Genomic DNA, 71,397 nt, shown 5'->3' with positions numbered 1-71,397 from the left:
TCAGATGAAGATTGCAACTAAATGATTGTAACTTTAAAAGTATTGAATTAAATTTGGCCGAGTTGTTTGTTTATTGTCCATAAAATGTTGTAGTTGTGCAACAAAGTACAATTTAAATACACGGAAATTATTGCTTTAAATCTCTAGACAATTTTACACTCTAATATACTAAAAATATATTTGGGATATAAACAATAAAACCGAATTCTTATTTCCGAACTTAACTTAACTTCCGAAGATTATAACTTTGAGTTAGGGAGGTTATGGAATTGCGATTGTATTAAAAATTACTTATTTTGAGAGCTCAGTCGCTAATGGTCTTGTTTTCTTCGGGTCTTTGCAGGATTCGGGCTTTTCGGACAATGAGGAATCGCATCAGCTGCAAAATCAGCATCTGTTGTCCCCGCAATCCCCGCAATCGGAGAAGCAGCAGTCGCCCACGGCCACGCCCACATCCATACACTCGGTGGCCACGCCCCCGACGGTGGTTCGACGCGTGGGCAACTCCTCGTTCTACTCCCCGCTGATCAGTGTCACGCGGCGCATTTCCTTCACCAGAGGACAGATTACGCCCAAGGCGACGTCCGGAGATGAGGATGCAGTGGATGCGGAGCTGGAGGCCAGCCGCAGTCGCCTTTTCGAGCAGCTTGACAGCATGAAACTGGACGATGAGGCAGCGGCGGAGGAGGAGGACTCACCACCACGTCCGGCCATAAGACGCCGCCGGCGTCTGACGCGAAAAATCAAACCGGAACCGGAAGAGGCCTCGGCCAGTGAGGAGGAAGTGGCGACAGCACCACCACCGCCGTACAATAACGAAACTGTTTACTTGGGCGAGGCACCGCCGCCGTATAACAACGAAACGGTGACCTTTGGAACCACCGAACAGGATGAAACCCTCCAGTTGCAACCTTCTCCCCTGAGAGTTAGGGCCTTGCGATTCACAGCTAGCACCAGTACGCCCAAAAGTGGCTCGAAGATAGCGAAGCGGTCGAAGAAGCACCCGGAACCCGTGGCCCATTGGATGACGGAGCAGCGTTGGGCCGGCGAACCGGAGGTGATGTGCACTTTACAGCACAAATCGATTGCCCAGGAGGCGTACAAGAACTACACGATCACCACCAGTGCAGTTTGCAAGCTGGTCAGGCAACTGCAGCAACAGGCTCTGTCGCTCCAGGGGCACTTCGAGCGCAGCGAGCGGATTCTCGGCGGACTGCAGGCCAGTTCTCTGCCGGAAGCCCTCGCCGGAGCCACCCAACTGCTGTCCCACCTGGACGACTTCACCTGCACGCTGGAGCGTCGGGGAATATTCTTCAACGATGCCAAGATCGAAAGGAGACGCTACGAGCAGCATTTGGAGCAAATCCGAACGGTGAGCAAGGATACCAGGTACTCGCTGGAGCGCCAGCACTACATCAATCTCGAGTCCCTGCTGGATGATGTGCAGCTGCTGAAGAGGCACACCCTGATCACCTTGCGGCTGATCTTCGAGCGCTTGGTTCGTGTTCTGGTGCTCAGCATCGAGCAGAGTCGCTGCGATCTCCTATTGAGGGCTAATATCAATATGGTAGCCACATTGATGAACATTGACTACGACGGGTTTGCCTCCTTATCGGATGCCTTCGTCCAGAACGAGGCAGTAAGAACGCTACTGGTCGTGGTCCTGGATCACAAACAGAGCTCGGTGAGGGCCTTGGCACTCCGGGCTCTGGCCACTCTGTGCTGTGCTCCGCAGGCGATCAATCAGCTGGGCAGTTGTGGCGGCATCGAGATTGTGAGGGACATCCTGCAGGTGGAGTCTGTCGGGGAGAGGGGAGCCATAGAGCGCAGGGAAGCGGTATCCCTTCTGGCCCAGATCACCGCCGCCTGGCATGGACCGGAGCACCGGGTGCCCGGATTGAGGGCCTGCTCGGAGAGCCTGGTGACCGGATTGGCTGCCCTCTTGCAGCCGGACTGCTGCACCCAGACCCTGCTCCTCTGCGCCGCCGCCCTCAACAACCTGAGCCGCATGGAGGCCACGTCGCACTACTCCATCATGTCCAACGAGGCCATCTTCCGACTGATCGACACCCTGGAACACCAAAGCTGCGGCACCAGTGTTTTTCTCTACGTAAGTATAAGACATATGAAATTGCGGATATAGGTGGATGGTTAGAAATGTGCTTTACATTCCAATTCATCACTTAACTTAGTGGGTATAGTCAATATAAAAAAAAAATCACAAATACCCCTTTAAAAATTATTAGTTTATTCAAATAAATTTTTCAACTTTAGTTCAGTTCAATAAATTGTAAATTTAAACACATTGTTGAGGCAAAAAATTGCCCACAGTACTTGACACTTTACATCTCACATATATTTTTTTCTGTCTGAGATACATAGGCGAACCTGACCTTGGGTAGATTTCGCCCGGATCGATTTCCTCCAATTTTTTGCCCAATTTTATTGAAAGCTTCTCGGGCGCTGGCTCGTAAAATTTATTTGTGCATTTGAAAAGCAATTTTTTCTCAATATTGGCCACGATTTTTCATTCCCCAATATACATACACATACACATCCAGACCACTTTGCGTTGCTTATTTTTTGCTCATCAACATTTCCCCCTCTGTTTTATTTCATCCGCACAGGAGCAGATCGTTGGGATGCTGCACAACATGTCGCTGAACAAGAAGTGCCACAGCCACTTGGCCAACGGCATCATCATAAATTTCATCACGTCCGTGTACCAAACGGAATTCTACAAGACCTACGGCTCACGTGCGGAGAGCGATGCCCAGCGCCGCAGCATCAAGACCATCCTGCACACACTCACGCGTCTGGCCAGCGATTCGCCCACCCTCGGAGCAGAGCTCCTGGAGCAGTGGCATCTGCCGGATCTGCTGCGTCAATCCCTGGCCCTCAAGCCCGCCAGTCCGCAGCAGCACTTGGACAGCAGTTATGGCGGCGACATATCCCAGTTGGCGCGACAACTGCTCGGCGTCCACCGGCAGGAACAGCAGCTGCTGGCCACGCCCACTCCGGTTGGATCCTTCTCCAGTGGTCACCAGACGCCCGAGGCCCAGACCCAGACCCAGTCCAATTCCAGTGGCGTCTCCCTCGCCAGTTCCAGCAGCAAAACCAAGGCCAAATCGGCGTCGTCTTCGCTGCTCAAATTCAATTTAACACGTCAGGAGAGTTTCGTCTAGTTTTCACCACCTGAGGGGATGGGGTTCCGGAAAGATGGGGTGTCCCACATCCCCACCAGAGCTACGCAGAGAATAATATATTATATAAAAGTTTAACCAGTCTAACATTGTCAATTTAGTTTTTTCCCCCAATAACCATTTAAATGTAAATCCAAAATATCCCATATTAATACGAATTTCTTTTTTGGATTTACCATCAATTTCATTTTCCAGTAATAATTATTATTATATTAATATATCCTTCAAGTTAAATCCAAGCAAATAATGAGGAAAGCTAACTTATTAACTTCATTATAATTATTTTTCATTGATAAAAAAATAGGAATTTTTCTGATGAAGCGATAAAAGCTTTGATTACTTCAAAAAATTGTATTCCACAACAAATACTTTTGCGATTTGTTCTTGCGATATATACATTTTTAAATTTGTTGCTTTATCAGATCAAATTCCATTTTGATTCCGATTTTGATGACATTTTCGCTCTGTGTGGACACGTTCTCCGGCCGGACACAACCCGGAAACTCAGACGTGCGTCAAGTGTTATTACTTTGTCTAGAATGTTGCGTGACCCGTTTGGACTCGCTCTCCCTCTCGTTTCAACCGGATCCTTGCTGCTGGATGTAAACGAAGTAATTTTTATATTTCCACTCAGGCAAACAAAACAAACGGAGAGGCGGAGCGAGGAGCCAAATAAATAGAAATACAATTTTTGTTTACCTATTTTTCCCGTTGCCGAGGCAACTTTTGGTGTTCTTGTGTGCTTATAACAAGAATGCTCTTAAAGTGCTTTTTCATTCGGAAACCAGATTTGTTTTATATTTTATTCAATGCAAATGCAACTTTTGACATTTTGCATTCTCATTGTATATATTTCCCCAACATATCCTAAATCTAACCCCATACGGCTGGCAATTTAAAAACCAAAAACTCGGAAAATTCCTTAGCAGTAGAAGAGAAGTCCTTTGTGCCAAATGAAATGAGAAAAGAAATGCAAACAATTTATTTGTTTTGTACTTAAAGCAATTGTATTGCATAACATTGTATTATATATGTATTAATGTATTTACGCTTTCCACTAATGTTTGGAGCTATGCATAAGTTTATTATAAGATTATTAAATTGCAATTGCCAACGTTGCAATTTTGTCGCTGAAATAAACCATTGATGTGTTTAAACTAAATATTGTGTTTAATAATCAATTTTTGGAAGTAATTTTAAAGGTTTAAAAGATATTGATATTTTAATTATTTATATTGTGAGACATATTAAAAGCATTTGCAGACTTGGTGTTTACTTTTGAAGAATAGTAAATATTTGAGTTTGTAACTTAATAGGGCGGCCATTAGTCAGGAAAGGTAGGAAGATAAAACTTTAATCCAGGAAGAGAGACCAATAAACAAATTATCTTTAATTAAATCCAAAGCAACTTCTACAAAAACACCAATTGGCTCTGTCTCTTTTAAACATAGCAACCAAGAAAATTACTAAAATCATTATAAGAATTTAATTACAATTTATTTATCTTGTAGCTGTTTTCTTAATTAATTACCAAAATTAAAAACTACACAAGAAGTGGGTTTGGTGTCTATTAGTGCAGCATAATAAGTGACACAGTTGTAAATTACATATGGTTGAAGTCAACGAAATAATTAAAAATGTTTTCTGTGCATAAAAACCGGTAAAACATCCCAGTAATGACCCAAACGCACATATAATACTATAATAACAAGGTATTACTCGAATATTCTGCAAAACTGTGATGTACTCAAAGATGTTATGTTTTCCTCTGACTAGCTTGGTCCATTGTATTCCTTTTGTGCACAGCATTAAATGTGTTTTGTAGCAGTAGAACAAGCTTACTTTGGTCGGACATACTTTTACTGTTATCCTTCGCATGCTTTTCCTCAACTCGCACATTTTCTTTTTCATCTGCCTGTCGACAAAATGAAAATATACAAAAGTAAATACCGTACTGATCACCATTTTGGCGTGCAAATCCACAGACACTGCCTCTTGCACACTTTATCGAACATGGGAAATCGGGGCTTAGAGTGTGTTAGTTGGAGAATGAGGGTGCATGTTGGGCAGTCGAGTGCCAAGAGGCTTTTATATTAAATCTGGGATCCAATGCTTTTTTTAACCAAACTGAACTAAATCAAGTGGTTAGACTAATTAAGGCCGATTTTAAACAATTACGAGAATCGAAACGTGTGTAATGCATTTGATATTTTAGTTACTATATAACTGGTTCCTTTTAAAATATTATTAAATTAACAACATTTACCAGCAATAATTTGAATTATTTGTTTTAAAGACATAGTTGTACATTTTTATTTGTTTCTACCTGATTTATTGATAATTGATTGAATTTGTGTCACGATAGGATATATGTTTAAAGTTTTACAGTTTCACAAATTTTCCGTTTTTATTCCCAAGTTAAAATAATTAGGCTATATTTACGTATCAAAACTATTATGAAAATATAAAAATAATAGTTTGTGTATTTAATCGTTACGAAATAGAAAGTTTTATCTGTGTATCTGTGTCACACAACTGAATCAATTCGAAACGGACTCCTGATTTAAATATCAGCAGAAGCCTTCACTATTCGTAATGGGCAGCTGAAATGTATGCTATGCAATATTCGTTGGATGTCAAAAAGCGTGCTAACTCCATATCCTGTTGAGTCCTGTCCCTTTATCCCCCCATCCATTACGCTCTGTCGATATCCGAATCAGGCATAAACAAGTTCCTTAGAGTAGATTGAAGTTTTATAATGTTGGCATATTTTGCATGGCTGAGCCAGGAATGAGAGAAGATGCTATGCCATTCGTGGATGTGCGAGTATGTGTGCGGGTTCCCATTGAAGTGCGCCAAGTCAGGGGAATCTCGAGTCCTGGCATCGCGTACGTGTGTGTGTTTGTGTGTGTGTTTGTCGGGTTTGTTTGCGGCATGCGGAATGCCCGGCTCTGATCCAAAGTGTTGCGGCATTTGATGCCTTCTCATATCTATGTGTGGCTGGTTGTTTATGTGTGCGAGCGTATTATGACAAGTATGGCTGACATTTGTGAATGAAAAAAGGATCTCATCCAGAGGTGCACACAAGACCTGTGTGAAGAAATGGCTAAGAGCGAAAACTTTTTGTGTGGATATTTTTTGGACGATGGTAGTCAACTTTTATAGTCTCTTGGTTCGGATTTTTTGTTTTTAGAAGTCTTCAAAACTTAAATTAGATTTAGCTGTACACAAAATTTAAGTAAACAATTTTTGTTTTATTCGAAAATGGAGAAATGTGCCCAAATTTCAATTTATTACTTCAAGTACTCAAATATATGTACATTTTATTCTATGGGGAAACAAGTCACATAATTAAAAAAAATATTAAAAGGAGAGAAACTAATTCGTTGGAGATAAATAAAAGCAAATTAAATCAAAGGTTAAGGATTAAGAATTCTTTATTTTAAATTAGTTTCTCTCCTTTTGAATATATTTTTTAATTATGTAACTTGTTTCCCCATAGAATAAGTCCTGTTTCTAAGCCTCACGAGATCATCTCTGGTGTTTAGGAAATCGGGAACGACCCATTGACCTCGGCTCCAGTCCAACGCTCGTTTATCGAGCCCGGCTTATCTATGTGTGTATTTTGTAGGTGAGTAGTGGGGTGTGTGGTGTGAGAATATGTGGGTGGTGGTTGTGGCACAAGCACTGCTTTCATGATTTTTACGGCATTTGTTGCCGGTGCAGGAAGTGCCTTTAGTGATTTCCGCATGTGGCCGCCTCGGCCCTGTTTACACAGCGAGCATATTGCGGTTGACACATTTTGTGCGTTTATGTTTTTGAAATGTGTTCGCTTTTCCCTCTTTTCTTCTCCGTTTTCCTTTTCCCAGTGACTTTAAAGTGCCCAGGCACCAGCAGCCATGCAGGAATAAAAATGCTTCAGACAAATGCCATGAAAAATGCATGGCCGGAGGAAAACCTAGGAAACGGGGGAAAAACACGTGTGGAAAAGGACGGGAAAGCTGGCGTAGTGAAGCGTAAACAAACGATTTCTGACAAAAACTATGAGCTAAATTGTTTGCGGGCAGGCACTCCCTGAAAGTGGGGCGGCGTTGGAGTTGGCGAAGTGGGAACTAGTTCTTGTGTCATAATTAGGGCCTTTGCACGTGCTCTGGGCGGCAACGCGGCGATAACAGTTGGCCAAAAACTTTCCTGACTACTATCAACAGCTAAAAGCGTTAAAAGTTGCCAGTTGGGCAAAAGTTGCACCTCCGAAGTGCCGCCGGTGCAACAATGATGGTGCAACAACGGCAATCAGACGGAGAAAACTCCCTTCCAAGTCTCACAACAGTGGCAGCACGACGACTCCAAGTTACCCTGACAGTTTTCGGGTGAGTCTTTCAATTAAAATGACTTGACACTTTAGACTTGTGTTTAATGCTTTTTTAAATTTACTGGAATACAAATTAACTATATATAACTATAACTAATATATAAATATATATTACAGAGATTTATTTTAAGGTGAACACTAATTTAAGATAGCGGCTTATAATTCTGCAATCAGGCAATAAGTTATTTCGCTTGAAAATTGTTTCGTTTAGGCTTGGTTCAGAACATAGCAAATTGTCATGCTTGAAACAAGAAAGAGCTCGTCTTAATTTTTTCATAAACAAATACTTAAGTAAAAATCATTTTTATTTAATTATTTTTTTTAGCTTTGAAAGCTTAATAGCTTATACTATTGGTTCGTTTAATTTGTTTTTTTAACAAATACGGTTTTACCATTTGCTTAGTTTAAATATTTTTTTTCCGGCTTTCACTAAAATGCATTTGTGAGTAAGAAATACTTGAAGTGGAAAAAGGGGCTTTAGCTTCACTGAAATGATGCTGACTCAGAGGGGCATGCCCTATCTGGTAGATAATAAGGCGTGGGATAAGTTTTTACGGGCACTCCACTTACGGGCTGTAGTTACCATAGGCACTTACTCGAACATCCCCTCCTTGAACCCCCATGCTGAAGCCAAGGACATGCAGGATGTGAGAACTGCACTTAAACGCAACTCCTGCAATGTTTTCCTTACACTCTCTTCATTTTTTTGTGAACCAGCAGCTTATCAGACTTTTGCCGCCGGGCCATGCAAACAGCCATACACTCCCACACACACACACACACTCCTTTACTTAAACCAAAAAAACACCACGCACACATGTGAGCTTTTCTCAGGCTTCAGGGACTCCAGTGCAATTAGGATAAAGCGCGATGGGCGAGTTTGAGTGCTGGGCTTTGAGCTCCATTTTGATGTGGCCATAAACGAGTTGTCATTATTAATGCTGCCACGCCCACCGCCCTCGCCACTGAGACGCCCCACACCCTTCACCCCTTTACCCCCACCCACCTTGCAATAAACCAAAGCATTATTAACTGCCCGCAAAAAGCGGAGAATGGATTGCGTATACGCAGCGTGTCCCACGAGTGAGAACTTTTGCCGCAGGCTGGCAGTCCAAATCCTCCGGCATTATCATGCGATTATTAGCCAATATTTTATTTCGCACCATTTCTTACACCATTTCAGGGCACACACACATAAGCATACACATTACTTTGGCTCCACTCGGGGCAGAGCCATAAATTTTTATTTGTTGCAGCAAAGGGTTGTAAAGCGTCGCCATTATGTTTGCTATTTTTTGGGTTCGACTCGTCCTGGATGTTTTTTTTTCGGATTTTTACCCGCACAGACGTGCACAAGATGCGTCAAAAATCGGAGGGCGGAGGTTTTGGGCTGGGCGTGGCAGCTGAATTTATGGCCGCAAATTGATTGTAAGTGCATAACGAAAACTGGAGAATCTCCGACTGTTTCCGTTTGATTCCTGTTCGAGTGCTGGCCGAAATGCGAGTGCGGGTATTTCGCCGGCATTGTTTCACATCGAAAGACAGCAGTTAGCAGGGTGCGCTTGTTAAGGGCTGAGCACCCTTGGCTCGGCCACAAAAACAATCAAAACTGTTGACCGCAATTCGCAGCAATTGGTTTTGCCATTCATTTTGTCAGTTTTTAGCTTTGCGGTTAAGTGACGACAGTGCGGGGGAGTTATGTTTGCCACAGTTTGGCAGAGATATGAAACAAGACAGGCAAACAGCTTCATTGTAGCTCAACTCAACTGTTTATTGTTGTCTTTTTCTGCTCTGCTCGGGTCTAGTTTCGAATTTTTCTAGCTTTTTTCTGCAGCAGCTCAGAAAATGCATATTGAAAATTGTGCAAACAAAACTGGGGAAAATGCAGTCAATTCTCTGTTGTGTTATGTTGTCTTCGGCCAGCTTGTCATTGGCAAACTGAGTCTGATGTTGCCTTTTGTTTTGCCACATCTGGTGGCAGTGGCTGCATCAACATCTTCTCTTTCGAGTGTCCTGCTTCTAAAATTGACACATTGAGCGATGAGGTTTGGTTAATGTGGCAAGAGGGAAAAGCAAGTCAAATAATTGCAAATACTAGCAAAAGATATTAAGTTTCCTGGCTCGGAATTGCAGGCATCACACTATAAAGCTTAATTATTCGGGTCTGATGGAAATCTGCCCAGTAACCACACAATACATATTATATTATTAAAGTGTTATGTGTAGTCTTCATGCAACATATTTAATTAATTTAGTTTTATTTCCGATCTTTATTGTAAGTGATATTTTTTTATTTTTTTAAGTCTGTAAAACTAATTTAATTTTAATCTTTTGAGTCTGTAAAACTAATTCGATTTTAATCTTTTGAGTCTGTAAAACTAATTTAATTTTTAAGCAGTAAAGGTGTAAAGAGTCGAATGGGTACTTAGTAAATAATGTTAGTATCGCATCATTGTGACCGTTTTAAGATCCAAAAATCATTTGATTGTCGCCAATTGACACTCAGTTAGGACAAAGAGTGGTCCATTAACAGATAAGATCGAATGAACCCTCATTTCAAATTCTTTTTTCTGTGCCATCTAAAGTCGGATGGCATGAACTGCTCCCCCACTTTTCCTCGCCATTTGCACGACCATTAAATTGTATTTTATCTCAATTAGCGCAAATATTTTGCGGCTGCCATTGCCATTGCCAGTGTCAGTGTCAGAATTGGGGGTAAAGTCGTTAGCCCAGGGGGCAAAGTGCCAGTCAGGAAGCCTCTGTTGCTGCATTTGCATTGCTGCAGAGCAATTTTGACGCTGCTGACTTGTATTTGCCTGGCAAATGCTTTTTCTTTCGTTTACCCACACTGTTAGGACAAAATAAAATACCCAGAAGCGAATCCTTTTTGTGCAATTTCTATCACAAACATTTGGAGAGGCTTTTAGCGCAGCATGGACACAAAGAGAAAAAAATCAATTGCAAACGCATTAAAAATTGTGCAAAATTAATGACATCATTAGCAGTTTTTGACCAGGGGACGATGGGTGGTGGGTGGTCCAAGGCCAGTGGAGTTTGTCATTTGTCAAATGCAAACGGCGCAGATCTCGGCCCTTGCTGATGGCAATTTGAGTGAGCGGACGGCCTGGCCAGAAATGAATGCATGTAATGAAGGCTAACAAAGCATTAGAACCGCACATAAACACAAACACCCGGAGAGCTCGCAGCACGTAGGCCAATGTCCGAGTGGGGCCAAAACCCGGACGGCCAAAAGCCCGGGTTCGAGTTCCAGTTCGAGCCGGGGTCCCGACAGCTGATGCTGATGCTGATGACGGACGTGACAGCTGAACAATGCCGGACCCCACCGCGACCCCTGGAGTAGGCAACCGAAATGAATTCTTTATGTGAAAAGGTTTTCTTTTTTAAATAAATGAATTCGCCGAGCCCCGAAAATATCACACGGCAGCCGGAAAGTTAAAATTGTTCCATGTAACAAAAAGAAGCGAATCAAATGGAAAACTTTTCCAGACCGTGTGTTTTAGATGTGCCTTATGAGGCGGAGTGCATTCGCTATCGCCACGGGGATGTAATAAAAACATGGGGAAATACTAATTGATTGGATTTGGTGTGCAAAAGTAAAAACAATTAGAAAAATAAAACCTGTATACGTTTTCCATATTTTTTCACATAAAGCTATTTTGTTTTTTAATAGAAATTTTAAAGGTTTAAAGCTCAATTTGGTTAGTATTAACATGCAAATATATTTAAATGGAATAAATGTTTATGATTCATGATGAATATTTTAGAACCCAAAAATGCTAATATTCAAAAGAAATTAAACAAAATAGAAAGAGGTATGGTGATTTTAGTACACTGAATAAATTTTATATATTCACTAAATATACATATATTGCTAAAAAAAAGAATTGAAAATTATTGCATTCCATTTGTCCACGATTGATAAAGGCATGCGTTGAAATATTGTGCAAAAATGCCATTTTGAAAGAAAATTCCTTTTATATATTTTCAAAACACACACGGAACAAAATTCTTAGCCCAGATGTTTCATAGAAATGGTTACTAAATCAAACAAATGTGTGTTTTCCTTAATAATTAATTGTTTTCTTGTTAGCATGGCGCAATCTTATGATCAATGGGCTTAAACATATATACAAACATTATAAAATAAATAAGTTATTAATTTGAAGACAACGGAAACGAAAGGAATTTATGGCAAAAGGATAACAAGTGGTGAAGTTCAATATATTTATTTATTTTGATGAAATATTCCATTAAAGGTAGTGTATTATTGAGTTCACCCATTACAGTTTCCATTTCATGTTTGCGTTAAAAGATTACCAAACTGAGAAAGTTACACAAAGCTCTGCCCTCCGCCCACTTGCTAACACTCTGTGTGTCTGTCTGAGCCCGAGAACTGGGCACAGGTGGTCAGCGGTGGCAAGCAAATGATGTCAGCCATTACAATGCAAGAGTCAAAAGTTGAATTTTAATCAAAAAAGCAAAAAAAAAAAAAAGGGAAAGTGGAGCGGGAAAAGCGGGAGAAGCTGCAGTCCACAGAGACACAAAGAAAGAGGCCACATGTTGTATCTGTGAGTGTGGGATTGTGGGCCAGTGTGTGAGTGTGCGGCCAGCATGATTAATGAGACGGTGTTGAACGTTTGCTTGACATGACCCCAGACACACACACAAAGGCCGGCCACACACAGATACTCACTCACACCCGAGCAGCCAGACCCAGCGAATATTCGCGTTAGTGTGCTGCACAAATTGAACTCGACTCGACTGCAGGCGACATCGCTCAATTTGTTAGCCTTGAGCTGGCTTCTCGGTTCAATTGTTCAATTTGTGAAAAATACGTTCGTAGTACAAGCGCTTAGCGATGTGACCTTGCCGGACCGCACTGAAATTGAAATTCAATACGCAAGGAAATAATAATATTTGCGTAACCTGAAAAGCCCCAAGCTGGCAAATAAACCCCCCTCCCCCCATCGGTATGCAATATCTGGTTACACACATTAAATTCCTAGACATGTGTTATCCCAGTTAAATTCACTTTAAACTATCAACTGGGAACGAGGCGGCGAACTCAGCTGAAATTTCTTTCTCTTTACGTATCAATTTTATAACCTTAGACCGAAAAGCGTACAAAATCATAAAATACAAATTGAAAGTGGAGCAGGAGAGGGGCGGGGGCGGGGCGAGGAAGCGTCCTGAAAGGACGAGTAGTGAAATCGAAGTTCGATAATTTATTTTCCTGCCATTCCAAGCGATTTCTCTCATGCGGCGTAGTACATTTATTACTTATGCTAAGGAGCAGCAGCAGCCCACTCACCCACAACTATATACGTACATATCCACATGGAGGAAAGTGTGTGTGGCATTGGCACGGGAACTGAAAGTTGCATGCCTCGGATTATATATGAGTGCGATTATTTTAAGTTACGTTGCTTAAATAGCAGCCGACGTATGAGGAAGCATCCTGCCTTTCCCATCCTGCCGCATCGATGCCTCGGAATCTGAGCAATGGCAACCTTGTCGGCATTTTATATTGAAAATATGTATATACACAAGGCATTGGGGCGTTACCTATAGTACGTACGTCTGCCTTAATTTGCTTGTGGACGCTGCTTCTGAAATAAAATCCATTTTCTTACTGCCTGTCAGATTTTCCCCTGCGTTAGCCCCAAAAAATATTGATAAATGAAGGGAAAATAGGAGCATGGAAAATAAGTACATTCTGTGATTATGATTTTAAATTATAGATGAATTACATTTTTCAAAAATTTAAAAATGCCCAAGGAGAAACATTGAATTTTTTTACCCTGTCCAAATATATATAAAATACAAGCCTTAAAAAATATGTAAGTTTATAAGTCAATACAATAGATTTTACCATCAATAACTTTCCTTATATTTATATATATAATCACAATTTAAGTGCTGAATTTTTAACAAACCATTTTCTTTATAATTGTGGATAATAAACTTTTTTAAATTATCTACTTAAGTTGGTTTTGGCATTAATTTTAAAAATTGTATATAATAGTTTTATAATAATTAATTAATTATATAAAAGACGAAACCAACAAATAATAAAAAAAAATTTTAACTTATCGTGGAAAAAGACAAATCAATAAGTTTATGAAACTAACCTTTTATTTCATATTTTAGAATTGTTTCGGAATAATATATTTTGACAAAATTTTTTTAAGGAATTTAATGATTTTTTAAAATTTTGGTTGGCCAGTTTTTTAAAAGCTGCTTCGAACCCAATTAAATACATAAATTTCCCAGGATTACGTGCAAATTCATTATTTTTCAATATGTTGTTGGCCCCATTCAAACCCAATCAACATTGTCGCCGCCCTTGACCATTTCTCTCCTGGCGAATTGTAGCCGACGGCGGTTTTGTAGACCGTTAAATGGCTTATGAAAACTCACTCATCTCCATTACTCCGGCTCAGACAATATAGAGACGGTCACCAACCGCGGAATCAGGATACTCCCCGGCATCCCACTCCTCCGCCACTTCAACCATTTTAATGAGCTCAATGTGAGCTGGGAGTTGGGGTTTTCGGGGGAAGCTCATTAATATGGAAAACTTTTATGAGCCAGTCGCCCTCGCTAACTTTGCTTGTAATTTCGCCTTTTAGCAAGGTATAATTTTAATAGCACACTTCTCGGCGCTCAAAGCTGAGCTCTTTGCAATATAAGTTCAGTGTTTCGCGATGCATCCATATTCCGCGCTAATGGAGCACGCTGCAGCAATTTTGACGCGTCCGCAAGCATATAAATTTCGGCTTGCATACTTTCTGGTCATTAGAAATTTAGTATAATGTGAGTTTTATGTCCGCCGAGAGCTTAACAACGATATCAAAAATTGTATTATGATCGATTGCTTACCTGGCCGAATGCCTGGAATTTTTACGAGCGGACCATTAAAAATATTTCCCTTTTTGCCATCCAAATCGTTTAATGGGAGTCCTTCGCCTCGTTTCGCATGGCGGAATAATTGAATTTCTATGATAATTTAATGGGCAACTCGACGTTAAGGGGACCATCTCCTGAAGAACTAATTGCGGAAGAAGAAAGAGGTGGTGGCAGCTTCATCAATTGGCAAATATTTGGTTTGGTAACATAGTCCAACCCGTCACATTCGTGATTTATGGGCTCTCAGGCTGCACAGCTCCAATACGCAGACCATTTTCCAATTTTGTTCGCCGGAAATTCAACACTCGCTCTGGAGCATCCCTTTTGTGGAACTTTATTCTAAGACATACAGTTGGGGAAATGCAGTTTGCCCCTTGGTAAAAGGCCCGTTCCACCTGTGCTCTTGTTTATTGGCGCAGGTAATTTCAATTAGGGTGCAACAACTGATACCAACCACTGAGTGAAGTTGAAGTGGCAGCTAATTAAATTACAACATTCACTCCATCTGCCAGCTCCGGCTTTATGCAAATTACTATGTCTATGTCCCGGTTCCATGTCGGTGGCAGAACAATCCAAGTTCTGTTCAGCTTCAGCCCCAATTTACATTCTCCCTTGCCTTACATCACCTCAAAGTGCGGTAATTTACTAAATTTGAGGCCAATGAGAGATTTGATAAGCAGCCCCAGGAAACCAAATTAGGAAAATCTCTTCCTCAAAGGGCTCGAGATTTATATGGAAGAAAATATCTTTGTCAAAGTCTCGTAAAGAAAAATAAAACGTTCGAATTTTGGAATATGTTATGTATCACACTAAAAAGATTGGAGTTATGCAGAATTTGAGGGTTAGGAATGTTTATATAATTTTTATTGTATAAGAGTACAAACTCTTTTATAATAGTTAATATATAAAAGAAAACTTAGAAGCAGGTAGATTTTTGATGTAGACTTTAATTAAAACAAACAACGTAGGAAAAAAATGTCTAAAGCTCAAATCTTAGTCTGCAATGAACAAAATATCTTATTCTTGGCTGAATTTTACTCCCTAATAGGTATTTATGTTGGTTATAATTAATTTTTTAAAAATAAAGATATAAATATTTTCTACTAATAAGGAAACAAATATTGTGAAGTATTTTCCTATGTTGTACACAAATTGAATACACATTTAGCTGTTTAAAAACTACTTGCAATGCTTGTGGTTCGAACTTTTTCACATGAGACTCAATAAAATCTATGAAGTTCTCCAAAGTTTAATGTATGCCACCACTTCCCAAGAATTTGCTCATTAATTAACGACTCTCTGCAAGTTGCAACTGTGAGAGAAATTGTTGACAGCGTTTCTAAGATGTTGCTTGGATTTCAGTGGAACATAAAGAGGAAAATAAATGAATTTCGTAATAATTAATTACGCTGAACACCCGCCGAACCCACCCACCTTCACCAGTGCCCAATCCTCTATTCCGTTTCTATCTCACCCGCTTAAGCAGCTTAAGGCAGAACAATTCATATTAGAAACTGAAATAAAAATGCCGCACAAATAGTTTGCTCTGTCGTGCGGAAAATGGCCAGAATGACAAAGGCAAAATGCTGTAAGCAATTCTGCGGTGCTTGCGGGGAGAGGGAGGGGCGGGGGGAGAAGCCAAAGCCAAGGCAAACAATTGGCCAACAAATTAATGATGGCACAGAACAGAACAATGAACCGAGCAAATGAGGAGCTAGCAGCTCTGCAAAATCCAGATCAGCTTGATTAATTGCCCTTACGGTGGCTTAGAACCGAATTTGTATGCAGATGCTGTTGCAGTTGCAGCTGCACAAAGTCAAAGTGAAAACTTACTGGCCACCTCCCACTTTTTCACCTTTTTCAGCGGGGAAAAAAGGCTTTTCATAAGCGATGGCTGCTGCCTTTGTCTTGCGTGGCGAAATAACTTGCATTCCAAATGGAAAATAAATGTAAAACGCCCACAATTCGGTTCCCCACAATAAAATTGAAGACGAACTGCAAAAGACGTCAGATATGTACAAATAAAATGCAGAATGGCGGTGGGAGAAAAAATTTATTGAATGAGCGAATAGGCGTCAGACGAAGTTCGAATTCCCTTGAAGGATTTTGTCTGGGCTCGTGGAAAAGTTCGATTGCGTGACAGGACATTTTCATGTTCTATAATACAAGTGTGAATGACCATTCATTTGACGCGATTTAATTAATTGGTAATCACAGCTTGCTTTGATTGACAAATAATTATTCACTTCATTTAAGTCCTTTTGAACTAAACGAAATTAAAAGTTATTATTAACTTGTAAAAACTTATATTAGACGTGAGTAATTACTGTACTGTGTTTTGTAGTTCACCATTAAAATTTGTATTAAATTCGTACGTTTAAGAAATAGCTTAATTAATTGGTAATCACAGCTTGCTTTGATTGACAAATATTTATTCACTTCATTAAAGTCCTTATGAACTAAGCGAAATTATTATGTTTTTATTAACTTACTGTACTGTGTTTTATAGTTCACACAATATTCACCATTTTAAATGTGTATGAAATACAAAATTTAACAACTAGCTTACTTTTTCTTCCAACTATTGATAATTTTGTATGTGTTTAGTAGATATCGCAAAACTCAACTATCAAATAAAATTTAATTTTTATAAAATTATCAAAATATTGTATATACTTTTGTCACTTATTAAATAATTTACTGCGCAACTATAATTAGGATTATTGAAAATGGAGCAATGGAGGATAATGACTAATATTTGGGAATAAAATGCAATATATTTTATCGATTTAAAAAATCAAAAATCCTTTGGCCAATTATATTTAAGGATTAAAGCAATAATTGTGGGGATTAACGCAATGAAAAATAAAATATTTTACCTTCGTTCGTAATCAAAATTATCAATAATCCCCATAATTTTTTCAAGCGACTGCCATACAAGTGCACAAGCTTTTCCTCAAAGGGTATTAAAAGTTATGCCGCAAAAAGGGAAACGCCTCTCTCTCTGCACCAAAGTGAAGCGAGAAAAGAACTGAGGAAAAAAATAACGAAGTACTTTCCAATAAATTTGCATAAGTTGCATTGGCAAGCCACCAGGCACCAGGCAGTTCTGCGAGGAGTCTAAGAATGGGGCACAAATGCCGCAAAACGTTGCCCTGTGCAGGTTGAATTTTTTCCTATTTTACCTCAGCCTGCCAGGACCTTCGTCCCCGTGAATCCTGTGCCTTTGTCAGCAACTGCGATGCATAGTTGTGGGCGCTCCAGGTGAAGTCTTGTGGGCGTGGAAGTCGATATGAGATGGAGACGAACAGATAAAGACGGAACAGTGCTTGAGTGGGAGTATTTGGAATAAAATATTTACCCGGCTCTTTTACGCACGGGGTAATTTTCTGTTCTCATCCCAGGCTGCAAAGGATGTGACAAATGTTACGGGAAAATCATGAGCTGTTTAAAATGTTGAACATTTCCATTTTCAATTGATTGGTTGTGACTTCCAGACGAGCAATTATTTGCATTACTCATCGACCACATCAAATCCAATTGAGATCTAAGCATATTGGGACGGAAGAATTTGAAAAGGTCGGACATAATTGAGCAAAAGCCACAGCAATAAACAAGTAAATAAATTGAAGAAGTCAACGGAAGGCTGTGCACTTCATAATTTGATAAAGAAAATGCAATATGTTTGTGTGAATCCAAATCATTCTTATTTAAAATAGGAATTCAAATATTTTTTAAGTCACCTAGGAATCCTTGATATCTAGTTAAAAATTAAAACTTAATATGCTATGGTTCTATTAAAGCAAAGCAATCAGAAAATTGTTGAGTTTATAATCTTTTTCGAATGGTAAAGTGACTTAAATTAAAAATGGCAAGTGCTTAAAATTCATAAAAAAAAGTTTTTGTCGTTTGCATTTTCAAAAGGCTTCTTAATTATTTTATTCTAATTACACATCCTCTTCTTTCTGTGCAAGACCACAGTATACACATACACCAGCCTCACGGTCGACTGGCGAATTATAAATTTTCTATGAATTGACACTTAAGGTCATGTCGGACTAAGCTCTTAATTTTGCACACGTAGCCAGAGTCGAAGGTGTCGTGGTCACCAGTGCGTATGCTTGTTAAGTCTGTCACCAAACGAAGCCTTGAAGGCGAACAGAGTTCGATTCGGCAAACAATTTTGCTCTTTTTTTGCGGCAAACTTTCATCCTCAATGTAGCCCTGCGGCGCACACATACATCCCTTTCCTTTCCCCGGCGCACTTTCCCTGCAAAAATTGATAGAAAAATGTAAAAGTTTTCTTTTGGTCTTTTTTTTGCGGAAAGGAGGCTGGCCAGGACGTTAGAGTTGTGGACTTTCAAGGACACAATTCACAAGGAACCTGACGACACCCTAGGTATTTGTAATTACCTCGAGGCAGGTAATAAATGTGCATTGAAATTAGTTAAACTCATTTGTTCGGAAACGAGTAAGAGTTGAGTCCTTGGTAGTTGCGCAGCTGCAAAGAGCGGGCGAAAGCCTTTTGAGTTGGGAAATTTTCTCTTTGGCTTGGAAAATGCTTTGGTTTACCATTTGCGATAATTGAATACAAAGTTGCAATCAGAAACAAAGCAAAATTAATGTAGTCACATATATTCTGGCAAATTGAAATATCACTGGGCCATAAATTATTAAGGAGCACCCACACACACGTATGGGGATATCCTTTCGTTGCCGTCAAGCGACAAATATTTAGTGTTCTTGGAAATCTGTGAAACTGACACAAGACAAATGGTAATCGCAACATTTATTAGCTGGCTCTCCCATTATGGCGAAATTGTGCAAAACACATATGACCATAATCTACCAAATACTGATTGATGTCGGTTGAATCCGACATTAGGTTATTATACTGACTCATCAAATTAAAAGTGCATTATTAGGGATATAAACAGATAATGAGGCGGGCTGCACTTAAAGCTAAAGTAATTTGACTTGTTATTAAACGATTGAATTTTAGAAACTTATACGATTTATCTTTGCTGTTGTGTCGAGGTGTTTAGATTCCTAATTTGATGTGGTTAAGTCTTTGTGACTGGTGTGCTTTTAATAGCACATTTGACTAAACTCAAATTATAATTTATGTTAAAATAGGTCCAACTCAATTTACATATCCTCAAAATGTTGAGAATTTCTGAACATATTTTCCGAAAAATGATTAAAATTAGCAATTTGTAAATCAAAAAGTCAAGCTGATTCCAAATAATAAGTAATCCGTAACAACGAAATTTAATCGCGATTGAAATGAAATCATGGGTAAAAATAATTCAATTTTTTAATCAGTTCATATAATAATAAAATAATTATTTAATTTTCAAATGTACTTTATACCCATTATCCTTATGATTGCCTCTGATAATATTTAAATTTAATGATTGATCTTACTCTTATTATACCCGTTACTCGTAGAGTAAAAGGGTATATTGTATTCGTGCAAAAGTATGTAACAGCTAGAAGGAAGCGTTTCCGACCCTATAAAGTATATATATTCTTGATCAGGGTCACTAGCCGAGTCGATATAGCCATGTCCGTCTGTCCGTCTGTCTGTCCGTCTGTCCGTCTGTCTGTCCGTCTGTCTGTCCGTATGAACGCTGAGATCTCGGAAACTATAAAAGCTAGAAGATTGGCATTTTGCATGTAGATTTGAGGAGTTCCTACGCAGCGCAAGTTTGTTTCAAAATGGTGCCACGCCCCCTTTAACGCCCACAATCGCTTATATACGATTTTAAAAATTTAAATATTTCGGAAAAGTAAAAATGCAGTTTTATTGTGTTTATCAATACCTATCGAAATGTAGAAGAAATTTTTCAAATCGGACCATTCGTTAAAAAGTTATGCGTGATCAAAGTTTCTATCTCCATCTCCCTCGCACTCCCTTTACCTGAGTAACGGGTATCTGATAGTCGGGGCACCCGACTATAGCGTTCTCTCTTATTTTTCTATTATGAAAAGGATAAAATTATATTAGATAATAACTTAAATAATTAATTAAACTGTTGATACCACTAACCATTGTGTTAAGTCGAAAATATGAGGTATGTTAGGTAAAGTATTTATTTTAATTATATCTCATCAAAAAACCATTACATTTGAATTGGGTCCTCATTATAGTTACCTGTACTCCAGAACTTTCCCTGAAAACTTTTCAGATTTATTATTAAACTAAGCAGCATTTGTTTAAATTAACGGTTATATTTTCATCATCGTCAAGGGTCAGTCAACCACAGACTTTGCAGCCAAAGAAAGTTATGTGAAGTTATAGTTGGGTTATTTAGAGCAGAGCTTCCAGTAACAACATGTTGTTACTAAATGAATCCTCCGAAAAAGTGGATTTTACAGGCAGGCAATTTCTATTTTCATTTAATAGCCAAAGTTTTTATGCAACATTCGAAATTTGTGCCAAAAATATTTTCGGTGAGGCAGCAAAGTTTCTTGTTTTGCCATAAAAGTAAAAGGTGTGCCAGCGGGCCCAAAGGGAAGATGTTGGCTTGAGGTTGGGGCAGGAAAAGGCAGGAATGCCATAAACCAGAATCAGGCCCAGATTTGGTCTTTGCAATTCGATTTGAATTACATCGTGTGCTGTTGTTTTTTTGTTTCCCTACCGACTTCTTATTAAAAGGTTAACATTTCAAACTTCAGTTTTACAGAATTTAATAACCAAAAGACGAGGCAAATGCCAAATATTTATGGGCGGAAATTCAGCTCACTGGGCACAGGCTTCAGAATTTATTTGGGGGGTGGCAAGTGTCGCGGGGTTGCGTTTTGAATTTGCAATTTCAATTTGAAAACAATAAACTAAGTCCATCGATTAAATCCTGCGCACGTAAGGCCGCCCGGCTTAGTTATCCCCGGCGTTGTCTCCATTGTTGTCCTTCGTCCCGATGCCTTCGTTTCGCTTTCGCCTCTGTATTGTGTTAGTCGTGCCTTATTTATGCGGTGGTCTCGGGGGGAGGTCCTTGGTCCTTGGTCCTTCATTATGCCGGCGATAGTATCGCCGCCTGCGAAAGAGCAGAACAAGAGGAATGGCCAGCCTAATGCGCTTCGAAGGATATTCGGCGTCGGCTGGGAAGCGAATTCAAGAACAAGAAGTTACGGCCATAAAAATGTGCACCCCCCGCTCTGTCCATCTGAATCCGGTTATATTTTACGGGTGGGCTGGGGCCTGGCCAAAAAATAAATTTAGCGCGTAATCAGGGCTTAATGCTGAGGCTGGCCAAATCCACATAACAGCTGTCAATTAAAAAGGATAATTTCCATGATATCCATCACACTGCAAATGGCAAACTAACCCAGCGGGCATGGGGATGAGGTCCAACTTGAAAATGGCTGAGCTCTTGGGCATCGCCTACGGATTTGGCTTTCGGTTTTGCCCGGACCAGTGAATTATGGCCAACAAATTAGTGCGGATTAACACGGCTGTGTGTGAATTGTGCAGATGGAATGAAGCGTAAACGGAGCCCCGAATTCGTTTCAGTTCCGAAAGCCTTTTAAAGCCAAACTCAGCCTGATTCATTGTGCACACAAGCGAGATTTTGATAGATTTTGAAAGATGCGGCTTTGCGAGGGGGCCCATTGGCTTGCCCAATTATTTCCTTTTTCGGCTTGCCACTTAAAAGAATAAACGGGAAACCTTTAGTCCGGGGCGCTCTGAAATCCAGCAAGTGATTCTGTGAGTGCCAGTGGATCGCCATTTTGTGTCGCTGTCAGAGTCATGTCCCAACACAATGACAGGCACACAGAACGACAGATATATACCCGCACTACTAATCCACAGAACCAATTTGCTAGACAAGAGCAATGTATGAGCACCACAATGGTTATTGACAGCCGACATTCATATAGAGGCTGAAGCTCTGAGAAAGCCAAGAGCGATGTGGTAACATGAGGAGCATCGCCAATGTTGGATGCTCTACTCCCCAAATTAAGAATAAATTGGTTAAAAATTAAAAGCAATTTACAGAAACATATCATTGTAAAATTACAAAAATTCAAGCAGGGTGTTTTAAACATGTTCGTTTATTTTAAATGAATTCATAAATTGTTATTTGAAATTAAGTCGAATTTAGAAGAATGTATGAAGAATTAAGAATGTTAATACACCATTTTTTGCTGCCAAAAACAAATTAATATGAAACCCCCTTCTGATTCTAATCTAATCATTAAAATACAGCAATAAAATAGAAAATAATTATATAAATGTTTTTAATATTTGGATTGTCATGCCTTGACTTGAGTCAATTAAAATATTCATTGCCCTAATGGCTTATTCAGTCGAGGTAAATAATTTATCAAAGTTTTTGAAATAATTTCTCCGAGCCATTAGTGCCTTTTTATTACCTTAACCACAGCTCTGAATTCTCTACGCATATGCCAGTGCAAAACTTTCTGTCAAAGCCGACGGTGAAGGACAGCTGTCCCAGGATCAGGCAATGCTGCATGTTGGCCAAAATTCCTTTGGACAGAAAGTCTATTAAAGTTGCATACGCATTCCACTCGCTCTTAAGCTGGCAAACACTTTAAGGCGGCAAAAGGTCGACGGAGGAGGGCATATGTAGGCGCCAGCAATTCGGTCAGTGACAAGCCAAACTCAAAGGAGTCAGACAAGTTTTTTAGCCTCGGCGCAACCTTTTTTCTCGGCTTGGCACGTGCTGTCTAGTGCAGGCACATATGGAGCCCCGCACATTGCCATAAATGTTCTATATAGCATATGGATGTGGATATGTTCCTTTCTGGCCGCAGTCAGAGTCAAAGTGGATGGCGGCACTATTAAAGCACAATCACATTTTAGCATTTATTGGGGCAATTTCGCCAAGAAACGACTCCCTTTCCTCCTAATGTCTTTCTTTTGGGTCCTGTTGCTATAACCGGACCCTGGTTATGTGGCCATTGTTGCGGGGTTGCGTATCAGTTACTAAATTCAAATATCCAATGCCAAAGTTGAGGCAATCCAATGAACCATCGCATGTGTAGCATGTTCTGCTTATGGCCCCATAACCATACCAATAATAATAATAATAAGGATGCGTGGAAATCACATATGTTTGAATGCTTCATCCTAATTGATGGGGATGCGATTTGTGTTCGACTTAATTTCTTTTTTGCCGAAATGAATCAAAACTTCATATCAGAAGCCGCTTTGAGTTGTCCAATCCACAATGTATTAGGTCAATTCATCATGCAATTATAGGGAAAATGCTATTGTATATTTCGATTTTTGTGGCAAGAGTCGCTCCGACTTTTACAGCCTTGTTTCATTATCTGGTACGTAGAACCAACCACCACAGTTTTGGCCACATCAAAACGAAATGAATGCACTTCCCGCCCATCAACCCATCGACCAAATAAAAATAGTGCACAGGCAGAGTAAATGCACATCGAAACCCATAATGAACTGGACGGGGGTGCTGAGTAAATAAAGTGCTGACTATTCAATGCAATTACGCGGAGATGGATAACATTTTACTGTGGGTCCGCGGAATACACATAGCTCTGCAATGAGTCTTTATTACAGGGGGTATACCAGACTGGATTTGATTTAGAATTTATATAAATGTCAGTTTTTGATAAATTGACTCAAGTCATGCTCTTCCTAATAATATTGTCCTAATAGATTAAATTAGGTTATGGGTAGTATATTTTATATTTAATTTATTTTAATGTTAAAACATGAGTCTTGTCATAATAAATGAAGACAAAAGACAGCATACAAATATAATAAAAATATATTTTTTTTGAGTTAAACGGCAATGTAAGTATATAGGGCTGGCTAAAAGCTTCGGATTACAAATGTATCTACCGTGTTTGAACCGTAATTAATGCCTCTTTCAAAGAACCATTTCCACTCCACGCATACTATTCCCAAATTTGCAGTAGAATCACTATTGTAAAATCGCCAGAACTATTTTCGCTTTTGGTGAACATTTCTCCCAGAACAATGGAGCTATTCAGTTTGCAAAACTATTTCGCTGGTTGAGTTTCTTGGAAAAGAAATTTCGATTATTGTGCATTATGGGCATTGGACCTGTTCAAACCCGCGAGGTTCAGAGCCATTATTCTGCATTCGTAATTAGAAGTTGGCGGCAATAGCAGTTTATCAGGCAGGCAAAGTTTGCGCCGGCGGAATTGTTATTTGAAACATGGAAATTAAATGATTGTTAACTTGTGCGTGCCGTTCGCTGGCATTTGATGCTCTCTTAAATTTTGCATTAGAGCCAGCCGAAACTTTTTGCCCGCCCCCAAAGGGGGTGGCAAAACTGCGAAGTGGGTGGTTTTTGGCGGTGGCCTTGCGGGTGGGCGAAAGTTGATGTTGCAGTGCTGAACAGTGGCCCGAGTGAAATTGAATCAAAGTGTTTGTGTTGCGTCTCGTGAGCAAACAGGCCACAGAGATTGAGCGTCTCTAATGACACTGCCACGCCCACGCGCAATAACTGGGGGCGGTTGTCTGTGTCTTTGTTTCTGCGCGTATGTGTGTGTATGTGAGTGCCTGGCTTTTGTTATTGCCATGGTGTGTTAACAGTTTTACAAGCATGTCGCAAACAGCTTCTTACAAGCGAGTCAAGTGGAGTTGTAAACTTGGGTTTCTGTCTCGAGTTTCATTGGAGGGGGCATAAACCAGCGGCGGGAGCCAGATTTTAGCAAGGGGGAGGCTCTCAGAAATGTGGTACCATTTATACCAACATTAATGGTAAAGCAAGCTCCAACAGGCTATTTAAATCAATTATAACAAGAAAGGAAAGCTAACTTCGGGCGGAGCCGAAGTTGATATACCCTTGCAGAATACTCTGTAAATTATATTCTCCAAAACTATTTATATGATGCATTCTTAATACCCGTAAAAAATCCCAACTTCCTAACTTTAAAAACACCAAAGTTATGGCATTTCCAATCGTTCAGTTATATGACAGCTATAGGATATAGTCGGCCGATCCTTATGAAATTTGATAAGTCGGATTGATTGGCTAAATATAAAACCCATAGAAAATCCCAACATCCTAACTAAACAAACACCAAAGTTATGGCATTTCCGATCAATCAGTTATATGGCGGCTATAGGATATAGTCGGCCGATCCTTATGAAATTTGGTAGGTCGGATTGATTGGCCAAAAATAAAACTTATAGAAAATCCCAACTTCCTAACTTTAAAAACACCAACGTTATGGCTTTTCCGATCGTTCAGTTATATGGCAGCTATATGATATAGTGGCCCGATCCGGCTCGTTCCGACTTATATACTACCTGCAATAGAAAGACAACTTTTGGGAAAGTTTCAAGCAGATAGCTTTAAAACTGAGAGACTAGTTTGCGTAGAAACAGACAGACGGACAGACGGACATGGCTATATCAACACAGGAGGTGATCCTGATCAAGAATATATAAATTAATTATTTCCTTATTCAGGTTTTTACTTAAGACGCGCGGTACTGCGCGAATGAGAAGACTTAGGTTTCGGGAGGCGATGACCGTCACGATTTATTTCCAAAATTCAACTAAATACTAAGTACATAAATTCTTATAATGAAAGCTAGCCCTATGCCCTGAAAGTGCTGACCCGGCGCCCCGTGTGTGGTGTTGGGTAGCCGTCGGTTGCGTCGCAGTGCATTGCCCGCTGATAGCGCTGACCGAAGCTTGGGCTTCTGCTACCGTCGTTGTGCAATATCCGCAGGTGTCGCTGGCTTTGCATTATTCTCATGCCGGCTACGCGTGATCAGTTTGGCAACTTCTCTGTTGCCGGGTGACCGTGTTAACTCCTCCCCCGCTTAGATGAAGGACGTCCTCGGACTTCTTGAAACCGTCAATAATAACTTGAAGGTCATGCTGGCGACGAACTCGCTGGCGTCTTTGGTAGAGCTTGAAAATGATAAAGCAGATGGCGAAGAAAGCGATCGCGGCCACTCCAGATATTATAGGCCGGTTTTCCAGTCTCTTTTCCATTTCGCCAATGTATCGTAGGTTTTCTATGTTTAATTTCTGTAAGTATGGTAAACTCAGTATTTCCTGATGGTCTGTAATGTTAAGGACCGTTGATGCAGCGGGTGCTGGGAATTTTTTTACGTAGCTCTTCAAGTTTCGGTATAAGGTGTTGTTTACTTTTACCTCCTCGTCGAATGTAACGAGGAACGTTCCAGTTACCAGTTGTCCATTGACCGTAGCTGTTCCGTCATTGAGAATAATAACGCCGTCATCGATGATTGTTAGTGGCTCGAGGTGGCTGGTGCGAGTCGAACAGTGTGCGTTGCCTCCTGAGTGGAGTTGTTGTGCGCATGTTGCATAGGGCAGTTCTCTGCAGAATGTTGTCGTAAGGGCAGCGCTGCAGTTTCCAATCGGCATGATTTTGTTACCGCAGTCAGCTATACTATCGCCTTCAGCAAAATTAAGAATAGTGCCGTTGTGTTCAACGGGGTGCAAGATTATTTTCTTACAAGCTATGTAGGGCTTAGGATATTTTAATATAAAGTGTAAAAAGTTATTATTTAATAAAACTTTAATTTGAGCTACTTCCATTAGATCGGTTATAGTAACATTTGTGGAATGTTCATTGATTAAATTTTGTAAGTCATTTGAGTCTAAAATCGCGGGATTGATTATTCCAATTTTTGCAAGAGTAACCGACAACATTAAGGCCTCGAGTTCGGAAATAATAATTCTATTTCTTGATAGCAAGTTCTCATATAAATTTTCTGTATTTATCTGTTTTGCTTTTGCATTTTTTACTAAAATGTTTACCGTGTTCGTTAGGATGTTTATTTGTTCCTGGGTCTTTGTGTTAATTTTTATTTGTCTACTTTCTGATTCTATGAGTTCTTTCTGCCTAAATTTAATGTTCTCAAAGTCATCAAAATCTGGAGTACCGGCTACGATTTTTAATGCGGTGCCTAATAAATTTATGCTTCTAGCGTGTCTATGATGAACATTTACGGTATCTATGAGAGTCTTAATGTGTCGTAAATCTGAGTCTAATATCTGCCTCATATGTGACTGGGGGAAATGGTTTCTCATTTCTTCTGTTTCTTTAACTATTTCCGAGTACATGGTTAAGTTGGTTGAGTGTTTGAGGTATTGGAAGTCTCTCCAAATAGTCACATGCCCGTCTATGATTGGTATGTAATTTGAGGTCGTGTAGTCGGTCATTTTAGCTGCTATTGGTACGGCGAGGAGTAGAATCATCCAAATCCTAGTGTGTCGAAGATAAAAATAAAAAGAAAAATAAGATTTATTGTAATTACCTCAAATTGTCCTTATGGACCACCCTCCCTTTTATTAAGACTGTGGTCCCTAAGTCTGCTTCGACGGTTTCCTCGGAGTACAAATCTGAAAGTTTGTTTCCCAACCTCTTATTTGATTTCACAAGAACCTTGTCTCCTACCTGAAAATTTCTGTCTTGTCTTGTTTTGTTCAATCTTTGTAGTTGAATGTTCTGGGCATTTAAGACTTTATCCCTAATTTCTGTGTTGAGCTCAATGGTCGATGAGTGTATTATGTCAATGGGTCTTTTATTTGTTACTGAGTGAATAGTTCTATTGTATTCTATAGCCGCGAGAAGTATTAGTTCAACAGTGTCTTCAATACTTCTTTCAATTTTTAAGCACCGTGCAATTTCTGTCAGTGTACTGTGGAATCTTTCCACTTGTCCGTTCGATGTACTATGAAGAGGCGGTGCATTAACGATTTGTACGTTAAACCGGTTACTTAAAAGGGACTTAATTGTTTCGGATTTTATAGAAGGCTCATTATCGCAATAAATTGTTTTTGGTCGTCGATAGAAATTTATAAGTTGTAAGATCGCGGTTTGTACGTCTGCAATGGTTCTGGAAGCAATTGGTTGGACAATTGAAAATTTTGAAAATTTATCTACACAAGTAAGAAAGTATTTTTTGTCGGTCGAAAATATGTCAATATGTAATATTTCGCCCGTGTATGAGGGAATAGGTGTTTCCCCGAGAATCTGTTTCTGAGGGTGTCGATCATATTTTGCCTTCTGGCAAATTTTACAATTTGCGACGACCTCATTTGCCATATGAGTCATTTTGGGAAAAAAATAGTCCTGCATGATCTGCTTCACGTTTTCCTGTCCAGCTCTATGAGCCCTGTTATGTTCTAACACAGTAATTTCTTTTTGCTCGTTTTTGTCTAAGATGTCGGTCACCATGCGGTTTGTGTAACGAAAAGTGGTTGTCGGAAATGTTTCTATTAATTTATGTTGGATAAATGCCAGTACTGGCAGTTCGCAAAAAATTGCATTGACTACGTCCTTCTTGACCACATCACATATTTTCTGCATAAGTGTTTCTCTATCCGAGAAATGTAAGAGATGTCGAGTCTTTTCACCAAACATAATGACCGTTCTAACTGAAGCAATTCCGCTTTCTTCTATTATTATTTGGTTCCGAAAGCAGTTGACCGGCTTGTCCGTTTTTTCGATGGTGTAGGTTAGTGATAATTCGCTATGTATTGTGGCAATATCTGACTGCGCATCTTCTTCTAGCGAGTGAATGTGCTGTCGGGACAGCGCGTCAGCAACGTAGTTCTCTTTTCCTGGCTTGTAAAAAATTTGTGCATTGTGCTCGTCAATGAAAGCTTTCCAGCGCTTAATTTTTGCGTTTGGATTGCGATCTGAGACGGCGAAAGTTAGTGGTTGGTGGTCAGTAAAAATGTTTAAATTTTTTACGCCGTATAGGTAATTTCTGAGGCTCTTTAAGGCCCACACAATTGCCAACAACTCTCTTTCGTTTGTTGCAAAATTTAGTTCCCTGTCTTTTAAAGTTCGTGATATCATGGTTATGGGTTTTCCGTCCTGTGATAAGACTGCTCCCAAACCGAAAGACGAAGCGTCCGTCGTTAAGTCAAAGGTTTTTTTATAATTTGGATATAATAACATTACGTTTTCTGACGCGAGAACACTCTTAAGCTTCTCAAATGCCTGGCGCTGATGTTCATCAAAGTTAACGGGTATTTTTTTAGATTGACCTGCGCTTACTTTGCCATTCTCGCCTTTTAGGATGTCACTTATAGGTTTTGCAATAGATGCAAAGTCCTTAATAAAACACCTATAGTAACTTGCTAATCCAAGGAATGATCTGACATTAAATAGTGTGGTTGGTTGCTCGTAGTTACGAATTGCATCTACTTTGCTAGGGCATGTTCTTATGCCTCCTCGTGAAACTACGAAACCTAAATACTCTACGCTTTCTTTAAAGAAATTAGATTTTTCACGTGAAACCCTCATGTTGGCCTCATATAATTTGTCCAAGACCCATGCTATGTGTTTCACATGATCGTGCATATTTTCTGAAAAAATAATTACGTCATCGACATAGACATAGCATGATTTCCCTATTTGTTCTCTGAGCACATCATCGATGGCTCTCTGAAAAATGCTGGGCGCGTTCTTCAATCCAAAGGGCAGTCTGCAAAATTCATATTTCCCATTTCCTACTGAGAAGGCTGTTTTCTCTCTGTCGTTTTCGGCGAGAAGTATCTGGTGGAAACCAGACTTCAAATCCAATGTGGTAAAGTGTTTCGCCCTCCCTAAATTTGCCAGGATAAAAACAACATTCGGGATAGGGTATTTGTCGTCTATTGTCTTTAAGTTAAGTTTTCGGAAGTCTATTACTAGGCGTTTTTTTGTGTTTCCCTGCTCATCGGTCCCTTTTTTATCTACAACCCAAACAGGGTTGTTATACGGAGACCGAGATGGTCGGATTATGCCGTCTCGTAACATGGCTTTTGTTTCTTTATTTACAAAGTCGGACACACCCATCGGGTATGGGTACAATTTTGAATATATTGGGTCTTCGTTCTCTGTCCGGATAGTACCAATGATATTAGTATTGTAAGGCAGCGCCTCGTTCGGCTCTGCGAATACGCCTGTGCGATTTCCCAACATGTCCTGGAATTTTTCTAAAATTTCCTGGGGTACCTCAATATCCTCAACCTTTGTAAAATTAACATTTGCACATTTTAAAAATTTAATTTCTTCTGCACTGCTATTAGTTATTAATTTCTTGTCTTTTAGGTCGAGTACGACATCAGTTTTTTTTTAGTAAGTCTAGTCCGATTATTCCGTCAAAGGTCGTTAAGTTCGGTAGTAAGAAAAATGTTGTAGTTGTGTTAAAAAGGTGCATCATACATTTTTTATTTATGGTGTTGTGACCATGGATTGATTTTACAGAAAAAGGTTTATTTACGTAAATAATGTTTTTTAATTCTTTCATAGGCTTGATATAATTTTTGGAAGCCCCTGTGTCTATCAAAAGTTTGATTTTCCTCCCTGCGATATCCCTTTCTATGAATGGGAGCAGGGAGTTATGCCTAAAAAATTTATTTCGTCATATTCTACAAGGTCATCGTCCACATCTTCTACTTCTTCCTCTGCTACTGTAGGGTATTCGTCATTGTTTTCGTTCGATAAATCGTTGTCTAACGCTAAATGGTTTATTCTTTGATGTTTCGGGCCTGTGTACCTAGCGCTACTATTATTAGGTCTTTTACTTGCCAGTCCCTGGTTATTGTAAGCGTTCGCTTGGAAATTTTGTGGACTTGTCTGCCATTGACTGTTTTGGGGCTGTCTTTGAAACGGACCACTTTGTTGATTTTGAGTTGGCTGTCTAAAGCGAGATGAGCTACCGACGTCCATTGGCTGTACCGGATCTTGTCTAAGTGGCTGTCTTGGCCTTTTATTAAAATGGGGGTTTTTACCCTCCGGGTGGAATCTAGATTCTGTTACCGTATTTCTTTCTCTGTCCAGTTGTCTCTGTTCGGACCTTTGGAGTTTTTCCTCCGTGCTACGGGCAAAATTACTTGCGAACATATATCGCTCATGGTTAGCCTCTACTTCCTGTGCTAGCGCTAGAGCGGAAGGAAGATCAGATGGTCTTGCTGAAAAAAGAACATCGCTTAGCGATTTTCTTGTTCCAGAAATAAAAACGCGTAGCGCATCCGCTCTGTATTTTTCGTTCAGTGGAGCAGCTACGGTGTTGTCGTAGGTCATAATTGTCTTATTTATAAGCAGAGTCAGTTTTTTCTCTACTTCGTCATAGTATTGTAAGAGTGTCATGTTTCCTTGGCGGAGCGTTGACATCTCCTGTTCTATTAAATATACCGGCCGCTTGTCCGCGTATGTGAAGTCTAGTCGGTTTATTATGGCCCTAAAGTTCAGAGGTGTGTCGAACGACGAAAGAACCATATCGGCTGAATTTTTTATTTTATTTCTTAGTATCCCTAAAGCTTGGTAATGTTTGGAACTACCATCGTATTTTTCGTACACTTTATATGCGGTGTGCGCCGCTTTTCTCCATGAGACGTACGTCTCATTTTTACCCTCGAAGTCCGGCAGGGACTTCATAATATCTAAGGTCTCATTACATGTAATACTTATTCTGATATCTGCATCTCTGTATGTTTCAACTTCTGGTGTACCGATATTAACACCACCTAGGCGCTTCTGAACGTCCTGTAATTTTTGTTCGAAATTTTTTTCCTGTGCGGCGAGTGCGCTCGCAACCGCGCCCTCTATAATGGCCTTTAATTGGTCGTTGGTCATTGCCATATTTAAGTTGTTTTGGTCTACTTGAAAATTATCCGCGCTTTTTAGCTTTCGGAATTCTTTTAACAATTCTTCTATCTCACTATCACTCATATGTTTTAACACAAAGAACAAAGAATTTTGTTCCCACTGTATTTAATTTCTTTGTCGGAAAAATAAAAATTTTGAAAAATTATTTCCCGAGCTTGTGCCTTTTTTATTTTTTAGACTCTTGAAATATTTTTATTTATTTTGTTATTTTATAATTGTCAAAATTACTTTTTGGAAAATATTCTGATTTTAAAAAAATTCGGGGAAAAATATCAATGAATATCAATGAACACTCCACTTACATGGTTTTTTTTAATTGTAGAAAAATTAAATTGCTGCTGATGCTCGTGTTATCTTCCTTCTTTTAATTGCTGCTGTCGGTTCGACGGAGTTGGCGAATTGGTTTTTAAAATGTCTTTTTTAACTGTTCGAGGGTCTTACGAACGTGTTTTTTATTTTTTATTTAAACGGATCGAGGGTCTTACGAACGCGTTTTTTATTTTATTTTTTATTTTAACGGATCGAGGGTCTTACGAACGCGTTGGGTGCCAATTAATTAATTCCGGGATTTACTTAAGACGCGCGGTACTGCGCGAATGAGAAGACTTGGGTTTCGAGAGGCGATGACCGTCGCGATTTATTTCCAAAATTCAACTAAATACTAAGTACATAAATTCTTATAATGAAAGCTAGCCCTATGCCCTGAAAGTGCTGACCCGGCGCCCCGTGTGTGGTGTTGGGTAGCCGTCGGTTGCGTCGCAGTGCATTGCCCGCTGATAGCGCTGACCGAAGCTTGGGCTTCTGGTACCGTCGTTGTGCAATATCCGCAGGTGTCGCTGGCTTTGCATTATTCTCATGCCGGCTACGCGTGATCAGTTTGGCAACTTCTCTGTTGCCGGGTGACCGTGTTAACTTATATACTTTATAGGGTCGGAAATGTCTCCTTCACTGCGTTGCAAACTTTTGACTGAAATTATAATACCCTCTGCAAGGGTATAAAAATGTCTTAAAGAATGCAGCAACAAAAGAATGTCGTTGTTCGTATAGAGTTCATATGACCTCCGGCTTTAAAATATATTATATATTACACACTTTTAGAGATATTTATATGGGGTTCCCAGACCCTAGTGATTGTTGTAGCAGCCCCGATAAAACTGATTAAAAATAAAATTGTATTTAGCTGTGTTCAAAATAATAATTTAATAATACGCATTATATTTTTATATCTAGTTTTTGTATATTATATAAAAAACCTGTTCTAAATTTGTATTTATATATCAGGCTTTTGCAGAAATCTTATCCAACCATCTCCAAACAATTTTGTAGGGTTTTCAGTCAGTTTAAACAATTTAAGAATTTAATTTAATATTTATGGTGACATATAAATATGACATTTTCTTTTCAATACTCGATCCCTTATAAATACCTTTTGAAATAGTTTTGTAGTAAATAAAATTTATAAGCAAATGGAGAAATTAGATTTTATTGTCATATTTATTTGTTTTGAATATTTCATGGCGAGAGATTTATATTTCAAGCTTTTGTGTATTGCCCTTTAAGTTTCCCTTGGTATACGCCACTGCTACAACATTTTCCTTCCTTTCCTCCAAACTTTGGTTTCGGGGCGTTAAATTTACAATGTAATTACAACAGAAAAGCTGCACATGCATAAATGATTTCGAATACGAGCTGCAAACGATGTTGTCAATTAAAGCAAACTGGGATCAATGCATTGTTTATACGAAAGCGGTGGAGTGGAGCCTCGATAAGAGTGCTGGGCCTTCAAACTGTGGAGAATGCGTACTCTTTTATCCTCTTAATAGGGCCCTTTTGTGCGGGGCATTAAAGCAAATGCGAAACAATTGCCACATCGACACTCGATGACGCTCATTTGCGGTCTCCCCCCGACTCGCTCGGCACTTTCCTTCGTCCCGTTTATTGCCATCAATTATTTATACGAACAATTATTCTTCTACCTTTGCGCAGTCAGGAACTCATGTCCTCGTGCCTGCTGCCAATGATCCTTAATCGGACTTGGGAGCAGAGTGCAATTGCCTGTTGTTTGTGGGTTCCCTTTTTTTTTGCCGCCGAACGAATGGCTCTGGCCCAATTAAATGTGACTGGGTGACTGGCTGGAAGCCAAGTGCTCGCTGCACCTTACAGCCCCGTCATAAATCAAACTTGATTAATCGGGGTCAAAGAACACTGCCCTGCACAACATGGGGCTCGTTTATTAGTTTTTGGAATCTTCAAGAGCTCGCGACCATTGTTATAATTGACATTTCTCCAAGGCAACCCATTGCATTGCATAATGCAACGCATTACGTATACGCAGTGTGGGCCTTGTTTTGTAACACCTGTTCCCCTAGTTTCTCATTCGCTTCCCTTATTTTTCCTTTGGCCATTCAATTTTAATCAGCTACGAAATCAGCTTTAAAGTATCAACATGTGTGCGTGTTTTTCTGTGCACATTTGTCGCCTCGAGAGAGTCAAACACACACCACTCGCACGCAATCTGAAAATTTTCACCTTTTTGAAGGTTGTTTTTCTTGCTGGCGGCTGCCACGTGTTTTCCTCACTTGTTTTTATGGCTTTCCCCAGCGTTCTTTTTGTTTCTTTGTATAAAGTATTTTCGGAGATTGAAGGCATACCGGTTCTATGGACGGTTTCTGAACTGTCATTATCGGAAATATATGGCGATATTTTGTATAACGTCATTTAGTGGTTAGTTAGCTAAAAATAATCACAGATTAGTTGCTAAAATTATATAGTAACATAAGCAAAAATATAATCCAAATTATAAAAGTAAATTTATTTTAAAATATTAATTTCATCGACTTAAAAGACACATCTTATGCCGAGACTTAGAAAATCACGAGACTCACTAAATTAGCTAGATTTATTACTTTCTATTTTCAATGAAAATGTAACTCATCATGCAGTATTCGCCTAGTCGTGTTACAAATTCTTGACATTTTCTTTTTCTGTATTTTTGGGCTTTCTTTTTGGCCTCTTTGTTGCATTTGGCTTAATTGGAAATGAACTTCATTTTGTCGGTTCATTTAAATTTTCAACTTTGATGGCGAGCACACATGTGCGGGGCATTAGTCTTTGGGCCTCAGAAGTCGGGACCCCTGTCGATGGGGATCCTGGGGAAAGGAGCGGCACTCAGCTCGCTCCTCAAACGGTTCCGGCTAAATTAATAGAAACAATATTGGCTAACAAATTCCTGTGATTGTTTTTAGCTTTCCCGGCCGGAATGTAGAAACAGCTGGCGGAACCAACAAGAAGAAAAATAGAATTTTCAAATTTGAAGGAGGCCAGTTTGCTCTGCGTGGTGATTCATAAACCAATATAGAAGAGGAATCTACGACTTTTTGTTTTGCTTATACGCTTTGCTCTTGCATTTTATTCTGCGATCTGGCATCTAATGATATGGAAATAATTATTGATTGCGTTACCCGCGCACAAGCACACCGAGCTCCAAGTTGCGCACAAATATATGGGTATATATATTGGATATGTATAATGTATTATATTCTCCATTGGAGCTTAATAGATGTTGGCGCCTTCGTGCGTACATTTCAGTTATCCTTAAACTTTTCCCACCCCCTCCCCCTTCCCCTTCCCGGCACATATGTGGGGATATGTGTGGTAAAAAGAAAAGTCCTGAAAACGGAAAACAAGGCAAAAGCTGTTCGTTCGGATGAATATATATGGCAAGCCATTTGCAAATAAATTGAATGCTCAATTTCAATAATTTTGCATACTTTCTGGCGCAGACAAAGTTGTTTCTAATCCATTTCGACGGGCGGACGAGGGAAAGATTGAAGCTTTTGCTTATTACACATCTAGTTGAGTGTGAAAATTCTCTTAGTCCTCGGCTCATGTGGGTGGCTTTGTCTAAAAATATTCCAGCACGCACATCTGTAAAATGCGCAAAATCATGATTAAAAAACTTTTCCTGCCTTGAAGCAATTAAAGTTTGTTCTCCGAGCCATCAAACTGATTGCATAACTATTGTTCCCGAGTCCTAAGGTCACCGTCTAGACTGGGTTTCAGTACACATTCAGTTGTTTCTGCTGTCCCCCTACACATTTAATGATATTGACAAGTGACTCGAAAGAAGTGGGTCCTGCCATCCTTTCTGTCGGCCTTGGCGTAAGATTTTCCTTGCTATCCGTGGAGAAAACAAACCAATTGGGGCACACACATTCATTTAGTAAACATAAGGGGGAGAAAAGGGGGAGTTTGCAGTGCACAGTTTCCACTGAATCGTAACAAAATCAACTGAACGAATGAATGAATGAATGGATGTCTGAAAGGAAACCCGGCTGAATGCAGGCTCGAATATTCTGCACATGATTGTAATATTGTAAATTTTATTCGTTATTTTATTTACATAAATTTCCCCCGGGAAATTGCACAAACACACGGACATGGCTGCATGAATATCCTTGCACACAATGCAGATTCGAGGGAGGCAGGCCTATGAACTGCCCGTCGCTCCATGTCCTTCATCAATACCCATGGCTGAAACTGAAATATGTGTGGTGGCGGGGCTCAAGGACGAAACCAAATTGCCATGGGTTTTGTGGCCAACTGGATTCCTAGTTAAAACCATTTGAACACAGTCAAAAATGCGAGGCAAAGATCTGGAAAACTACATGCAAGAAGTTGGTACGAGTTTAAATTTAGTTATTTTTTTAAAAATAAACAATGTGTGAGTAAAAAAACCATGCTTGGCAAGACTTTATTTATAATTAAATAAATGAGTATGGGACTCTTTTGACCAATTTATAAATAACAAGAAACAATGAAATGTAAGAGTTTATAAATGGAAATTAATGTTCTATATATGGATATATTTTGATTTCGGCTTTTACTTTTGGAGATTTGTTAACTACAAGGTAATTTCCCAATTTTACTTTCTGAACTCGACGCCAATGGATGTCGATTTTTCGATAGTTTTTTTAGAAACAAACAGTTTTTTCCTGTGTAAATTTACATTTTTGTTTCTCATTGAAGTTGTTGTTTCTTAGGAGAGCCACAGCTCGGCCAGAACTTTTAATTTGTAGAGTAACCGACTTCAGATAAGAGTCTGAAGCTCTCCCTTTGGCCTGTCAGCAAACTGCTCAGAGGACTTTCCCAAAAATTCGTTTGAACGGTTTTTGGGGTAAATAATTGCTGGGTCACATGAGATGTTTGTTATTTACAGTATCTGTGTGTGGCCGAGCTTACCTTGGGGAAAAGCGAAAATACATTTGGCCTCTGTTTTCAACTCCCCATAAATGGATGCTGGCCATGCAGCGTAGATGCAATTAGGGTTAGTTTTCCAGTGACGGGGCTCAAGAATGAAGAGCTCAATGGGTGGATGTGGATGTGGGACGCTGGGAAAATTCAGCAGGAGAGCGTTTCCTCTGGCAGAGGCTTCCGTTTTGTGCCCGCACGCTTGAAGTGGCAACAAGTGCCTCTTGCACTTTGACTGACGCGCCAGCTTCTTGGCCGGTTGCTTGGTTTTTGTTTGGGTCGGGTCTTCGCTTTTGGCCCGGCTTGGCAACTGCTAAAAAGTGCGCAAAATTAAGTGCCTGGCTGCTGTCTGAAAGGTGCTTCAGCCACTCGAGAGCGCGAGGAGCTGGGGAACTGCGCTCATATTTAGCGGCTTTAGACATTCGCAGACTCTGAAAGGCAAACGAGCCAAGCTGTTTTGCCAGCTCGATGGCCCTTAGTCGACTGCAGCCATTTGGACTATGGTCGCAATTTGGAATAAATTTGTTGGCGCCAAAACATTTTATGTTGACAAGGGTTCAGCCATATTCTAAGGGCTTCAAAAATTGTGTTTTGTTGAACAAAAGCAGAGTTATTTATGGGGGGATGATTAAAACCATATTTAGACTTAGTGCCTTATTTTTATAATATATTTAAAAAAAATGTCATTTAAATTTAATAAATTACTTAATGCAATATAATATAAATATTAGAAAATCTTTACTTTGCTTTTGTAGGCAAAAGCCAATTTATTAACTTGAAAAATCACAAATCCTTACAGAGTCAATTGCCATGAGGACTCTCATTTCGACTTTGTCATTTTCGGTAAATTCGAACTTTATTATTAAGAAGGTAAAACTTTTAGAAACAGAAACTTAATTCAATGTCAATACTTAACGTGACATTGAGAAATCGGCGAGTAGCAATGTAGAAGGTAGGTTTTATTTGTCTCGTCTGAGTGCGGCTCACAACTTGTTTTTAAACGTATTCGAGGAATTCACGGATTCCTTCCATAGTGCAATGCAGGTGAATCGGGATGAGGGACGAGCGGTCATGTTTGGCTAGGAAATTGAATTTCGGGACAGCGTTTTCCGACCGCTGGGGTCGCTAGTCAGCGTTGCCAGGTGATTAATTGCGTGCACGGGACAGCTGCTGCAACATTCGCCGGAGGTTGGGGAATCCCCGAAGAGGAATGCCCGGGGAATAGCTGACAAGCACGTGCCCCGCTCTGAAAAATCATTTTTCCTCGTATTTTTCAGCAGATTTATATGTTTCCCCCCAGCAATTACAACCAGAAGGGCAAACAAGGTGTGGAGTGCACATAACTATAAAATCTACAATTGCATCCCTCGATCAATATAAATCCATATCTGTAATGTCAATGAATGGGCTGTCAGAAATAGTATTAAAAAGCACAGTCCTGCCTACACAGCCTTTGAAATCTCACAACGAATTCTATGTGCCCTTTTAGTATTATTGCAAATACATTAATATGTTTCCCATCAATTTTACTAACTTACAGTATTATTTCATATTGTAATTTTATGAAGCTTAGCAGCAATATTCTCGTATGATTTTTATACCCTTGCAGAGGGTATTATAATTTCAGTCAAAAGTTTGCAACGTAGTGAAGGAGACATTTCCGACCCTATAAAGTATATATATTCTTGATCAGCATCACCAGGAGAGTCGATCTAGCCATGTCCGTCTGTCCGTCTGTCCGTCCGTCTGTCCGTCCGTCTGTCCGTCTGTCCGTCCGTTTCTACGCAAACTAGTCCCTCAGTTTTAAAGCTATCTGCTTGAAACTTTCCCAAAAGTTGTCTTTCTATTGCAAGTACTATATAAGTCGGAACGAGCCGGATCGGCCCACTATATCATATAGCTGCCATATAACTGAACGATCGGAAATGCCATAACTTTGGTGTTTTTAAAGTTAGGAAGTTGGGATTTTCTACGGGTTTTATTTTTGGCTAATCAATCCGACCTACCAAAATTCATAAGGATCGGACGACTATATCCTATAGCCGCCATATAACTGATTGATCGGAAATGCCATAGCTTTGGTGTTTGTAAAGTTAGGAAGTTGGGATTTTCTATGGGTTTTATTTTTGGCCAATCAATCCGACCTACCAAATTTAATAAGGATCGGCCGACTATATCTTATAGCTGCCATATAACTGAACGATTGGAAATGACATAACTTTGGTGTTTTTAAAGTTAGGAAGTTGGGACTTTTTATGAGTATTAAGAATGCATCATATGAATAATTTTGGAGATTATAATTTATAGAATATTCTGCAAGGGTATATCAACTTCGGCTCCGCCCGAAGTTAGCTTTTCTTTCTTGTTATAGCCTGACATTAATGGTCCTTAATTTACATATTGCTAATAGGCCTTTAAAAACTCGTTTCCTCAAAATTTAAATTAAGTATAATTTTAATAATTTACAATTTTTGGAATAATAGAACAATATAAGTATTAGTGTGAAAAGTGGTGATTGATTCATATCAATAGATCAACGTTTTAAGCACTACTAATTTTCAAGTGTGGGATTGATGCTTCCCTTAATGTTCTATTTATTTTTTCAATAACACAAAACGTAGTTTCCTAACCCTGCGTTTAGACTAGGGCATCGCAATTATAAAAACATTTTTAAATAAATGGTCGGTTGGTTCGTTTGCCGCTGTTGTCTGTCCTGCCTGAATGGAAGTGCTTGTTTTGCGGCATCACAATGGCCATGCGGTTCCTGCCGCCTCCTGATGTCACATCCTTCGGCGTGGTTGTTGCTACCTTTGTTGTTGTTGTGCCAACTGTGTCCAGGTGTGCAGCGCGCTTTCAGGCTGATGTCGATTTCGGCATGCCGCTTCTGTTTTCGTTTTTTGTGTGTTATTCGTTTAAGGTGGCAAAGGCAACCGAAAATGTTCAGCAGTCTGATTTATAGTCAATTTGTCTTAAATTATGCATGTGGCAGGTAGCTGAGGGGCCCAGATAATGGCGGAGAGATGCTGCACTGGCACTAGGATCTCGGCTTTCCACCGGGCATTTATCATATTTTATCACTGCCTAAATGCGTGCCATAAATAATTCGTTTAGTTCTTTTCCACAACTGATTTAATAGACTGAGTAGCAGTTACCTGTAACGCGGACTGCCGCATAAATTTAAGCCAAAGCCGCACGCTCGGCTTGGAAAACTCGCTAATAATTTGGCAAATACCAGAGGCGGTGGCCAGGAATTTATCGAGGCACTGTGCCCCAGTGAATTTTGTCCCATTTTGTTCGGCGGTCTTCAAACGCCACCCCTTTAAACCGCCCGATTATCCCGATTCCCGGATTCGTGCTGAGTGTGGCAGCCGTTCGCTCAATTAAACTGCAATTGCAACATGCTATCGCCGTTCTGTGGGCGAAGGGGGCGGGGCTGATCGGGGCCTTTCTGACCGTTAATTGGTTGCGGGTACTTTCGTTAAGCATCCTTACCTCAGATTACTGCAACTGGCACTGCAACAATTTATTCATTTGGGCCTCGTCGAGGCGCAGTAGGGCTGACCGCTAATTACAATCTCATTGCCAAAGAGCAGAAACTAATTAGCTTGTTTATCGAGTTCGTGTGGCAGCCATCGAAGTTACTCAATATTAATTTTCAGGCTTATCCCATTGCCCTCCGTGTTCTATCTCTCCCTCTGATTGCCAATTATTGAATTGTTTTTCTAGCTGGGAATTCTAGCCTCATTTACCGCACATGCTGACCATTCAGCGAGAGCCCTCAAGTGTGCCATGAAATAATTAAAACTTTGGGGCCTCCGAAAAGTGAAAAGAAGGAGCGTAGAAAAGATATAAAAATTGGTACAAGCTGACTCGCATTTGCCCTGGCTGATGATGAGTCCCTACAAATTGAATGATGAACGTAAAACCAAGAAAATGGTTGAGTATTTGGAAGGGAACTGAAGAGTAGTTGATTCTTTTGTGAGGTACTTGCGTTTTAATTTGGATTACATTCTGGAACAATAATTGCAATTCGTAAATTTATCTCCTACGATTATTTTAAATTAATATTGCATTTACGTTATTATTTTAACCTCAGACCGCAACCACTAATTGAATAAATCGTATTTAGCGGGAAAGGAAAAATTTATCGCTGGTTATTAGCAACTTAATTTGTTAATTCTTAAATTATTTTTAAACTTACGATCATAATATGTGTTGTATCGTTGGTTGTTAAAATCAAATTGACTATACTTTGTATAAATATGGATTCTATTGTAGGGTTGTAATGTCAAACTTTTGTGGTCAGCATTATAGTATTATGTTAGTTGAACTATTCTTTAGTTTTATATCAGCTTAAGGAATGTCCATTGCAATTGAGATACATCTCTGGCCAACTCAATAAAATTCCGCCGCCGACACCCTGCCGTTTTACTTGGTGGGGGAAATTTAAGCGTAACCCAAAAACCGTCACCACAAACACTTACGAACTCGCTTCGGTTTGGTTTCGGTCGGTTTGGTAATGGCCGCAGCAGGTTGGACGATAATGGGGAGGTGTGCTTTTGCACATTCTTTCAGTTATGGTCTTCTATGCGCCGTTGTTGTTTTTCAGTTTTTCTTTCGACCAGCTATTTTACCAATGTGCTGAAAATCAAGCGGTCGAGTCGTAAACATTTTTTTAATTCATTCCCATCCAACACTTGGAAAGAAACCAAGAATGTTGGCCATCAACCACACACACACACACACACGCGCCCTTACGCTCACACCTACACTTAAAAAGGGAAGGCCATTAAACAGCTGCAGGGGCAGTATTTAAACACCTAAAGAAATATTCTTTTTATACGTTTTTATTTTAAACTTGTCTTAGATTTATTATTTTCCGTTTTTTTCTTCTTAAATTTTAGTGCAGTTTTTTATGACTTAAAAATTTATATTAAATATTATCGTATCGATTTAACATTCAAAAATTGTAAATGAGAAAGGAAGTGTCTAAACTTGACGTTAACTATTTATTTAAAGGCCGGATTTTCCTCTCCCCAACTCGCATATAAAAAAACACAGCAATTTTGTTTGAATAAGGAAAAGTTAATTTTATAAAAATGGGAGTTATAAACCTTTTATTGTAATCAATATTTATTTGAGAATAAGTAAAATTGGTATATTGGTATATATACAAATGTTTAAAAATTTCTTCTTACTTAGGTTTTTTCATGTGTAGAAAAGGAGCAGCCGATGGAGCTGGATTTTAGCAGCTGTAGTCTGGCCTGGCTGGCGTGTTGAGTGTTTGCGTTTTTCAAATTGTGTGAAATTATTTTTTCCTGCCTTTGTTTTTATGGCGCCTGAAATTATGCTTATTTCGCCATTTCTGCTTAGCTCTTAAAGAAATTAAAAAAAGAAGCAGCAGCTCGAAAACCCCCAAGTGAAAGTGAAGAACAAGAAAACCACGAGGTAGCAAGGACCTTGAGTGTTCCATTGTGTGCGTGCGTCTAAGTGTGTATTGGTGTGTGCCTTTCGCTTTGGCGCCTTTGCCGTAGACGACTTGGTTTTTGTTTTCGATTCTCCAAGCCCTAAGCGAAAACAAAACCAAAAGCACTGTGTTCTCTAAAACACTCGCTTGTCTTCGCCTAATGCTCAAGGATGAAAAGGATAGGAGTTCCCATGCCAATAGGAATTAAATGGCTAGGCTCCGAAATTGCCCTTTAAATTTTGCCCCCGATTGGCTGGATATCCAGCTGATATTTAATTCAGTATTTATCCTGGATGCTTTGATTTCTCTGGCCACATTTTGATTACTTCGACAGCAACTGGCAGGACTGTATATTTTTCCCCATTTTTTATGTTTGACAGCCAACTGTGGCCGAGCCTGACACTTCGACAGACAGTCGGACTGTCGGACAGAGGGAAGAACTGGGGCTATTTTCAAATTGACAAGAACAGGAAGAGCCTGGGGTGCAGGGAGGGAATTCACGCCAATGAGGGAATATCAAAAACTCATTACAATCACTTCTGACGTAAATGTGCCCACCAAAAATAAACCTAATGGCCCACAAGAATGGCCAAAAGAAGACGATGCGGCCTAGAACAGGGTGACTGGGACAGCGGAGCAGCATTAATTAATGTTCACCTATTCACATTTCGGCGTCGAATCTTAATTAAAACTTTAATAGCTTTTTAAGGAAGAACAGAAAAAACAATTATATTTGCAAAAAACTTGACAAGATTTTCCATCAATCTTAATGTATTTAATATGTGTACATATATAAAATATATGAATCGCCAAATTGTTTTTCTCTGTCTCATTTGTCTAGGCAATTTGTGTCTATAAAGCGCACAATAAAAATCGACATTAAAAGGCTGCCATTCAAATAAATATGGCCTTGTGCTAAACGAATCGTTAACAAAAACTGGAAGCAAAAAAAATTGGGCAGCAAAAAAAGCGTGAAAAAAGCAGGGGGAGAACAAAATGAAAAGCGAAACACTTTTTCAAAATAATTTCACACAATTAAAGTGAAAAGCCATACGCAGACGTCTATTGTCGTGAACAATGGCCAAGTAGAGATGAGGGTTGGTTGAAGGAGAGTCGGTCGATTTATTTGTAGAGTGCAAATTATATTTGAAATACACACACCGAAATATGTGTATAAGTGTACTGAACAAATTGGTGCAACAAAAACGCTTACACAAACGAATCAGGAGGAATTTGATTTCATTTCACTGGCACTTTTAATTTGTTTTATTTCCCTAACCATTTGGGAGGCACCCAATTTAAGTACTTTTGAAGGCTTCCGGGAAGATCACATTTTTAATAACTGCCTTTAAGAGCGTAAAATGCGCACTGCCAGAGTTTTCCTTTTGAGCCGAAAAGTAGTCCTAACAATGCGATGTGCCATAAAAATGCTGCCTAAGTAAGTTCCACTGATATGGCTAACTTCATTTGTATTTCCGCCTCTCCAAGTACTTCCGTCGGTTGCCAGGCTCGAACTCAAGATGGTAGAGCCAGTTGGCCAAGAGGATTTGGCAGCAGGGCGGCATACATATTTACATTTGAACGGAGGACCCTGTCTTTGTACAGACGTATAGTTTATGGGCAGCTGGCTAAGCCCGGTTGGCTTATTTATGGGGTCCGGGGTACGTGTTTTATAGTATTTTATTTGTCCCTGCATATTTCATAAATTACGTGGTAATCTGCGTGTAATTGCCCTCCCTCCCCCTCACGATAGAAATGCATAATTACGCTCATTGTTTGAACAATCAGGCCGGGCCCAGGCACTCCATAACTCTTCTTCGATTGGCCCAGATGGATCGCCCCGAGCCATCGCAAACACTCATAATTGTGGGCCACCTTGGGCCTTCAATTGCTCCACCCCTGGCCTCTGGATTACAACTCTTCCCGGCACATGTTCGGGAAAACAAATTGCGCTGTTGACCTTCGGTTGGTTGGCAAAAGTTCTGCCTTTGACTCAATTGAATTCCACAAAGGGGCACAGACAACTGCTTCAGCATATTTATAGGCATTATTTCGGTACTCAAGGATTTCCAGTCAACGATTTTGGCTCGTTAGTGAACTGACTTCGCCGTGGCCGCTGTTGTCCTGTTGGCCGCAGATTTATGCCGCTGCCAAAACTTTTTTAACAACATCCGAAATTTACGATTTTCGGAACACGCACACTGAGCGAAGCAAAGTTATTTTGGCCGGGGCGGAGGAAATGGTTAACTAGTCTGGCCTTTGTATCTCCATCTTCGGGCTGTTGTTTGTCCTGCCTCGGATCTGTTTTGATTTAGTAATGGCTGGCGGACATTTAATTAGTGTCGCCAGAAAGTCTGCAGGCCAGGTCCCGATAAATAAGCCGACTATTAGATGACAGACATCAACTATTGTTCGAACTTTATCTTTATAATGAGCTCGGCCACCTTTAACTGGCAGTGAAGTCATCAGTCTCATCAACCATCAGCTTTCGGTGGCTACATCTCACTTTGTGGGCCACAAAATAAAATTTGAATATGTAATGTGCCCCTCGAGAGAATTGGAAATGTTAATCGCAAGCCAAACAAAAGCTTACATTTGGCTACATCGATTCTGGTGCTGACAATCATGTTAATGAGGCTGTCGCTGTCAATTAGGAACGAATCTCCAGGGCACCTGTGGCGACATAAAACGCTGAACTCAGTGTCACAGAGCTATCCATATTTATTGAGAACTGTTGCCGATTTCAATAAATCTTTGGGGTTACTCAAAATGAATCAATTTAAAGTTGACAAGTGTCAAATGCCGAGTAGGGTGTTATATTTGTGCTGATATTTAATTTGCCATTTATCATTTGTAGAAATTGTAGAAGGAATATTAAGGCACATTTCAAAATATTGTCGTTCTAAGAAATCATACATTTTTAGTAAAAAATACATATTCTTATTAACTAATTGATCTCGAAAGCTTCTTGAAGTTATCTTAAGAAAAAATCCATTAAAACATAATCCCCCATTTAGAAACAAATACTATGTGCATCAATTTTTTTTATTCGGTAAATAAAATTTAAATAAATAAATATTGAGCTAGTAGTGAATGTGGAATTAATGGTTTATGTCTTGCACAAAAATCCAAGGCCGATCACCTTTTCGCACTTTTGGACCTTGGTTTCGGTGGATTCGCCCGAGTCGTTGTCGTTGTCGTTCGATGGTGGTGGTGGTGGTGGTGGAGGTGGTGGGGGTGGGAAGTACGGGAAGGGTGGATAGTAGTGTGGAGGATAGGGTGGGTATTGAGGTTTCGGAGGGGGCTTCACGGGAGGAGACGGCGGCTTAGGATTTCCGCCGTGGCCACCATCGTGTCCGCCATGTCCACCATCGTGTCCGCCATGTCCACCATCGTGTCCGCTATGTCCACCATCGTGTCCTCCATGTCCACCGTCGTGTCCTCCATGTCCACCGTCGTGTCCGCCATGTCCACCGTCATGTCCGCCGTGTCCACCGTCGTGTCCTCCATGATGTCCGCCATGACCACCGGGGTATGGATACGGTGGAGGAGGATAATAGCCGGGGTATGGGTATGGCGGGTATTGTGGGTAGTGATGGTGATACTGGTAGGGCGGGTACGGGTAGGGGTACGGATAGGGATTGGGCTTCTTCTTCTTCTTCTTATTGCTGTTGCTGTTGGAGTTGCTGTTGGAAGAGCTACTCGAGGATTGGGGGAAGGTCACCACCAGATTCCCGCTGCTGCCTTCGCTGCCGAAGAGCTTGCGCCAGGTCGAGGGATTCGCCTCCGCGTCGTTCTCCTCAACGCTGTTCAGCTCCTGGCTGTTTTCCAGCTGCGATTCCTGATCGAGGATCTCCTCCTGGGGACGGGCCATGGCCAGGGCTCCGCAGAGCGCCAGGCACAGGCAGAGTACCAACTTGGTGCTCATTGTGGGAAAGGGGTTCACTTCGAACTGATTGACAGATGGCATCACATGCGCTTTTATACTGATCCCATTCGCAAAAAGAAATGCGATGGCACCTTTTGAATTATTGCCAATAAACATTAACCCAGTTTGCAAACATTTTCAAAAGATCTTCTTAAAAAAAAAGACTAAGCTTTTGCAAGAAAAATGTTTAGTCACCGCTCCAGCTGTTTGCATGTAAATTAGTTAAGCTATTAAAATCAGCTCAGAACACGCCCAACAAGTTAATAGCTTTTATTTGCTTAGATCGGTATTATGGATAAACTAACTGGTATAACGGTTCATGCTTGGAAGGGCTATTTTTCTTTTTTATAGCCAAAAACCACAGCTGGCTTCTATTTAAATATGCGGAGTAATAAAACGATTAAATCTTTTTAATACTATTCGGCAAATGCCGGAATGAATCTACTTCACAGGTGCCGAGCGATCAACGGAATCTTGTTAAATTGGGGGAATCTTGGTGGAAAATATTAATGGGAAACAAAACAGACTTATATGATCAATTCTTTTTCTTCAAGAAATGGTTACAACAATTAGCAAAAATAAAAATACAAGTAATTGTGAAGGTACTTTAAGGTATTGGTGTTATTATTCTCTCATGCTTAACATTTTCTTAATTTTTTGTATATTAAACAAGTTTTACTCATGGAGATATATCCCACCATAGAACATTTATTGATTCTCTACCACATTTTTCTGAATATTTTCTTCCTACAAATTTATTAACTTCGGGATAAATCGCTTAGGCACAAAAATTGACTTTAATTTATTATCATTCAACCGACAAATTGGATCCATTTATTACAATTTAGATAAGACTTTGCGTTTGGAATATAAAAGTTGGGCCAACCAACAGTGCCTGTCGTAGTCTTAAATACACCTCAGGGACTAAGGAGGCCTAACTTAGTTTTTCGCCATGTTAGTCGCTTTGATTGGACTAACTCTGCTGCTGCAAGTCAATTCGATAGCAGGACAAGGATACCAAGTCTATGGATCACCTGGTGTACAGGTTATATACCCGAGCTCGTCCAATGTTCAAGTCTTGGGCTCAAGACCATTCTTTCGACGCGGGATATGGGAAATTGTGAGAAACCTTACGATTACTGCGAACGCAACCAGTCAGGACTTCCAGTTTGGCAGTTCTTTGGGCAACGGGAACATTGCACTGTCAAATAACCAGAATTCCGGCAACGCACCTCTTCGGAATCTTCTAAGAAACCTGTTCGGCCGTCAGCCCAATATCCAATATGTGAACCTGAGTGGCAGAGCCTTCAACGATCGCTCCCAGGAGCCACAGACTCCAGTACTGTACAATTATCAGCCATTTGCCAGTCCAGAGCTTGTGTCCCGCACACGGGTTAAAGTTGTGCGACAGGGCGTGCCACGTCGGATTCTGGTTCGGAATCTGAAGTCCAGCCAGACTCAGATGACCAATGTGGAAACTTACAGGATTCCCGTTTTTGAGGACGACTGGCTGGTGAGCGGGTTATAAAACACGAATTAAATTGAGCTTTAACCCATTAGTATGACACCACATATTCGGAATAAAAAGACTTCATGGCTTGGGCTGATATTAATGTTTGTTCGACTGCTCCATAAGAAAACGTAAATATCTTCATTGATAACAAATAAAATGCAAATTTTAAACCAAAATATTTTATTGTCCTATACAGGGCTCTTTCGAAACTGTACACTATCGAATGGTTTACTGTATAGATTTTTAATAATTTAATCATAAGGAACAACAAAAAAGCGGTGAAAGGAAATTATTATTTACGGGACTTTGAAGTTGGGTATGGTATGGTATTTTTTTTTTATTTTAATGCACAACATTTGAAGAATATAGCGTTAAAATTTTAGATTGGTCCACGTAAAACTTCCGAAGTTATGGGCAGTTGAACGTAGGTGAATTAGCTTGTTTTGTATTCGATTTTTGGGTGTCTACAACTTTAAAACGCTCTCCTGAAAAGTTGCCATTTTAAAGTCGGTGAACACGATCCTGCAAAATCTACTGGACGAATTGTTTTGCACACTATTTCTGTACCTAAATCCGCAGGTACTGACATCGACTGTTCTTTTTTTAATAACTAATATATCGAGATTTTAAGATAAAATCACGTTTTTGACTTCAAAGTTTTACCAAAATTCCAAAAATTGAATAAAAATCTTAAGAAACATCTTAACTAATAAATAATTTTGTTTTTATCTGATGATCCAGTAACGAGTTAAGCTGTTCACCGCAAAACCTTTTTTCTTGGAGGCGCCTACGGAGCTTGGCTTCGCAGCTCATTTATTTTTTGTTTTCGAATAAAATTTGTGAAAACATAGTTTAAATCTTGTACTTTGATACGCTCAATTAATAATTGATCTGACATAAACCGTATCGTGTGACAAAATTCATGAAAATAGGCCTTTTTTGGCCGAATTAACCACCCCCACCACTTAATTTTCATACAAAACCAGCTGTATAAAGCCCTGGGGATGTGAGGCAGTGCTGATTATGATATTATGCCTACTTTTTTCATTAACCACACGAGGGGGCTCTAACTCTTGTCTTAGCTACTCGAGCAGCATTCACGTCAACAAAGCTCAGGCGGAATAAAAATCCCTTTTCAACCCGTATTATAGAAATTAATGGCAGCAGTATTACAAAGCTCAGGCTGCGTACAATCAGTTGAATGAACCGTTCGACCAATTTGGATCCTACGGACCCTATGGACATCACGGAAACCATGGTCACTGCTGTACCCATCACCAAGACCTCGACTGCGAAGACCACACTACGCCACTTCGTTATCACTATGAGCCCCGCCTGAAATCAGTCCCTACGATCTGCATCGCATCCATCTCAGGAATACCATATAATCAAGTTCAATTCGTGGCAAAAATGTAAAAAATTAAGGTTTTTAATACTCCATTATAACGGATATCGAACATTCGGAAACTGATTTTTGTAAATTTTGCTTAAAGATTTACAGTTTTAATTTCCAAGTGTAAAAATCAAAACAAAAAACCAGTTCGGTAGCAAAATTGATTTGTCTTTTCTGCTGATTCCGTTCCAATATGCCGATTGTAAACGAATTAAAAAGGTAAACAAAAACCAAGAAAAGAAAGAAACTTAGGACAGACGCGATCGATTTCTCCGATCGCGAACTTATTAATGAACCAAAATTAGCATTTACATATCGGTGCAGACATTTGCTAAATATGCAAGCCCAATGCCCAGGCAGTCTTAGTTCAAAGTCGAACGCGTTTCGATATGAAACAAATCGTATTTCTACTGTGTTTAGTGGCAGTGACCAGTATTCGAGCAGGTGCAGGTCCCCCGACCCCAGAGCCGGAACAAATCCGAACAGCTCTACCCTGGCTATATCTTTTGACATATGCGGCAGCCCAGCCGCAGGTCCCTATCCGCAGACCGCAAGATGAGACGTTTACCGGCACAAACAGTGCGATCATGAAGCAACCCCAGTCCGATGAGTTGGCGAACTCTCAACAGACAAGCGATTTGGTACGCGAGCAATTCCTGCAAGGAATTCTACAGGGATTACAGCAGTCAGGGGCTGAGGCGAGTGCACCTACAATTTCACCCGCTTTGCTGGCAGACTTTATTGCACAGGCCACCACAACAACGCAAAAACCGGCGGTTGAGAAAGATTTGACTGGGGCCGATAACGATGAGGACTACGACTACATAGACTTTAAGAACGGATCTCGCATTAAATATGAGTTGGACGAGGGTGAGCAGCCGGTAAACAAAATTCTTCAGGCGACTACAAGCCGTTCAGTTACAAATCGACCTCAAAGCTTTGCCAGTGCCGTCTATTATAGACCTCCAACTAGATACGTATACTATAGACCTATTTATACCCCTTCTTTATATTACAACCGAGTTGGCTAAGAAAATATGAAAAGTCAGAGAGGATCGATAGAGATAAATTATTCATTTATTAGCGATATCTTTCAATAAAGGCCCGTAAAATAGAACTTTCTTATTATGACAAGACATTAGTTTGCTAAGTTATGCGAAATAAGCTTTCAGTTCACTTCTGTGATTTCACTAACCAAAACAATAAAAATTCAAATTACCGATTGGCATCTATACCAAGCCCAATTCGAATTTTGATTTGACGGCCGAGTTCCAGTCCGGTCTTTTGCAAGGCCCAGAGAAAACCCAATTTATGACACCCGACAGACTGTATAAAACTCATCGCATTTAGGAGTCGTCACTTTAGTTCTGAACTAACCGGAGCACCGTAGAATCTCTCTTCAAAATGCTGATTAAAACCATAGGACTGCTGTTTCTGTTGACTGGTCAGGCTTGGAGTCAGTCCATAAGCTTTCCTGTTTACACCGTGGGAAGTATTGTCTCCGCCCTAACAGGAGGTGGTGGAGGAGGTGGAGGCGGTGGAAGCGGTGGAGGCGGTGGAGGAGGTGGTGGAGGTGGTTCTTCGAGCAGCAACAACAACAACGCTCAAGCTCAAGCAGCATACGCAGCCAATCTGAATGCATATTACTACCAGTTGCAGCAGTACAACCAAGCTCTGGCTTTCTACCAATATATTGCCTCTACCGCTAACAATGGACAGGCTCCTGGCACGAACACTGCAGCTCCTGGCACGAACACTGCAGCTCCTGGCACGAACACTACAGCTCCTGGCACGAACACTGCAGCTCCTAACACAACCACTACAACTACAACTACAACAACTACAACTACAGAAGCACCATCCACCTCCACCGCAGTGATACCCTCGAACACGAATACTACTTCAACGGCGACGTTAAACAACCGGTCTCGAACCACGCCACTGCCCTACCACTATGTTGCCAGCCCACTGATCAGTCCCTATGATCTGCACCGCATCGGTTCCAACCCCATTTATGTCAGTGGCTCCGCATCGGCGTCGTCTGGAGCTCAGTCCTCGCCAGTATATGTCCCACAAGAAAACATTTATCGTGGCGCACAACCATCTCCTTACTTTGTATACGGTGGAAAGAAATAGAATTCCGATAAAACGAAAAAGCTTTGGTGTAACTTACATATACGACAATTAATTTATTCAATAAAAACAAACAAAAGCAAACAATAAACTAATGGGCTTTCTTTCGCGAGATAATTGATTCCAAATCGAGGAATCAAGATTTTCAGAAGCGTAACTCACACCCCAAGCAGTTGCCGAGTGATTGGCTATGGCTTAATGGTAAAGCAAAGAACAAATTAGCATCAGCTGCTCCAAAAACGTTGTTCGTCTGCTTAAAACCTTCCCTTCGCTAAGGCCCGTGACTTAAAAGCTATAATAAGTTAAAATTAATGAAGTTAGTTCTGTCCAACCTATTGTTCGTGCATAGTGCCATTTTAATTTTACGACTTCTGTGGTCTGTATAAAACTCCAGGTGTCCAGCCGCAATCACATCAGTTCTAGGCTAACCAGAGCGCCGGCTTATCTCAGCTCGGAATGATATTAAATACCGTCAGCCTATTGCTTTTTCTAGCCAGTCTGGCTTGGGGGCAATCAATAAAAATAAGGATACCTGTGTGGGATGCTTCCACTTTGTTTACACGGCTCACAGGAATTAGTATCAACTCAGGAAACAATAATAGCCCAAGTACATCAAATAATAATCAGCAGGATAACGACTACAATAATTATCTGAACGACTATTACAACAATTATTGGGCAAACGCATACCAGAATCAAGCACCGTATGACCCTTATGGATATGGATATTTCGGTCCATATGGGCCCTATGACCCCAATCAGTTTCAACCGGAGACCACAACAACAGCTACAAACCCAACAACGGCGTCTACAACTACAACTGTAAGCCCAACAACGTCTACAGCGCTACCTGCATCCACTACGACAGAATCAACCACAACAACTACTACAAGCCCGTCAACGGAGTCCACAACTACAACTGTGAGCCCAACAACATCTACTGCGCTACCAGCATCCTCTACCACAGATTCAACCACTACAAACCCAACAACGGAGTCTACAACTACAACTGTGAGCCCAACAACATCTACTGCGCTACCAGCATCCTCTACGACAGATTCAACCACTACAAGCCCAACAACTGAGTCTACAACTACAACTGTAAGCCCAACAACGTCTACAGCGCTACCTGCATCCACTACGACAGAATCAACCACAACAACTACTACAAGCCCGTCAACGGAGTCCACAACTACAACTGTGAGCCCAACAACATCTACTGCGCTACCAGCATCCTCTACCACAGATTCAACCACTACAAACCCAACAACGGAGTCTACAACTACAACTGTGAGCCCAACAACGTCTACAGCGCTACCTGCATCCACTACGACAGATTCAACCACAACAACTACTACAAACCCGTCAACGGAGTCCACAACTACAACTGTGAGCCCAACAACGTCTACTGCGCTACCTGCATCCCCTACGACAGATTCAACCACTACAAACCCAACAACGGAGTCTACAACTACAACTGTGAGCCCAACAACATCTACTGCGCTACCAGCATCCTCTACGACAGATTCAACCACTACAAGCCCAACAACGGAGTCCACAACTACAACTGTGAGCCCAACAACATCTACTGCGCTACCAGCATCCTCTACGACAGATTCAACCACTACAAGCCCAACAACGGAGTCCACAACTACAACTGTGAGCCCAACAACGTCTACAGCGCTACCTGCATCCACTACGACAGATTCAACCACAACAACTACTACAAACCCGTCAACGGACTCCACAACTACAACTGTGCGCCCAACAACGTCTACTGCGCTACCTGCATCCACTACGACAGATTCAACCACAACAACTACTACAAGCCCGTCAACGGAGTCCACAACTACAACTGTGAGCCCAACAACATCTACTGCGCTACCAGCATCCTCTACGACAGATTCAACCACTACAAGCCCAACAACGGAGTCTACAACTACAACTGTAAGCCCAACAACGTCTACAGCGCTACCTGCATCCACTACGACAGAATCAAGCACAACAACTACTACAAGCCCGTCAACGGAGTCCACAACTACAACTGTGAGCCCAACAACATCTACTGCGCTACCAGCATCCTCTACCACAGATTCAACCACTACAAACCCAACAACGGAGTCTACAACTACAACTGTGAGCCCAACAACGTCTACAGCGCTACCTGCATCCACTACGACAGATTCAACCACAACAACTACTACAAACCCGTCAACGGAGTCCACAACTACAACTGTGAGCCCAACAACGTCTACTGCGCTACCTGCATCCCCTACGACAGATTCAACCACTACAAACCCAACAACGGAGTCTACAACTACAACTGTGAGCCCAACAACATCTACTGCGCTACCAGCATCCTCTACGACAGATTCAACCACTACAAGCCCAACAACGGAGTTCACAACTACAACTGTGAGCCCAACAACGTCTACAGCGCTACCTGCATCCACTACGACAGATTCAACCACAACAACTACTACAAACCCGTCAACGGAGTCCACAACTGCAACTGTGCGCCCAACAACGTCTACTGCGCTACCTGCATCCACTACGACAGATTCAACCACAACAACTACTACAAGCCCGTCAACGGAGTCCACAACTACAACTGTGAGCCCAACATCTACTGCGTTACCTGCATCCACTACGACAGATTCAACCACTACAAACCCACCAACGGAGTCTACAACTACAACTGTGAGCCCAACAACATCTACTGCGCTACCAGCATCCTCTACGACAGATTCAACCACTACAAGCCCAACAACGGAGTCCACAACTACAACTGTGAGTCCAACAACGTCTACAGCGCTACCTGCATCCACTACGACAGATTCAACCACAACAACTACTACAAGCCCGTCAACGGAGTCCACAACTACAACTGTGAGCCCAACATCTACTGCGTTACCTGCATCCACTACGACAGATTCAACCACTACAAACCCAACAACGGAGTCTACAACAACAACTGTGAGCCCAACAACATCTACTGCGCTACCAGCATCCTCTACGACAGATTCAACCACTACAAGCCCAACAACGGAGTCCACAACTACAACTGTAAGCCCAACAACGTCTACAGCGCTACCTGCATCCACTACGACAGATTCAACCACAACAACGACTACAAGCCCGTCAACGGAGTCAACAACTACAACTGTGAGCCCAACAACATCTACTGCGCTACCAGCATCCTCTACCACAGATTCAACCACTACAAACCCAACAACGGAGTCTACAACTACAACTGTGAGCCCAACAACATCTACTGCGCTACCAGCATCCTCTACGACAGATTCAACCACTACAAGCCCAACAACGGAGTCCACAACTACAACTGTGAGTCCAACAACGTCTACAGCGCTACCTGCATCCACTACGACAGATTCAACCACAACAACTACTACAAACCCGTCAACGGAGTCCACAACTACAACTGTGAGCCCAACAACGTCTACTGCGCTACCTGCATCCACTACGACAGATTCAACCACTACAAACCCAACAACGGAGTCTACAACTACAACTGTGAGCCCAACAACATCTACTGCGCTACCAGCATCCTCTACGACAGATTCAACCACTACAAGCCCAACAACGGAGTCCACAACTACAACTGTGAGCCCAACAACGTCTACAGCGCTACCTGCATCCACTACGACAGATTCAACCACAACAACTACTACAAACCCGTCAACGGACTCCACAACTACAACTGTGCGCCCAACAACGTCTACTGCGCTACCTGCTTCCACTACGACAGATTCAACCACAACAACTACTACAAGCCCGTCAACGGAGTCCACAACTACAACTGTGAGCCCAACATCTACTGCGTTACCTGCATCCACTACGACAGATTCAACCACTACAAACCCAACAACGGAGTCTACAACTACAACTGTGAGCCCAACAACATCTACAGCGCTACCTGCATCCACTGCGACAGAATCAACCACAACAACTACTACAAGCTCGTCAACGGAGTCCACAACTACAACTGTGAGCCCAACAACGTCTACAGCGCTACCTGCATCCACTACGACAGATTCAACCACAACAACTACTACAAACCCGTCAACGGACTCCACAACTACAACTGTGAGCCCAACAACGTCTACTGCGCTACCTGCATCCCCTACGACAGATTCAACCACTACAAACCCAACAACGGAGTCTACAACTACAACTGTGAGCCCAACAACATCTACTGCGCTACCAGCATCCTCTACGACAGATTCAACCACTACAAGCCCAACAACGGAGTCCACCACTATAACTGTGAGCCCAACATCTACTGCGTTACCTGCATCCACTACGACAGATTCAACCACAACAACTACTACAAGCCCGTCAACGGAGTCCACAACTACAACTGTGAGCCCAACATCTACTGCGTTACCTGCATCCACTACGACAGATTCAACCACTACAAACCCAACAACGGAGTCTACAACTACAACTGTGAGCCCAACAACATCTACTGCGCTACCAGCATCCTCTGCGACAGATTCAACCACTACAAGCCCAACAACGGAGTCCACAACTACAACTGTGCGCCCAACAACATCTACTGCGCTACCAGCATCCTCTACCACAGATTCAACCACTACAAACCCAACAACGGAGTCTACAACTACAACTGTGAGCCCAACAACATCTACTGCGCTACCAGCATCCTCTGCGACAGATTCAACCACTACAAGCCCAACAACGGAGTCCACAACTACAACTGTGAGCCCAACAACGTCTACAGCGCTACCTGCATCCACTACGACAGATTCAACCACAACAACTACTACAAACCCGTCAACGGACTCCACAACTACAACTGTGCGCCCAACAACGTCTACTGCGCTACCTGCATCCACTACGACAGATTCAACCACAACAACTACTACAAACCCGTCAACGGAGTCCACAACTACAACTGTGAGCCCAACATCTACTGCGTTACCTGCATCCACTACGACAGATTCAACCACTACAAACCCAACAACGGAGTCTACAACTACAACTGTGAGCCCAACAACATCTACAGCGCTACCTGCATCCACTGCGACAGAATCAACCACAACAACTACTACAAGCCCGTCAACGGAGTCCAAAACTACAACTGTGAGCCCAACAACATCTACTGCGTTACCTGCATCCACTACGACAGAGTCAACCACAAAAACTACTACAAACCCGTCAACGGAGTCCACAACTACAATTGTGAGCCCAACAACGTCTACTGCGTTACCTGCATCCACTACGACAGATTCAACCACAACAACTACTACAAGCCCGTCAACGGAGTCCACAACTACAACTGTGAGCCCAACAACATCTACTGCGCTACCAGCATCCTCTACGACTGATTCAACCACTACAAGCCCAACAACGGAGTCCACAACTACAACTGTGAGCCCAACAACGTCTACAGCGCTACCTGCATCCACTACGACAGATTCAACCACAACAAATACTACAAACCCGTCAACGGAGTCCACAATTACAACTGTGAGCCCAACAACGTCTACTGCGCTACCTGCATCCACTACGACAGATTCAACCACTACAAACCCAACAACGGAGTCTACAACTACAACTGTGAGCCCAACAACATCTACTGCGCTACCAGCATCCTCTACGACAGATTCAACCACTACAAGCCCAACAACGGAGTCCACAACTACAACTGTGAGCCCGACAACGTCTACAGCGCTACCTGCATCCACTACGACAGATTCAACCACAACAACTACTACAAACCCGTTAACGGAGTCCACAACTACAACTGTAAGCCCAACAATGTCTACTGCGCTACCTGCATCCACTACGACAGATTCAAACACAATAACCACTACAATCCCTACAATGCAATCCACAACCACAACTGTGAGCCCAACAACATCTACTGCGCTCCCAGCATCCACTACGACAGATTCAACAGCAACAACTACTACAAGCCCGTCAACGGAGTCCACAACTACAACTGTGAGCCCAACATCTACTGCGTTACCTGCATCCACTACGACAGATTCAACCACTACAAACCCAACAAAGGAGTCTACAACTACAACTGTGAGCCCAACAACATCTACAGCGCTACCTGCATCCACTGCGACATATTCAACCACAACAACTACTACAAGCCCGTCAACGGAGTCCACAACTACAACTGTGAGCCCAACAACGTCTACTGCGTTACCTGCATCCACTACGACAGATACAACCACAACAACTACCACAAGCCCGTCAACGGAGTCCACAACTACAACTGTGAGCCCAACAACATCTACTGCGCTTCCTGCATCCGCTACGACAGAGTCAACCACAACAACTACTACAAACCCAACAACGGAGACCACAACTACAACTGTGAGCCCAACAACTTCTACTACGCTTCCTGCATCCGCTACGACAGAGTCAACCACAACAACTACTACAAACCCAACAACGGAGACCACAACTACAACTGTGAGCCCAACAACATCTACTACGCTTCCAGCATCCACTACGAATGATTCAACCACAACAACTACTTCAACGCCGACAACGGAGTCAACAACTACAACTGTGAGCCCAACAACATCTACTGCGCTTCCTGCATCCATTTCCACAGATTCAAGCACAACAAGCACTTCAAACCCAACAACGGAGACCACAACTACAACTGTGAGCCCAACAACATCTACTACGCTCCCCGCATCCACTATCACAGATTCAACAACAACATCCACTACAAGCCCAGTAACATATTCAACGACAACTGTGAGCGCAACAACATCCACTGCGCTTCCTGCATCCACTACGACAGATTCAACCACAACAACCACTACAAGCCCAACAATCGAGTCCACAACTACAACTCTGAGCCCAACAACATCTACTGCGCTTCCTGCATCCACTATTACAGCTTCAACCACAACAACTACTAAAAACCCAACAACGGAATCCACAACTACAACTGTGAGCCCAATAACATCTACTGCGCTTCCTGCATCCACTTCCACAGATTCAACCACAACAACTTTTACAAACCCAACAACGGAGTCCACAACGACAACTGTCAGCCCAACAACATCTACTACGCTAGCTGCATCCACTACGACAGATTCAACCACTACAAACCCAACAACGGAGTCCACAACTACAACTGTGACCCCACCAACATCTACTGCGCTACCTGCATCCACTACGACAGATTCAACCAAAACAACCACTACAAGCCCAACAACGGAGTCCACAACTACAACTGTGAGCCCAACAACATCTACTTCGCTACCTGCATCCACTGCAACAGATTCAACCACAACATCCAGTACAATTTGCCTAAATTTTCCTCAACTTCCAATTTGTCAATCCGCTACGACGACGGTGAGCGCAACAACATCTACAGCGCTTCCTGCATCCACTATCACAGGTTCAACAACAACATCCACTACAAGCCCAACAACCGAGTCCACAACTACAACTGTGAGCCCAACAACATCTACTGCCCTTCCTGCATCCACTATTACAGATTCAACCACAACAACTACTAAAAACCCAACAACGGAATCCACAACTACAACTGTGAGCCCAATAACATCTACTGCGCTTCCTGCACCCACTTCCACAGATTCAACCACAACAACTTTTACAAACCCAACAACGGAGTCCACAACGACAACTGTCAGCCCAACAACATCTACTACGCTAGCTGCATCCACTACGACAGATTCAACCACTACAAACCCAACAACGGAGTCCACAACTACAACTGTGACCCCAACAACATCTACTGCGCTACCTGCATCCACTACGACAGATTCAACCACAACAACCACTACAAACCCAACAACGGAATCCACAACTACAACTGTGAGCCCAACAACATCTACTTCGTTACCTGCATCCACTGCAACAGATTCAACCACAACATCCAGTACAATTTGCCTAAATTTTCCTCAACTTCCAATTTGTCAATCCGCTACGACGACGTTGAGCGCAACAACATCTACAGCGCTTCCTGCATCCACTATCACAGGTTCAACAACAACATCCACTACAAGCCCAACAAAAGATTCCGCAACGACAACTGTGAGCCCAACAACATCCACTGCGCTTCCTGCTTCCACTACGACAGATTCAACCACAACAGCTACTACAAACCCAACAACGGAGTCCACAACGACAACTGTGAGCCCAACAACATCTACTACGCTACCTGCATCCACTACGACAGATTCAACCACAAACCCAACAACGGAGTCCACAACTACAACTGTGACCCCACCAACATCCACTGCGCTTCCTGCATCCACTACGACAGAGTCAACCACAACAACCACTACAAACCCAACAACGGAATCCACAACTACAACTGTGAGCCCAACAACATCTACTGCGTTACCTGCATCCACTACCACAGATTCAACCACAACAAGCACTACAAACCCAACAACGGAGTCCACAACTACAACTGGGAGCCCAACAACATCCACTGCGCTTCCTGCATCCACTACGACAGATTCAACCACAACAACTACTACAAACCCAACAACCGAGTCTACAACTACAACTGTGAGCCCAACAACATCTACAGCGCTTCCTGCATCCACTATCACAGATTCAACAACAACATCCACTACAAGCCCAACAACAGATTCCGCAACGACAACTTTGAGCCCAAAAACATCCACTGCGCTTCCTGCATCCACTATCACAGATTCAACAACAACATCCACTACAAGCCCAATAACAGATTCCACAACGACAACTGTGAGCCCAACAACTTCTACTGCGCTTCCCGCATCCACTACGACAGATTCAACCACTACAAACCCAACAACGGAGTCTACAACAACATCTACGCTAGCTGCATCCACTACCACAGATTCAACCACAGCAACCACTACAGACCCAACTACGGAGTCTACAACTACAACTGTGAGCCCAACAACATCTACTGCGCTGCCTGCATCCACTATCACAGATTCAATAACAACATTCACTACAAGCCCAACACCAGATTTCGCAACGACAACTGTGAGCCCAACAACTTCTACTGCCCTTCCTCCATCCAGGACGGCAGATTCAACCACTACAATTTGCTTAAGTTTTCCTCAACTTCCAATTTGTCAATCTCCTAAAGCGGTGAACATTAAGCAAAGTAAATCAGAAATGTCTGATATTAATGTGTCTGGTACTGTCTTTAAGCCAGAACAACAACTGGCAATTACGTCGATGCCTCAATCAGTGACATCGCTCTGTTTCTTTTTTCCTCGTCTGTGCTTAAAGCCGGAGGAGGCTCAATTCGTCCGTCTTACCGATGGTAATGGAAAACCCCTGTTGTTGATATCACCAGTCGAGGCACGATCCGCAAAAACTCAACAGCAACCAACCTTATGGCGTGTCATAAGTAGAGCGATTGGACAAGATGTAAAAACGATTCGATAAGCTATTTATAGCAACGGAATATATGTTTTTGTCTGAAGTGAACAACTGGCTATATGGGTTATGTTTTATTCACCTTTTTATAAATAAAAACATAATTTTTGTTGTACTCAATAATATCTACTGAATGAATATCGTGGAGGACCACACTACAAGATAAGATTAAATATAATTTGTATGTAGGATTGGTAAAGTTAGTTTAAGTTAATCACCCTATAATTAAGTCAGAAGTAACAGCAGAGTCCAGCTTTTGTATTTATCTTAAGTTTATTTTTTGAATAGCCGTATTTATTTAATCGAAGTTATAAAAAGACTTGGCTTGTTGATTAAAAGTAAAGGAGTCAGAAATGTCTCCATCTCAGCGTTAGGGACATCAGATCAGAATTTAAATGTTTGTGATTATACTCTCTTTATTCAGAAAAAAAAATAGGATTGGGCAATAAACTTTTAATTTTTGGTAAGTATTGACAAAGAGCAGTTAAAATTGGGATAGCGTTCAAAAAAACATCTCATTAGTTCGAGTACGAAATGTTACTGTCATTGGCAATTTTGTATTTCATAAACCATGTGACTAAAAGTATGTTAGCTTGTCGAAAACTTATATACCAAATTGTTTTTTTTTTTGGTTGATTGCTGGTTTTCTTTAATAAAAGTATAATTTTATCAGTGCCGAATACCAAAAAAACAGGAAGCCACAATTAGAAAGCAGCTTGTCTAACACTATGACTATGGAAAACAATCACCTAGCTAGTTTGACGATTGTATTAAATATAAAGCTCTTGGGTCGCCTATTGCTCTGGGGCAACATCAGTGGTTTTATTATTTTCTGATATGTCTATAAAAACGTTTTTAGAACTTGGTTGCAAGCTTAGTTTGGATTTAAGCATTAATGTAAGCATATCGATACGTAGCAATGATTTCATGGCTAGCGTTTTTTATATTAGTGGTCACAATACCAGTTTGGTGTGACAGTCAAAAGGAATCTTTCAGATTGAACATGCCACTCTGGGATGCGAGTGATCTTTACTCACGCTTATCCAACGCCTTTGGCGCTGCAAGTACTACACAATCACCGCAGGCGACCGTAGCTGCTCCTTGGGATGCTTTTTACAACGCCCTTATACAGGAAGCTTACAAGAAAAAGCAAGGAATGTATTCTGCCAGCGATCTGATACCTGTTGAACCTTTGCCTGTGCCTGTACCTGTACCAATGCCCCTCCCTCGTCCTCCTCGCCCACTGCGGCCTCTAAGGCCGCTAATTCCAAATAGGCCAAGACCCAGGCCAACCAGAAAACCCACTAGAAGAAGCACCACAACCAGACGGCCAACTAGAACTACCAGAAAAACCACAACCACTCAGAAAGCTACAACATCGACAACGAGTACTTCAAGCACTAGTGCGGTAAGCAGTTCAACAGTCGCACCTGCAACCAATTCAACGACAGAACAACCATCAACAACAGAAGTTTCTTCTACGACTGGAGGATCTTCTACCACAGGAGGATCTTCTACGACTGGAGGATCCTCTACGACTGGAGGATCTTCTACTACTGGAGGATCTTCTACGACTGGAGGATCTTCTACGACTGGAGGATCTTCTACTACTGGAGGATCTTCTACTACTGGAGGATCTTCTACTACTGGAGGATCTTCTACTACAGGCGGTTCTTCGACAACGGGAGGATCTTCTTCTTCATCTTACCGAATCAGAGCAAAAAAACTAAAAAAAACTACCACAGCCAATCCGCTCTATTCGTATCATAGTCAACTCCAGAGTAGTCCTGCTTCAACTCCGACGGTCCTTAGTTTAGAGGGTCAGCACACAACCACTGGCGACCTCCGCCCTGAGTTGCAACTAACAGTGCAATCAGCGCCTCAGTCTATGACGACGCTGTGCCACAACTATCCACGACTTTGTGCTAAGCCCGAGGAGGCGCAGTATGTACGGCTAACCGATGGATTTGGCAAGCCCATGCTTCTCATAACACCTGGAGGTGTGGCAAAACCTCCACTTCTCACGACAACCATATCACGTCCTTTTAACCTGGAGCCAAGACCCTCTGGTTTGCGGCCATCCCGACGAAAAAAACCATCCAGGAGTAAATATATTTACCGTTTGATCAAAAAAAGGAATAATCAATAATCAACCGTTACTGTTTTCTGTTTAAATAAATTAAAAATGCAAATTAAAAAACCATATTATAAAAGTTTAACGAGAATGTGGCCTTAGAATGACTGTTTACATAGTTTTTACATACAACTCCGAGAACATTTTTTATTTACAGCTAAACAAATAATTAAAAAGTTCTACTTGTACTAAATCGAAACCTGGGTATTATCCGCCTGATTCCCCAGCTTAATTTTTCTAATTTAACTACTTTACATTCATCAAAATTTCTCAGAAAATAATTTATTTTTAAAAAGTTGTTCAAAGAAAATGTTCAATTCATAGTTTTTAATGATCGGATGATTGTATCGGATCTTCTATTCTGCGGCTACAAATAGTAGACTACTTACTCTTGGAAACAATATCAGTGCAATACAATATATGCTCTCGTGTGTCGGCTTAGTGATTTTTTTTCCAGCAATGCAAAAATCCCGAAAGGAATTAATGAGAATGAAAATACTGGCTGCTGATAAGAGTGCCTCGCGCAGCATGAAGAACCCGTTACAGATCCGATCAAGTCAAAGACAGTCATACGAAATACAAAAATGATGTTAGAAAATAGAAAACATAAATTTCTTGCTAGATGACTGAGTCAAAGATTGTGGCACAAAAAAGCTCGTAGTCAATAAATTATGACGTTCTGAAAGGCATCAGTCTGAGACTAGCGTATCACAAAAATAGAGTTAATATAGCTAAGTAATGAGTTTAAGAAATGACCGATATAGTTTTAAAGTTTGTTGGCCTTTTATTTTATTGCGATCAGTGATTAATAATCCATTTCTGCAAGATGTTATGGAATATATAAAGGCGCTTATGACCACTCCACACCAGTCTGTTCTGTTACTGGGAGCATGCAACTGCTTAGAAGTACAATTATCTGGGTTTGGCTTTTCGCAGCTGGACCACAATGGCTTATTTCGTTGACCGCTGGCTTTCAGGTGCAAGTCCGTATACCCGTGTGGGATGTAGGAGGCATCATCTCCCGATTTACTGGTCTCACCAAGGGACATGGCATCGATCAGAAGAAGAAAGATCGACCCAACCATGAAGAGTATTGGCCGCCCTCATATGGATACTATGATCCACCACCCCCAATTTATCCTCCGCCGCCATACTACCCATATCCTCCGTATGTGCCACCAACCAATCCGCCGTGGCCAACAACTGAACCCCCTACGAATCCACCAACAAAGCTTCCAACTAAGGCACCTACTAAGTCACCAACTAAAGCACCAACTAAGCGACCAACTAAGCCATCAACAAAGCCAACAACTAAGCCAACAACTAAGCCATCAAAGAAGCCAACAACTAAGCCAACAACTAAGCCATCAAAGAAGCCAACAACTAAGCCAACAACTAAGCCATCAAAGAAGCCAACAACTAAGCCAACAACTAAGCCATCAAAGAAGCCAACAACTAAGCCAACAACTAAGCCATCAAAGAAGCCAACAACTAAGCCATCAAAGAAGCCAACAACTAAGCCAACAACTAAGCCATCAAAGAAGCCAACAACTAAGCCATCAAAGAAGCCATCAAAGAAGCCAACAACAAAGCCAACAACTAAGACAACCGAATCTCCAACCGATGGAACAACAGTTGTGACAACCGAGATAACAACAGACTCAACAACTGTTGTAACAACGGACGCAACAACTGAGAAGCCAACTGAGGCAACAACTGATGCACCAACTGAGGCAACAACGGAGGTAACAACTGAGGAACCAACTGAGGCACCAACTGAGGCAACAACTGAGGCAACAACTGAGGATCCTACTGAGGCACCAACGGATCCACCTTCCCGAGACCTCTGCTCAATGTACCACTATCTTCCAGAGTGTCAAAAAACTAAATCAGTGCACCTGAAAAACAATAAGTTAAGTAATGTAGTACATCCCGAAAAGAAACTCTCGATTGAAACCATGCCGCACTCGGTGACATCGCTTTGTTTCTACTATCCCCGTTTGTGTATGAAGCCCGAAGAAGCTCAATTCGTGAGATTGTCGGACGAGAATGGAAGGCCATTGCTCCTAATATCCCCAGTAGAAGGAAAACATTCGCAAACTTTATCCCAGAATAGACTGAACGGTAAAAAGATTTCTTAGATGATCGTGTCAATTTCTTTGCAATAAATGAATTTAAAAGTTAAAACAGAAGTACTTGCTGATTAATTCTATTATTAATGAATAAAGTTGGATTTACCCCATACATTTTCCTTTTTATTTTTTTATTTCAACACTCAGATAATCCTGTTTGGCTTTATTGAATGCCCTCTTCCACGTTTTGTATAACGAGCCTTAGAGACCCCAAATTATCTGTAAAAACTTGCGACTTTTAAAACTGAAATGAACATCATAGCGATTCACCTACTTTTCAGGTGAGCAAAATGGAACGGAAACCAATATTGTTGGCTTAAGACACCTGGATTAAACGTAAAAACTGATGCTCTGTCGTAAATCACATTGACTTAGCAGATACTTTATTTAAAGATCGGTTTTTAAAAATGTTTTAAATTGCGAATAAATATCAATTTATAATTATTGCTAATTATGAGCATTGATCCTTAAGAATACGTTATAGGACTGATATTTATTGTTTACCGGCCTTTGCTCTCTTATGGTTTTACATTATTGTAGCTTTATTTGAATCTAGTTAGAACTCTTATAATATACTATATAAAAGTATTGGTTATTAATTTGTTGCTTTAAAGCTAATCTTTTTTAGTTGTGTCAACCGATACACAGTGTGAAATCTGATCTAAACCTCTGCTTCTAATATCCAAAGTCACAATTTGTTCCTGTCATCGGTGCCGAGGGAATGACTTCGCTGCTGATGGTACCTGGTGGAAGAGGAAAGAGTCAGCTGCCCGGGGCGTGCAAGCAGTGGATGGTTGAGACCCACGCGAAGACCTGACTGGCGGAGACCATTAAAAGATCATATCTTACTGAGCCATGGAACACAGCTGATATACTCTCTGATAAATAAAGTTTTTAAAGTTTAAACTCCATATCGTTCACTCTTTGTTATGTCCAAAACACTTAAAATTTACAGATTGGAACTTTATTCACTGTTACTAGAAACAGCAGTGGCTATCAGTAATAGAAAAAAATATGGAATATAAATAAATAGTGATAAACTCTTTGAGAAATACAATCTTTGGAGCTGAAAATTCCACACCATACTTTCTATCTGAAACCCATTGGAACTTTATTCTCAATTCTTTTGACTTGACAAAGATGACAGCACTCGAAGCGAGTCTATTCAAGCAAACTGGTTTCAGTTGCCCCACTCCACTTGGCCATCTTTCCAAAACGACCAGTCCAAGTTCAGATTCCTGAGGAGGTGGTAGGTGAAGTAAAAATGTGCTCCGGCGAAGGCTTTCGAGCCTTGTTCCTGTTTTGCATTCTAGCTCGGTGGTGTGAAGCTGCCCCACTGCTCCAAGATGAGGCACTGCAGCAACTCGGGCAGCTGAATTTGACCCAGGCAAAGCTTATTGCAGACAACCCTTCCGTCAAGTGCAGCCTGACCCCGAATCTTTGCGACTGGCAACTGCATCTGTACGAGGGTCACGGATTTAGTGTGCCACTTGTCCAGGCAGTGGAAAGTCCCCCCACCCGAGCACCCTCGAAGGCTGGTCAAGAAATCTTTGGATTGGGCCACCAGGACGGTGGGGGACAGCATCAGCTGTTTATTTTGGCCGATATTGAGCCCAAGACGAGACGAAAATTGAGAAGAAAAAGAAAACTCCGGCGACGAGTCGCTCTTAATCACTTAAGTAAACAGAAATTTGTCTTACTGGTCGTTCAATAAATAACCGAAATGAATTTATATACATACTTTAATCATTTTTATTATCATCTCTCATTAAGACCAATCAATCAGCGCAAAGATTTATTTCGGCTGACTCACAGTTCGGAGGCAGTCAGTCTGTGAAAGACATTCCACAGCCATAAAAAAGATTCTGAGCTCATTAATGTCGGCTTGGTTCACGCTTTACCTGCCGTGAACTGTTTGGGCCGCGAATGGAAGCCGTCGAACCACTTTCAACTTTAACCTGTGACGGCTTGGGTCTAATGCCCGTTAAGCTGTCTACAAGTTATTTGACTAGAAGTATACCGTCGGGGTTCTGGCCTCCTCTATTTGTTTATTCAAATATGAATATATGGGTTTTTAAGTGCCCAGCCAAGCTTTTGTCTCTGATCAGGGGACTTTTAATTAAGTCATCTTTGTTGTCGCAGCATCCCTCATTGAATATAGACGTTGATGACTGTGAAATGATGATTATGATGATTAATAAAGGCAGTTATTTGAAATAAAAGTGAAAGTCGAAGCGGTGGCTAAAGAATAGGGGGAATCACCGAACTGGTTTAACAGTTTTCGTACAAAAATCAGTGAATACGCATAGTCCTTGTGAGCTTTATCAATCTTCGTTTTCCGTTTTATTATAAATCATTGTGACCATAAGCATCAAATGGCCACATACCCGACTTACTAGCTATTTGATCAGTACACCAAGTTGAGTCCCAGCGGAAATTCAATTCGCCGTCCGGTCGGACCCCCTATAAACACTAGTCCCGGAACCCCAAATACCCAAAGGGCCCGACCGCCGAAAACGCTGGCTTCACACATCATCCGTGGAACGCTCGTCATCGGCATCGTCGGCGATGGTATCATAAATCGTATTCAGAAATTTTCTAATTTCCGTATACGGGAGAATCTGCCACCAATTTGTCGTAGTTTCAATTTCCTCCTCCATTACTCCCGCGTTTGCAGGACGTCTCTGGGATCCCTGGCGACGTTTATCCTTGCCCTTACCCTTGCCCTTACCCTTGGTATTCGTTGTTAAGGGACGATGCGTGCTGATTTCCGGTGATTGTGTTTCCAATTCCTTCGCCGGTTGCTTCACCATCGATGGACCACGACTTGGTCTCAGGATGGGGTTAGTTTCTGGGGAAGGAGTGCCGGGAACCGGGCTAGTGACAACTCGGCTCGCTGTCATCTTTGTATCAGTTTCGTTGGACGCCTTTGCTCCTGTTGGCGTTTGCTTTCGCTTGGCCTTCGGACGGTGGGGTCGGGATCTGGTTTCGTCCTTCTTTTTCTTGCCGGAGTGAGCCTTTGTGCTCGTGTCACCGGCATTCTCAGCTGTCGGCCGGCTGACAGGCTGCTGCATTCCTGTCGATGCCATATCGATAATTGTCCCACTCGGGGCCATAGTTTTCTTCACACTTGTCAGGGATTCCCCCGCAGGAGCTGTCGTCGGGGCGTTTGAGGCTGAGGCATCTTCTTTACCGATTTTATCCTGTCCAGCTATGGCTTCGGTTTCTGCTGCATTGTTCTCGGGAAGCTCTGGCAGTGTCAGCTTTACCTTTAGCGGCTCCTGCTGCTCCTGCTGCTGCCTCTGGGCCATAACTTCCTCGACGACTGGTTTACGTTCATGGTCGGTGGCCAGGGTATTCAATTGCACTATCTTCTTGGCCCCTACACTTTGCACATGGAACTCGTTCGAGTATAAATTGTCCTGTGCGTGCAGACCCGAGTTCATTTGCAGCGGCATTAATTGCATGTTTATGGCCGGCTCCTCAATTGTTTGGTTCAGCTCACTGGCTCGGCTCTGCCCTGCCATCGGCAGGACCTCAACCTCCTCGTCGAGGTTCCTGTAGTGGGACCTCTGGTCAGCGGATCGACGACTGTGCTGGGAGATCTGCTGCAGCAGGTGGCCCATCGGGGGAGAATCCTGCGACGATCGACTGGATGTGGCCAGGCGACCGGCGAGGTTCATCCGCGGCTTGTTGTAGGCATAGACATCCACATTGAACACCCCGTGGGTGGGTGCTCTACGCCAATACCTGGCAGGAGTGGCTGCAGGGAAAGGTGGTCAAGGGTGAGCAATCACTGTACTTTCACTTAAACACCTGGACGGGGCTTACCTCTGGCCACAAGGGCCCAAGACTGGATTAGCAACAGCAGCAGTGGCAGCTTCATTCTGGCTAATACATATTTTAGGCGTTGGCTCCGGCTACGACTAAACCGATTTTGGACCACTCGACCAATTTTATGGCCATCCGATTTGGGTCAGTCCGCAACTAATTTGCATCGACGGTTCATGTTTGGCAATGTTCTAGGAATGTGAAAACACAGTGGACCCCGCTGAAGCTCAACACGATTAAAATCTAACATGTTATGGACATGGAATTTCGTCGAGATGACGGTCCACTGTTCTCGGTAACTGGTTTCCCTGAATCGATTCCGAGCAACGGCACTTTTGGCCTTTGCCAAGACACAATGGTTTAGTTTCGGCCCTGTCAATGGCCAAGTTAATGCCGTGCCATAAAATATTATTGTGTTGCCACCTTGGTCGAGCCTTGGCCAATTTGTGTTTTCGGTTGCTTGGTCAAAAGCAGCGAAAGTTGAAAGTTGTGCTTAGCATTACAATGCCCTGCTAATGGAAAGTAATTGCCAACGAATTCCGGAGAATGCAAAAAATCCGCATAATTGATTCTTGAATATTCTTAAATTCGTTTGAAACTCTTAATCATGTATGAAAATTTTTATAAATTCCCAGGCAGTTGATGAAAACCATCAGTGAGCTTGAAAATACAAGAATAGTAAAACTAGTATTAAATGTTTTACAAACAGAAAATGACATACTTTTTTTCTAATTGGCTTTACTAATTTTAAGCGATTCCATTCAACTAATTAAAAGGCATTAAATACTTCATTTATTGACAATGTAAATTAGCCTCTATAAAAGCAAATGAAATGAAAATTATTAATTTGGCATAACTAATATGCAAACAAACTATATTCAATAAAATATAATTATGTATGTATAAAGCACAGCGAAAACGTCTGCATTGTTCCGCGGAAAAGTAAATTTAATTCGAACAACCACTCGGGAAAGTGATTTATTTTAAAGAGCTTGTCAAAAACAGTTGACCAAGAGTCAGCAAGCAGCAAACAAACAGCGGGCAAACAAGCCAACCCGAGAACAGAACGACTGACAGTTTCCACTCGGAGCACTTAAGATAACTTTGAGACGAGCCAGTCCGGATTATGGGGGCGGCGGGGCGTGGTCGGCGGTCTGAGCCAAGCTGATGATGTCCACCACCAGTGGCAGATTTATGAAAACTGTTGACATTTAGTTCTTCGAACCGTAAATTCCGAGCGGCCTCAAGGCAGCGGAATTTACATTCGAACAATGCAGGCCGCAGAACCAGGAGCACGCTGCACAGGACATAATGCGAAAGGAATCGAAGCAGAGCAAAAGCGGCCAGCAGACGGGGAAATGTGAAAAAAGCCAGATGACAGGCGGCCAAGAAGGACAAAGCCAATTGTGCTGGCATGTGAAGGAAGGCCTGTAAGAGGCGAGTGCTGAAAAAAAGTGGTGAAATCGCTGGACGGCTCTATCCTTGATGCACTGAAAAAAAAGGTGTATAAGACTTCAGAATTTTCTTTCCTCTTTTATTTGATTAAATAGCCGCTTTTAACTTAGATTTATCAATATATATATAATAATATATAATATAACTATTGACCTTAGGACTTATAATATGTAATTAAACTCATAAAGATGAAGAAATTACATATTCAAACTAAAAAATTTCTCAGTGATAGAAACTCAATTCTGTGAAAGAACTAGGACTGTGTAGATATGCATGTACTAAAAAACAGCAAAAATCTCTTATATTAGAAGATCCCTTAGCCGACTTATTTCTTCAAAAGATTTAGATAAAGTAAGAAGACATTTTAAAATACATTTTAGTGTATTTATTTCTTTATTCCAGTGTAAGTTTTGACGTAACTCCGGTTTAAATGCAATTCGAATGGCGACGAATTTTATGTAAATATCTGGTATAATAAGGAAACTGTAGTGGTAATGCGATTGAAAAGAGGACGGACTTTATAAAAGGATAAACTTGGAAACAAATTGCATCGATGGGTGAAGTCGGAAAGTGTCAAAAGGAAGCAGTTGCAATACCAACCGTACACAATCTGAA

The 71,397-nt window shown here is 41.3% G+C and overlaps 10 protein-coding genes across 10 annotated transcripts in view; 8 read left to right on the top strand and 2 right to left on the bottom strand.

The window, feature by feature from the left end:
- LOC108048402 overlaps positions 1-4,365 on the top strand; it is a 16,160-nt gene extending 11,795 nt beyond the window's left edge. The window contains exons 3-4 of the mRNA XM_017129002.2: positions 344-2,110; positions 2,628-4,365. Coding sequence (XP_016984491.2) covers positions 344-2,110; positions 2,628-3,185 — 2,325 coding nt within the window. The 3' untranslated portion in view covers positions 3,186-4,365. The remainder of the gene's footprint in view (positions 1-343; positions 2,111-2,627) is intronic.
- Positions 4,366-45,883: 41,518 nt separating this feature from the next.
- On the bottom strand, positions 45,884-46,775 carry LOC108048401 (splicing factor 1). Its single transcript, XM_017129001.2, has one exon. The coding sequence runs from the start codon at positions 46,763-46,765 to the stop codon at positions 45,947-45,949; it is 819 nt and encodes a 272-aa protein (XP_016984490.2). The 5' UTR covers positions 46,766-46,775; the 3' UTR covers positions 45,884-45,946.
- A 942-nt stretch (positions 46,776-47,717) lies between these two features.
- On the top strand, positions 47,718-48,293 carry LOC108048397. The gene has a single exon (XM_017128998.2). The coding sequence runs from the start codon at positions 47,718-47,720 to the stop codon at positions 48,291-48,293; it is 576 nt and encodes a 191-aa protein (XP_016984487.2).
- A 1,767-nt stretch (positions 48,294-50,060) lies between these two features.
- Positions 50,061-50,702, top strand: LOC108043071. Its single transcript, XM_017121615.2, has one exon. The coding sequence runs from the start codon at positions 50,061-50,063 to the stop codon at positions 50,700-50,702; it is 642 nt and encodes a 213-aa protein (XP_016977104.2).
- Positions 50,703-51,044: 342 nt separating this feature from the next.
- LOC108043072 (autotransporter adhesin BpaC) lies at positions 51,045-51,882 on the top strand. Its single transcript, XM_017121616.2, has one exon. It carries the CDS (start codon positions 51,076-51,078, stop codon positions 51,805-51,807), a length of 732 nt encoding a protein of 243 aa, XP_016977105.2. The 5' UTR covers positions 51,045-51,075; the 3' UTR covers positions 51,808-51,882.
- A 378-nt stretch (positions 51,883-52,260) lies between these two features.
- Positions 52,261-60,932, top strand: LOC123038153 (mucin-2). Its single transcript, XM_044462041.1, has 12 exons — positions 52,261-52,508; positions 52,592-52,815; positions 52,847-53,216; positions 53,379-55,787; positions 55,818-55,925; positions 56,064-56,171; positions 56,550-56,618; positions 56,690-57,126; positions 57,202-58,223; positions 58,261-58,404; positions 58,942-59,661; positions 59,727-60,932. Exons 1-12 carry the CDS (start codon positions 52,261-52,263, stop codon positions 60,930-60,932), a joined length of 7,065 nt encoding a protein of 2,354 aa, XP_044317976.1.
- A 1,217-nt stretch (positions 60,933-62,149) lies between these two features.
- LOC108051752 (flocculation protein FLO11) lies at positions 62,150-63,379 on the top strand. The gene has a single exon (XM_017133965.2). The coding sequence runs from the start codon at positions 62,150-62,152 to the stop codon at positions 63,377-63,379; it is 1,230 nt and encodes a 409-aa protein (XP_016989454.2).
- Positions 63,380-64,254: 875 nt separating this feature from the next.
- Positions 64,255-65,505, top strand: LOC108051751 (extensin). Its single transcript, XM_017133964.2, has one exon. The coding sequence runs from the start codon at positions 64,255-64,257 to the stop codon at positions 65,503-65,505; it is 1,251 nt and encodes a 416-aa protein (XP_016989453.2).
- Positions 65,506-66,740: 1,235 nt separating this feature from the next.
- On the top strand, positions 66,741-67,210 carry LOC108051763. Its single transcript, XM_017133978.2, has one exon. The coding sequence runs from the start codon at positions 66,761-66,763 to the stop codon at positions 67,208-67,210; it is 450 nt and encodes a 149-aa protein (XP_016989467.1). The 5' UTR covers positions 66,741-66,760.
- A 601-nt stretch (positions 67,211-67,811) lies between these two features.
- On the bottom strand, positions 67,812-69,382 carry LOC108051750 (enolase-phosphatase E1). Its single transcript, XM_017133962.2, has 2 exons — positions 69,328-69,382; positions 67,812-69,259 (listed from the first exon to the last, which is right to left on the bottom strand). The coding sequence occupies exons 1-2, from the start codon at positions 69,380-69,382 to the stop codon at positions 68,022-68,024; spliced, it is 1,293 nt and encodes a 430-aa protein (XP_016989451.2). The 3' UTR covers positions 67,812-68,021.
- Between the last annotated feature and the right edge of the window lie 2,015 nt (positions 69,383-71,397).

This window comes from Drosophila rhopaloa, unplaced genomic scaffold (genome assembly GCF_018152115.1).
Source record: "Drosophila rhopaloa isolate 14029-0021.01 unplaced genomic scaffold, ASM1815211v1 contig_115, whole genome shotgun sequence".
Lineage (NCBI taxonomy): Eukaryota > Metazoa > Arthropoda > Insecta > Diptera > Drosophilidae > Drosophila > Drosophila rhopaloa.
This window is presented reverse-complemented; position numbering and strand designations above follow the sequence as displayed.

Bases quoted from the DNA above. Each gene is read 5' to 3' on its own strand.
- LOC108051751 (XM_017133964.2), top strand. From the start codon at position 64,255: ATGCAACTGCTTAGAAGTACAATTATCTGGGTTTGGCTTTTCGCAGCT.
- LOC108051752 (XM_017133965.2), top strand. From the start codon at position 62,150: ATGATTTCATGGCTAGCGTTTTTTATATTAGTGGTCACAATACCAGTT.
- LOC108043072 (XM_017121616.2), top strand. From the start codon at position 51,076: ATGCTGATTAAAACCATAGGACTGCTGTTTCTGTTGACTGGTCAGGCT.
- LOC108051750 (XM_017133962.2), bottom strand. From the start codon at position 69,382: ATGAAGCTGCCACTGCTGCTGTTGCTAATCCAGTCTTGGGCCCTTGTG. The intron at 69,260-69,327 runs GTAAGCCCCGTC...CTTTCCCTGCAG, and splicing joins TTGGGCCCTTGTGGCCAGAG to CCACTCCTGCCAGGTATTGG.
- LOC108043071 (XM_017121615.2), top strand. From the start codon at position 50,061: ATGAAACAAATCGTATTTCTACTGTGTTTAGTGGCAGTGACCAGTATT.
- LOC123038153 (XM_044462041.1), top strand. From the start codon at position 52,261: ATGATATTAAATACCGTCAGCCTATTGCTTTTTCTAGCCAGTCTGGCT. The intron at 55,788-55,817 runs GTCAACGGAGTC...TACAACTGTGAG, and splicing joins ACAACAACTACTACAAGCTC to CCCAACAACGTCTACAGCGC. The intron at 56,172-56,549 runs GTCCACAACTAC...TACAACTGTGAG, and splicing joins ACTACAAGCCCGTCAACGGA to CCCAACAACGTCTACAGCGC.
- LOC108048397 (XM_017128998.2), top strand. From the start codon at position 47,718: ATGTTAGTCGCTTTGATTGGACTAACTCTGCTGCTGCAAGTCAATTCG.
- LOC108048401 (XM_017129001.2), bottom strand. From the start codon at position 46,765: ATGAGCACCAAGTTGGTACTCTGCCTGTGCCTGGCGCTCTGCGGAGCC.
- LOC108051763 (XM_017133978.2), top strand. From the start codon at position 66,761: ATGTGCTCCGGCGAAGGCTTTCGAGCCTTGTTCCTGTTTTGCATTCTA.